We start from the raw sequence: 70,550 nt of genomic DNA, 5'->3' as shown, positions 1-70,550 counted from the left end.
GTTTGGAGGCAAGGAGGGAGGGAGTGGAGAAGTTTGCTTTAGATAAAGAAAGAGCCCTGCCCTCCTCCTGGAGCCTCACTCTCCCTGCCGCAGTGCAGGCTGCGTGGATGTGTGCGTCCTATTAGTTTGTAGGGCAGGAGACCAAGAGGGCACCCCCTACTATTAGAGATCTAAAAACATACGTGAATCTCCAATACTATATGCAGATCTTGCAGAGGTCTACAACAGATGTGATGTTTGGGGTTTTAAATAAATTTATACATTAAGACTATGCTATTTAACCCTTAGCCTCTATGATGATCGAGTGACGGAATTCAGAAGGGTTACGGCCTCTGTTGCAAACCTGAATGTCGAAGGTGGATCCAGAGGCAGCTCTTCCTGGAGAAGCATCCCAGACAGAGGTCCAAACACATCTCCTTGGTTAGACCCATGACCGCAACCCAATAGTGCAAAAGCCAACTTGTGAGATGTGTGCAGAGGTATATTATACTCACATCTTAACCAAGGGACCGAGGTCATTAAGTATTTAGACGTCAACCCTCCCTACTTCTATCTGTTCTTGCGATGCTTATGACATTGACTGTGCGTCTCATTCACTGTCAGCATTTCCTAAGGGTCCGTTAGGTGCTATGCACGCTGTGCTGAAGATGAAGTTCTCAAAGCCCATGGTTGTGAAGGGCTGGTAGCGTTGCACAGAGACAGATACACAAACATACGAGGCTGGGGGCGAGCGGGGAGATGCAGCAAGAGTAAAGCTGTGGCCTCTAGTCCGGGGGTGTCTCCACCAGCCTCCGGGCCTTTCTCCTGGTCCAGGTGAAGACCTCACATCAACAAATACCCAAACCAAGTGCAAATCACAGCGATACAGCCCAGCTGGTATTCCCAGCTTTCACTCACCCACACACACCCAAAATGCACATTTGATACAAATTCTCATTTACACGTTATTCCGCACTTGGAGGCTGTACAATTTTTGATAGTTCTTGCCGCCAACTTAGATTTCCAGTAATGATTCTAATTTGTTACCCTGAGTCTCCAGATCTTCATCCATTTCCTCGGCAATGAACACACTGCCTGCCCCCCGACCCCTCCCCCTCTGCCTCTGTCCCGTGAGGGGACTTCTCAGAAACACACAGATTTGTAACTCTCCCAGGTAACGATCTGGGGGCTTTGAACGTGGAGTCGTTGGAAGTTCACAAGAACCGTCCCACCTTGAGCCCTTTTCAATCCTCTTCGATGGCGAGCGTCAGCTTTCCTACCGAGTCACACTCTTCTTAAGACCCCCCGACCCCTGAAGACATCCCCCCTCACCTCTCACACCTTTTTCAACAAACCTGCATCCCCCCGAAGAGTCTTAGGCAAACTTCCTAAGGACATTTATTGCTTATTAACAAGTCCCAAAGCGGCCGGCCCCAGGCTTCGTTCACTGACCCCACGATGACACTGAAGACCCAGGGTCAATCCTCCTGCCCTGACAACCTCAGGGTGCAGGGGCTGTTCCGGCCTTGATCACAGCATCCGTGTAGGAGCTCTAAGCAAGGGCTCTTCCCCCCTCCTTTTCCGTCTCAGAGACAGACTTGCTGCTTCCCTGCCCGGCACACGTCCACTCATGCCCCCAACCCCGGAGCAAGCGCCACAACTGACGTTGAAGAATCAGGATTGGTCCCTGGGGGAGGGCACATTGCCACCCCCTCCCCCTGAAAATCGGGACTCTATCAGCAAACTAGAGGGGGGAGTGGAAGCTGGGAGGCAACCAACATACTTACCACCGTTGCTTTCTCAAGAAGTTGTCTGAGAACAGACATAAGTCTAATATTGGACCTGGGGCTTCATTTCCGCTGTTTCTCACAGCATCTGTGCGGAAGAGAGGAACAGGTTCGTAGGTCCTTCCAGCCCCAGCGCTCTGCTGGGGCATCCTCCAGCCTCCGGCAAAAGGGGGTGGGTTTGACTTGGCTCAGAAGGGTTTGGTCCTTCTTCTGGGGGTGACGAGATAAAAATGTCCATCCACACAGCTTTTCGGCTAAATCTACAAGCACCTCAGGGGCTCCTGGGACGTGGATGCGGGACCCAGAACACAGGATACGCTGGGGTCCCGCGGGGAGAGAGGGAGGGGGCTGTGTGGTGACTGTTTCGCATCCGCCCTCCTTTGCCCTCACAGGACAGAAGCGGTGTAGTTTGGGGAATCGACTCCAGCTTCAGGGAGGGCTGGGGCTTTGAACAAACCGGCTCCTCGTGGCTGACTCATCTCCTTTCTCTGTTCTGGGCTCAGGAAACCAGACCTAAGCCAGTTCGCAATTGGCGTTCCGACTGCGACAGACACTGGTCAGAAGGGAGGAGGTGGCCCCCGCAGGGAAGACTCTTGTTCCGCGGTTGGAGGAGCGATGCTCCCCACTGAGAGAGCCAGCTGCCTTCAGCACTGGCTTTTCAGCACAGGGCTGGCGCTGAGCACCAGAGAGAGACGCAGAGGAACGCCGTTCTCGGTGACGTCTCCATCCCCGACGTCCGCGTCCGCCCTTACCTGCAGGTTTCTGGGCCCGTGGGCTAAGGAACTAGCTCTGCATTGGTTTTTCTATTATTTGCAGCTGGTGGCATCCTAAGCGATTCATGGGATCTTCAGCAGAGACAGCAGGAGCAGGTGCCGGGATGCAGACGTCGGGGTACCGACACAGAGGCAGCTCCGAAACGGCCGCCAGACATTCCAAGTCCCAGTGCAGGAGAATCAGTCAGGGGAGAGTCAGGCAAGTCTGCATGCCAGAAAGGCCAGTCTTGTGGAACCGGGCACAGCGGCAGGAGACGCAGGCTATGGCGAAGTACTCAGGAAGGCCCCAGACCCACGCAACAGGCACAACCTCACGGGGACACTATCCAGTCCTCCGGCGGGGGTCGGAGGTAGCGTATGGGCACCCACCAGAGCTAGTAATTAAATGACGGTATCTACTACAATTTATTAAGGGCTGACTGTATGTCAGATGCTGTGCTGTGTGCTTTACATACGTTATATCATCTTAAATGCTCTTTTTTTTTGGCTGCATTGGGTCTTGCGTTGAGTGTGGGCTTTCTCTAGTTGTGGCGAGCAGGGGCTACCCTTCATTGTGGTGCATGGGCTTCTCATTGCAGTGTCTTCTCTTGTTGCGGAGCACGGGCTCTAGGGCATGCGGGCTCAGTAGTTGTGGCTCGTGGGCTCTAGAGCACAGGCTCAGTAGTTGTGGCGCATGGGCTTAGCTGCTCCGTGGCATGTGAGATCTTCCCGGACCAGGGATCAAACACGTGTCCTTTGCATTGGTGGACGGATTCTTAACCACTGTGCCACCAGGGAAGGCCTTAAATGCTCTTTAAAAAAAAAAAAAAAGAAACCTTAGATGTAAGTAATGATTGCCCCTGCTTTCAGATGGAGAAGAGGTTTAGCATTTAAGTGGAGTTGGTTAAACATTCAGAATGTAAACTGCATCATTCACTGTATCAATAGACCTAAGGACATGACCATGTCAATAAATGCAGAGAAAGCGTCCGATAAAATTCAACCATCATTCATGGTAAAATCTCTTAGCAAACTAGGAATTAAAGGTAATTTCCTCGCATTGATAAAGGGCATCTGCAAAAAGCACTATAGCTAACGTCATCCTTAGTGATCAGACTGGATGCTTTCCCCTAAGAACAAGAGCAATGCAGGAATGTCCACTCTCATCCCTCATATTCAGCATTGGGCTGGACTTGCTAGCCAGTGAAATAAGGCAAGAAAAAGAGATAAAAGGCATCCAAAGGAATAAAGGAAGAAATAAAACTGTTTCAATTTGCAGATGATATAACTGTTTACTTAGAAAAATCCTAAAGAATCTACACAAAAGCTTTTAGGACAAATAAGTGAGATTATCAAGGTCACAGAATAGAACATCAATATACAATCAATTGTACTTCTCTTTACGTGCAGTGAACAGCTAGAAACTGAAAGTAAAATGTGAGCAATAGGTGCGAGAGTAGAAATCAGGAGACTGGAGAATCAGATCGGCAGCTGAGTCCTAGCGTGTCTGTTCCCAGTTCCTCTATTCTCACTGCCAGCAGGAGGTGGGGATAGCTACACCTGGCATCTACACGGGGTCACAGCACACATCTCTGAGCCAGGTGGTGTGGACTTGACGTGAAGTGTAAGAGAAGGCTATTGGTGTCCAGATTGACACCAAGATTTTAACATGAGAGACTGGCGTGAGGGAACAGGCATCACTGAGATGAAGAGTCCTTAGAGGACCAAGTTGAGGTGAGGAACGTCAGCCGTCCAAAACTCCACTCGATTCAGGTGAGTAAGCCATCTTTGGCAAGCAGTGCTAGCTACCAACCCCAAATCCATTCTCACCTTTTCAGGCGGGCACTGATTCTGGGCAGTGTGGATCTGTGCTCAACCAACTATCTTCATTTCTCAGCATCCCTTGCAGCCAGCATGCAGAATTCTGGCCAGTTGGAATCCTGCTGGGGATTTCTGGGATAGTCTTGCTTTCCGGATATAAGCGTTTCTCTTTATTCCTTGCCATTTACTTAGTCTAATTCCTGCCTGGAGTTGACGTGAGGCTAGAGGTGAACCATAAGGGTGAAAGACACACGCAAAGGATGACACAGAAGAGAGATACAAAGAGCCTGGGACAATTAAGACAGCGTGAATCACTGACCAGCCTGGACCACTGTCTTTGGTCTTCTTGTTAATTGTCAGAAATAAATCCCTATTTGGCTAAGCCACTGCTGTCGGGTTTCCATTGCAAGAAGTGAAACATAATCTATATTAACTTCATCTAAGTCATTGATTTAAAGAACGGTAAACTGAGCCCGAGGGAGCAGCTCTCTTTAGACACAGGCGTCACCTGTACATTAGCCGTCTTTGGCTACTAAGTCCACTAACCATATGGATGGGTAGCGATGGATGACAATCCTTCTCTCCAAACTCCAGTGTCCACAAAGACGTAATGAGAAGCTCTGTCTTCCAGAAATCCAAATGTATATACCCACATCACTCCCCTCGCCTGTCACTTTCCTAACGTTACTCATGTGGGTCGGAGGTTTGTCTGGTCTTCCTTGCTCTCGGGTGAGCCCAGGTTGGCTGCCGGGGCCTCCAGTTCTCTCTCTGAGCTTTCACAGACCACTAATCGGACCGTGTCAGCACTCTCCCTTCGAGGCACATCAAGCCCATGGTCCGTAACTGTGGCAGCTGCATCCTTCCTCACCGTCCACTGTTCCCATTTCCATTCTTGTTCTAAACACAACGCAGATGCCTCCTTCTCAGCTTGCTGGGGGGCGGCACGTTCTAGGACCAGACCTCCTGACGCTCCCCACAGACCTCACGGATCGTGGCTCTCTCTCACTGCCATCCTTGGAATAGGCCCTGCCTCCATCTGCTTCGTTCATTTTCTCTAATAACCTGGAATAATTTTAGATTAACAGAAAAGTTGCAACCGTCGTACATCGAATTTCAACGTACCCCTCCACCAGGTTTCCCCTGACGCTAGCATCTTATATACCCATGGCACGTTTATTAAAACGAAGAAATTAACATTGGTATATTCCTACTAAACTGCAGCAGTTTTCCCACTAACGTTCTTTTTCTGTCCCAGGATCCGGTCCGGGACCCCACGTTGCACTTCACTTAATCTCAGACATCAAAGACCCTTTAACAATTTTTGCTGCCTCATCACAATTATTTGATTTGGACCAGAGGGGTCTCTCTGTCTTCCTCATATAACTATAACTTTGTTTAACTTGCAGACAGTTGAGTTTGTTCTTGAAATGCCATTGAATGAGATCCAGAAGTCAGTCTGTTGGGGCCAGGGTGCCAGCTCCGTGATGACCGAGGGGGTCCTTGTTAGCTCAGAATTTGTGCCGTGGTGGCCAGCTCATCAGAGTTTCTTTTTAGCAATCGTTCACCAGCTGTTCCTCCCTGTTGGCTAAAAGCTGGTCTGGAATGGGCATCCCCTCGGTGAGTCCTAATCTTCTAATAAATTGCCCTAAGAGGATTGGCTCCGAGCGGAAACTCGGAAGGAGGCAGAGATGCCTCCTTGTGTGCAGGGGGAGAGGGGACAGGTGTGTGTCCTGAGGGCTCTCCGGAGAGCAGCAGCCATTCACACCCAGCACGTTCCTCCCTGGGCTGCAGGCTGACTGTCACCGAAAGAGAAGTCTGTAGCCTCACGGAGTTACTAAACCTTTAACTAGGCTAAAAGGTCAACAAAGTGGTCATGAGCATATGGCTGGGGTTCCGATCCTGTCAGAGGCCTGCCGGGCCTCCCGCCAGGACAGGGGACAAGTCCGTGACCAGATGGAACAGTCCGCCTGCACGATGGTTTCAGCAGAAACAGAGCAAGTTAGTGCAAAAGTTAGTGCAAAGTAGAAAGAGTGCAGTGATTAGATGATAACCTTAATGTTAGTTAGGGAGTCCCTGGTCACTTCACATGACATTTCTTTTTAATTACTTAATGTTACGAATGTACAAATTGCTGAACATTTGTTTAAGTATTTTTCGCTATTTAATGCTATCTCTATACATCAAGACAGCTGGGATTCTGAACCGGCTAGAACTCATCTCAAAAATACAAATAGTCTTGAATTGAAGTGAACTGAATTGAATTTCTAGTGCAACAAAATCTAAGCTTCTTGGTGGTGACTTTTAAAGGCCCACTTAAGAGTTGCCACAGAACGCTAACGACAATTGTTTTAAGTGAGAGTAAATGTCACTTGGTGACCGGAAGTGGCCACAGTCCCAATATCGGAGAACAAAGCCTGAATAGTGGACAATTTACCAAGTGACTAAGACGTGTGCGTTGCAGACTCGCACCATTGAAGTTCTACGCATTGTTTCTAGTCCTGTTAAGTCAGCCCATAACCGTCGACGGTTGGTTCAGGAGGCACATTTGCTTGAAAATAAAAGATTCTGATGTAAAGATGTCAGAAAAATGTCAGAATCTGATTCTAGGATTTAGGTCCACCTAAAGCTACGTGGATTTGCATCTTCCCTTTTTGAAAATTAATTTGTATTGTGTATGTATAACTGATTTGCATCTTCTTTTGAAAAAAACAGGATCCAGGACCTGATGGAATTCAATGAGGCCCAGGGGCGTGAGGCCGGGAGAAGGATCTGTCTTGCCTGTATCACGCAAACCGAGAAAGCGACGGCTCCCGGAACCGGCGTAGCACTTCGGGGGCTCGACGTGAGCCTCAAGCCGTGACTAATACCTTCTGTAGATGACGGGACAGCCCTCTCCTTCAGCAGCGCCCCTGGAATGTTACTGTCTATGAAAGTGAGCAATGTTTTCCTAGACACAGACATTTCAGGTGGCTGGGACCTCCAAGGAGCCTTCAACGACCTGTGATCTCAGCCTCTAAGACCTTCACACCCAGAGTTTGGGCACTAATCTTAGAGAATAAGTTGAGTAATCATACAATAAGGATGAAAATAATAATGAGGGGACACAATATAATGAGGGGCATAATATTCATATTTTAGCCATCATGTCAAAATGGATACAGTTACTCACTTGAAAAGCACAAAAAGATTGAGATTTTTTAAAATGAATTTTTATTGCACGATAGTTGCTTTACAATGTTGCGTTAGTTTCTGCTGTACAGCAAAGTGAATCAGTCACACATGTACACATGTCCCCTCTTTTTTGGATTTCCTTCCCATTTAGGTCACCACAGAGCACTGAGTAGAGTTTCCTGTGCTCTACGGTAGGTTCTCCTTAGTTATCTTTTTTATTCATAGAAATGTATAGATGTCAGTCCCAAAGACTGAGATATTATTGGGATATTGAATTATTGCTGGCGAGGCTATTTCAGCAGTCTTAAGAAATTCCTGCAAAGGAGGAGACATTTGGCCAGGACTTAAGTCCTCCCTTGGAATGTGCTTCAGGGACAATGAGAAGAAATTCCCTTTATTTTCACAGCAAAAATGATGCCGAAACTTGGCCCCCGGTGGGTGAACGCAGTTTGGCAGGTGTGGCCCAAAATCCACAATTGAGAAATATTCAGACTCAAGCATCCAGAGTGGGGAGTTATCTTGTCCAAGGTCACATGAACATAGGTCTGAGCCAAGCGCCAACAAACGAGTGAGCATGGGTGTGCTCTGATTCCAGCAAATCTCAGGTCCTTTAGAAGCAAAGACACACCTAATAACTAAGTGTACAATATAAACTTTGGCTTGTGAAGAGCTTTCACATATATTGTCTTGTTTAATCAAGCAGCCCTGTGCATTATGTATTTGCATTCAGTAAATTTTTTTGGTTTCAACAAAAACCTTTTCCAACTAACTGATGCACAAGAAGGATGTTTGGAAAGAACATTGGTGCAGCTCGTGACATCCAAGAATTGGAAACTCAAGCCTTGGGAAGAGAGAGAACCAGCTGCCCAAACCCCAATAGTGGGAGGTCAGGAAAATGGCTCCAAGCACAGCCCTGTTCCAATGAGCCTTCCTGTCTGAGTCACGGAGCGGTTGCAAATTCCTGGGAGAGACCACAGGATGGGCTCAGCCTGGGCCAGAGATACTGCACGTTAGTCGGCCATGGCCAGAGGGGCAGGACCACAGAACGCAGATGGGACAACACCTGTTGTCCCATCAGGATCAGGGCCTTCCGGAGCAGAGATGGCCCGTGTATGCTTTACAGCCTAAGCATCTTCACTTCCTGGACTTTTTTGGCAGAAAATAAAGGGACATTCCATCCCCAGAGCCTCCACCTCCTATAGGGGCTGCTTGCAGCTTTGCTAATGATTTTTCTCTCCCCAAGCTTACATCCATTTGAGTTTTAATCAATTCTTCAGCACTAAGTGCTGGGCTTTACAGATAAAGAAATAAAGCTCAGGGAGGCTGAGTGCCCAAGGGATGCACCTCATTAGTCCAGAGCTGGGACTCATATGCATGTCTCGAGACCACAGCCCGGGGCCGCCTGCCCTGGAGGGTTGAGGGGTGTCCAGGACGCCAACCTTCTGTCCTTGAGATGACCCATGCCATACGGGCAGCAGCATCAGAACAGAGAACAACAAACAAAGCTCTCAGCCTTAGGCCACAGAATGAGCCGCCAACTGGAGCACTTCTGGCAAGATGCCAGGCTTGCGGCAGGTGCTCGGCAGATATTTGTGTAACGCGGGCCTGACTTCATGAGTGACTGAGGGAATTTATCAAGGGAGCAACGAGGAGGAGGTTGTTTGGGGACAGGAGACATTCTTGGTGTGTGGCCCCCTTCCTCCCCCACTTAGGTTTCTTGGTGGAGACTGGAAAGACTGGGCATGTGCCTTCCTCTGGGTTGCACTCAGCATGAGTGTGAAAGCAAAGACTTGGCCCAGATCACAGGCATTTTCAAGAAGGGTTTTCTCTCCGCCTGAACCCTGCCTGCGGCCTGATGGGTGTACCGTGATGCTGGAGCCTCAAGCCCCGACTCACGCAGCCCCTTCCAAGGCCCTGGGAAGGGCTCCAGCACGGTGTTCGGCAACTCACATGTTCCTGTGAAATTTGCCAGGTATGGTATTTTCTTTTCTTTTCTTTTCAAACGTATAATGCCTTTCTTAGAGATGAAGATGATAAAATTATAAACTCAACCTAAGACAAAACTTACAGTAAAAATAAACTGCTGAAGGTATGTCAAACATATCAATAAACAAAAAGAAAGAAAAGAAAAGAAATCTGCATGTTTAACTTCTCCAAGGACGTTATTGTAACTGCCCTCAGTTAAGGCCGCTGCCTGTTTCCATCCCGATTGCTCCCCCACCGGCTCCTGGGGGGCAGGCGGGATACTGCGGCATTGGTGGGAGTCTCTGAGGGAAGCTAAGTTGCGATACATTTAGTTCGGACTTAGCATAATACATGAGCAAGGCCCGCAGCCACTTCTGTGTATGGTTAAGATGTTGCTAGCCGCCCAAATGCAGAGTAATGGCTTCCAGAAAGAAGTACAGAGTATTCAGCGTAGGGCAAGATTTTAAAAGATTTGAACACTAAAATATAAACAGTTACCTTGAAAAGCCTACGTGATTATCTAGATGTTAGCAATGAGCAGTCGCACTTCCTCAAGGCCTTTGCTCTCCTGCCTCACCTGCCCCGGAGACATCTTCTGAGTCACTTGCTCTGGCTTTCCCCGGAAGGAACGAGCTTCTCTTCCTCTCCTTCCTCCTTTATTGCTCTTTCCAACCCCCCACGTGGCCTCTTTGATGTGGTGGGACTTTAGGGGGGCGGGGGAGTGTCAGGAACGGTTCCCTAGTTTCTGGATGGAGATCGCTGGGAAAGAGTGGGTTTGGAGAAGGAGGGAGAAGGCTGCTTTGGGCACGTGAAGCCAGAGGACGATGTGAAATCAAGGGAGAATATGTGGGGGGCAGGGGGGCAGCCCGGACAGCCACAGGGCCCCGGACGGGAGGCTCCGGCCATCCCAATGGGATGGCTCAGAAAATCCCCACCACCTCGCCGGCCGAGGGGTCCTCATTCATCTGGGGCCTGAGCTGTGTGGATTTTCAATCTCACACCCTCCACGCTGGGACAAGGACTTGGGCCAAAGATCGATTTCATGACTGCTCACGAAGACATTCCACAACGAACGGCGGAGAATGGAGACACATAAGAAGCCTTGGCAGAGCTACGGCCAACCTGAGATCAGATACAATCTGCTGGCGGGAGCCAGGCCTAGGGACAGGGTCTAGCCACACTGCCGCCCCCGGACCTGTCTGGGGAGTGCCTGTGGGGTCAGTGATCACTCCAGCAAGAGCCCTGAAGTCCGGGCAAGACACGGATGCCATCAGCAAGGGGCTGGCGGGGCCTGTCTCTCCTGCCCAGTGCTGCTCAGGTCTCTTGTTTACTAGCAAACCTGCACCGCACACGCCAACCCATCGTCCTGAATAATTGATCCAGCACGTATGAATAATTCAGGCTCTGCTGGGACCTACGGCAAAGAAATCCTATAGTCCTTCGACTTTCTCACCCTGTGTGACAAAGCAGGGACAGAGCAGGAACCACCCCCAGGGAGCCGGCCCTGCGGGGACCAGGTGAGGCTGTCCCTGCCCCTGCTGCCTGCCCCCGGCTGAAAGACAGCATTTCCCCCTTCTGTCACAGGCCAGTCCTGGGGTGGCTGGCTCCTCCTGCTGTGCGGGGCTTCTGGCTTCCTGGATCCCTGTTGCTGCAAAACCTTCTAAGTTCCAGAACATTCCCTCTTTGTGAAGGGAGCAAGATTTTCTAGGGCTTTCATAAGGTGGGCATCCACGGCCTTGGACAGGGGCGAACCTGCCCTGAGCCAGCATGGTGAGGTCTCACTGTCTCCTTTCCCTCATCGCTCTTGGACAATCTGGGGAGAAGCTGGTCAGCTGAAGTCCCTGGCCGCTCAAGGCCAAGCTCCTGCTCAAGGGCTCTGCAGTGCTGTTCCCTCTCCGGCGCTGCTGTTCCCTGCACCCCCCCCTCTCCGGACCCCCGGGCATGGTACTGGGTGGCTGACTGAACGCACACAGCTCTAAGGATTTCAACCCACGTCTGTCAGCCTCCAAAGCCCAAACACTTTCCTTCAAACTGCAGCAGAAGGAAAGGAGGGGAAGGCGGAGGACTTCTGATGTTGTGGCCACAGCTTATTATACTGATGGCTTTATAGAAAACCAGATCTTAGCATCCTAAAACTTCCAGAGCTGTGAGCCGGGGATGAAGCCGAGTGAGGGCTCTCCTAGCCCACTTGCCCCCATCTCGTGGGCCCTGAGGCAGAGCCTGGCACCCCATCACAGCTTTGCTGAGAACAGTCAGGGTCTGCACTCAACACTCCAACTCAGGGAAGCTTCTGGGCCTTATCCTGACACTAAGTCCCGTCCTTCTCCCGCCCACAGCTGAGCTCTGGAATTTGACCATTAGAGCCCCTGCCCTGTGGTTGAGATTTTGATCCCTGGTAACATTTCCAGTACCCAGGGAAGGGGTGCCTCCTTATACTGTCCTCAGGCTTCTGTACCTCGGGGTAAGGGAGCAGTCTGGTGGCAGGTTTCATGAGGCGAAGGAAAGCTGGGAAGGTTTGACGGGAGACTGACTCTGCCCGTGAGAATGTCTGGGGGGGCCTGGGTGGGGGTCACACAGCAGGTGCACCGCCAGATGGAGAGACGGCACAACCAGCGTTTACCTGCGTGCGACTCTGCAGTTCTGCACGACCCCAAACGCCACGCTTCTGCGGGTTTGACTAGTGATGAACAAAGTTGATTAAATCAAGGCAAAATGGCCTTCGCCCTTTTCTCACCTTATTTCACCCTGTCTCGCTCCTCGAGTGTTTTCCTCACACACGTACTGGGCACCTTCATCTGAATTATCCATGAAAACACAAGAAATGCCCACTGGTCAGGCCAGTGGGCCGTCCGGCTCATGGCCACCAGCACAGGGCCCGGCGATGCCCTGTTGGTTAAGCTTCCCTCTGCAACCAGCCTTGGACACGTCAACTGCAAAACCTTCTTGTCCTCATTCAGAACAGAAACCTGTACCTGTGAATATGAACACAAACGGCCCGCTTTGTCTTTCAGGAAACAAATTAATTGTTCTAGACCAAATCCTACTGCAACTCGCTCCAAAAATGGATGTCCTGTACCAGAATCTATCACCTATTGACCATATTATTTTCCAGACATTGCTAAGTGTTTCCCATCCTTTCTTTCATTTAATCCTCATAACAGACTGTGAAGGACTTATGATCTCTCCTGTTTCCAGCTGAGTAAACTGAGGGCCAGAGAGGTCATGTGACTGGCTGAGAGCTACCCATTCAGTGGTGCAGCCGAGATCTGAACCTCCGTCCATCTGGCTCCAAAGACAGCACAGCTACTACAGTCTATGCTGCCTAGTGATTTATCACCGCGGCTTTGACCCTCATCACTAATACACAACTGTAAGAGGAGAATTACAGCCTGAACCATTTCACTCCTGATGTGTAATAGCAATTATGAACAGTGGTTAACAATAGTAATAGCACTTGAACCTACTCTAGGTGGATAATCAGGACAGAGAGTGACAGCAAGAAACCACGAGCGGCCTTGGCTACTTCGCGTGTGAGAAGCAAACAGCCAGGCTCCGGAAAGGACAGGTGCTCCCCCAGCATCAGGCCACTTGCCGACCTCCCAGGCCCGGCATAATCCTGGCCGTGGTCAGAGTCAATTTTAAAAACTGATCACCGAGAAGATACTAAACTAAATGGTGACGTCTAATCAGGCTCCTTAGATTTTTGGAAAAGATTTGTGAACAGAGAACTTTCTGGAATGTTCTGTCCAATTCACCCCCGATCTGGTGTTTTTATCTCCCTGTGCAGAGCCAGCCACGCGGCATGGATCATGTGGGCTGTGAGCCGAGTGTTTGGGGGCTGGGGAGACGCAGGTCTGTAAACAGGACCCAGCGGTAACGAGTCCGCTGGTGTCCGGAAGCCCTTCATGGTGATGGTGGAGGACGGGCCGTGCGCCTGGGGCCGGGAGCGGCTGGGGCTCCAGCTGTCGGTGGCTATGGGAGCAGGGCCCTGCCGGGGGAAGGCTCCACAGAGAACGGGCGGGATGGGGAAAGGCCGGCCTGCCAGGAGCCTGGGAGCTGCAGCGAGCCCAGACTCAACCCAGGCAGGCTCCCCTGTGAGCAAACATGGCAGGGGCAAAGCCAGAAGCAACGTGGGCTCCCAGATCGTAACCCACCTGCCGTGGGGAGGACTCCCCCAAATCCGGCTGCCCCCCCCCCCCACTGACGAACTGGGATCTTCCGAATCCAAACGACCCCCTTGCTGCTGGTGACCCAGGAAGCCGAAAGACCCATCCCCGGGGAGCACGGGGAGAGAGACCCCTGAGGGTACCAGGGCCCTGGCCCAACTGCCTTCCTCTGTGCCAGACACAAACCGTCAATTACACGTCCTCATTTCTTTCTTATTTTCTTTCCGGGGAGGGGCTGGTACAAGCACCCCCCGTTACCACCCTGCACCGGACCGTCCAGTGAAGCCGGCTTCCTGGAGAGGGTGAATACTGCCCGGCCCGGGGGTGCGGGGGCGACGGTACTAACCTGTCCGGCCACTGAGCAGACAGAGGCCCCGTGCGGCGTCTTTGTGGGCCCGGGATGATGGGGGTGACCACGCCACATGCCTGGTCTCTGAGCTCATCTGACCAGATCCCAGGGGCCCTGGAGGAACTCCTGGTTCCCACAAAGCTGCTCAGTTCCTGTCTGGAGGCTGAGCCCAGGCCCGGGGAGTCCAGCTCTGGAGAAAAAGCAGCTCTAACTCAAGTCCGAGCCAGGACCAGACCGGATGGAAACCTGCCCCCCAAACAGGAGTGGACGTAGACTGTCCTGTGAGCTGACTGCCGTGTGGAGCTCCCCATAGACTGAAGCAGCCGGGCCTGCTGCCCGCAGAGGCCGCGAGGACCGTCACACTCTGTTTGTTTTGTGTGTTTCCCCCGCTGGCCGACGTCTGCCCGGGACCGAAACCGCGCCTCACACACGCCTGTTCGCGCATCGCCCCTCGCGATACCTGGGGCGCCGGGGATGCTCGGCGAGCGTCACTTCTCTTCCTGCTCCCCGTGCCTGGTCTCCAGGCTTGGGCACGGGTGACACCGGTCCCCTCCCGAGGACACTCCTGCCTGAGGGCCGGGAATTCACGGCAGCTCTGCCTAAGTGCTCGGAGGACTAACGTCGCGGATTTTATTGCAGCCTCCTCTCCCCAAAACGGCAGGCTCCCGGGCCGACTCCATCAAATCGACTCCGCGCATGAAATGAAAAAAAAAAAAAAAAATACAGTGGGTGGAGGATAAGGGTCAATCAGACCGCTGTCAATGAGTCAACATTTCAAGTCACTGGAGGACTTTTTAATCCCGTCGTCCAGCTGTTACGGTTCCTCGAAGCCCCAGTTTTGATGTCTGTTTCCATTAAACACATTTGCAGCTGAAATAGGCAAAAATCAAACCCTTCCGGCTGGGTGGGGTGGAACAGCAGAGGGATACCTGGTCATTAAGCTCCCTTAAAGAGAAGGAAAGCAAACTGTTCAGAAAATAAAAATATATTTTCAAAACCACCAAAAGGAGGTGTGTCCTGCACCCAGCAGCAGCCCTGTCCCTGGGTCTCCAGGGCCCCATCGCTCTAGCCAGACCTACTTCCTTTCAGAAAAAATGAACTTTAGTGGAAAGAAGCTTGTATTCTAGACCTGAAACTGTGTGACCAGCTGCTCCAAACCCAGCCAGGGGCCTGGAGACCATAACTCACCTACCCCCATCCTACACTGCACCTGGCTTTACCACCAAGAAGGACTAGCGTGATAAGCCCGGATTCTTAAAGCAGAGACTTAAGATCAGGACTTTATGGGATGAAGTGAATTGATTGCAACATGGCCCCAACTTGTTGATACCTCCCTGTACCCACTGACTTCCCACACTGACTCTGGGCTTAAGCCTCTGGGCAGGTAACAAATGGGGTAGAAACAGACCTGAAAAGCACCTGCACTTTGGGGCGTGGCCTCTGTCTGCCCTGGAACGGTGAGTCGCAGTGTGAAAAACCCGAGCTAGCCAACTGGAGGACAGAGGGCAGGGGATGCAGAGATGACGGCCCAGCCCGCCAGGCCCTCCTACACCAGCTCCCCCTCAGCCAGGCCGGCCAGCATCACCAAGCCTGAGCCCCAAGAGCAGAACCACCTGGTTAAGTCCAACCCCCACTGCCGACCCCAGAACCGTTCGGTCACTAAGTTTGGAGCTTGTATTAGGCTGCAGAAGCTAAGTGACATAAAGGCCAATTTCCTTCATAAAAAGAACGCCTATGTATCTTTCACATCTAAAAAAAACTCCCACAAATCAATAGTCACCTTATTCTACAAATTCATTCTTATTCATGAGGAGTCTTGTGTGTGTTCAGACATACCCTTTGCTTTTTGTTTTGTGCAATAGTTGAAACGACCTCAACTTCTATCAATAGAAGCCTCGGCACAGGCACTGGTGGTGGCTATGACTTCTCTGGAAGAGAACTTGGCAACATCTTTCAAATGCGGGGACATAACAAATAGGTCTAGAAGATCGTGCTTTTCCAGAAAAAAAAAAAAAAAAAGCCAGAGAACACTCTGATGTGTTTTATAGGAAAACAAATACCCAGACATCTGAGATCTCACTGTGCATTGACTGGAAACAGTGAAGCTTCCTGCATGAAAGCTGGAGGGGGTGCCAAGCTGGGCCGTGAGGGGGTAACACAGCCCCCGTGAGCAGATGAGTCCGGGAGCTGCCATCACTGTGGCCCCAGAGCTGGGGAGAAGTCCCCTGCAGAATGTGGATAACGAGGAAAACCCAGCAATCAGGGATTGGAACTTGGAAGGTGGTTAGCTGTGATTTCCTCTAACCCTGCCACGCAAGAGACCCCGTCCTGTACAGACCTGGATTTTACCCCCAAGAGAAGAAGACAAGTGGTCGACCCCACTGGCCGCCCGACCCAACCGCACCCAACCAAGCACAGCCCGAAGCAGAGGGAGAGGCAAGAGCCGCGGGAAGATCATCTGTGCGCGGCTGGCTTCCAGGAGGCTCCCCGCGGCTGCCAGCGAGGAGCTGGGAGGAAGGGGAAACCCGAACTCAAAGGCACACACTCTGTTTACTTTCCAGTTTGGACAGCTCATTCCCCAGGGTGAGACGGGGGCGCTGGGGGCAGCCCGGAGGCGCAGCGTGTGGGGCAGCGGTAACAAGAGCCACACCTTAAACCAATAAAAGTAGAGTAATGTGTTTTATTTAATTAAAATAGATTAAAAAACAGACTGTGTACAAGAATTAGGATTCTCAATAATTTACTGTTATGTACACGAGAAATTCTGGTCGTTAGTATCCTCTGCGAGGAGGGGAACACGCGGGGCCCAGACCCTCCCCGAAGGCAAAGGGAGACTCGTTGGGGGCACTCGGTGACCTCCTGATTCCCGTCCACTCAGGCTGGCATGGCAAGTATATCACTGAGATCTTGGTGACTGGCAGGAAGGCAGACCCTCAGCCACCCGGGGGTCACTGCACTGTCACCCCTCGTAGGAGCCCAGGTGGGGACTCTTTCCTCTCGGGAGAATTGTCACCGCTCAGAGTTCGTCACAGGGGCACCAGTCAGCGGCTCCCCTGTGCCCGCAGCCAAAACCCCATCCACAGCCGGCCTTCCGCAAACACTCCCTTGGCTGACGTGGAGCCCATAGTTTCTGGATAGAAGGTGAAAAACAGGAATGGAAGCTGCACGTCTTGGTTTCGAGGGAAATCCTGGATGACAGAACACACCCGCCTGTGTTGTCTAGAACTTGGTGACTCCGCAAAGACGCCACGCAAAATGCCCTGTGCGCTTGTGGGGGGAGGAGCAGGTGTCCAGACCCGGCTCGGGACGTCCTGCAGGCACTTGTGGCCCCTCCAGGCGTGGAGGGGGTGTGTCCCGGGGATGCATACCCGGGCCAGGAAGACCCCTAGAAGCAGCAGGGGCACCGGACCCCCGTGACCCGACTCCTGGCTGTCGGAGACTCGGGGTCTCCGTGGGCGCGGGCGGCTGGGTAGGCCTGGTCCCCGGCACAATGGACTTCAGCGGAGCCACGGTCACCGGCCGGGGCAGGAGGGGCCCAGCGGAGACTCAGTCCAGAATGTCCGTCTCGAAAGGCACCAGGTGGTAATAGGACAGGTTGGTGACATAAGCTGCTGGGTCATCCCCGCCCTCCAGCTCGGAGGCGAACTCACCGCCGTTCTCAAACCTGGAACGGGAAAGCAGAGGTGAGGCCAGGGCTGGCTCACCGGCCCCCGGCCCCGCCGAAGTGGACAAAGGGCAGACGGTCACTGGCAGGAGGGTCTTCGGGTCTAACAGCACGGAAGGGCTCTCCACGACGCCGGCCCGTCCACCACCAGGCTGCGTGTGCAGCGAGCGTGGAAGGACCCGGGGCTGCAAATTGATCAGTCACACGGGCCCGACTCCAAAGCCACCACAGCTTTGGTCTTCACTGCCTTAGAGACTGTGATTTACCCTCACTGACCAACACTGAGCCATCCATCCATCCATCCACCCATCCATCAATTCACCCATCCATCCATCCACTCACACAGTGAGTATTTCTCTCTCCGTTTGCGGATTATTCTGGGTCGGGCGCTGGGGACACAGAGTGCACCAGGCACAGGAACCTACCACATGCTGGGCCTGTGGACCACGGCAAAGACGGGTGAAGAAGGCCGTGTGGTCCCAGCTCCCAGCCTGACTGCTTCCTGGGCCACCTGCACACACGACCAAGGAGGCAGGAGGAGTCCAGGGAGGAGCTGGGTGAGGGCAGAGGAGGTTAGCGGAGGGAGGGGTCCTGCATTCAACGTGGGGCATTACACGGCGGGCATGGGAGGAGCTCAAGGAAGGATTTGTGCCCCAGATGTGAGGTGACCTAAATACCTTCTCAACATGGATTCCCCAGGAATGGAAACCATTTCCACGCCCGCCCTAACCCAGCCTCGGCTTCAGCACAGTTGCTTAAGCTGGAAAAAAAGGACTACAAATTTTAAAAGATGCTTCACAGAGAAAACAGCGCACGGAGGACCTTCTCCCCAGTAGGGGAAACAGATGCTGCCTGTACCTTTTCCATTGTCCGCAGCTAAGAACCAGTCCAAGCAAAGGGGAGTGGCAGGGCGGAGAGGTGCCCCCCCCCCAGCATCCGGGGCACGTGGGGTGCACGGGGTCCCAGGGAGGCCTGCTGCCTCTAAGTTGCAAGGGAGAAGCGGAGGAGGCGGCGATGGCAGCTTCGAAATCAGACGGGAAAGGCATGGAGGCGGGTTTCCCTCTAAGTCCACGCGGACGGGCATGTGTGGAGATGCGTGGAGCCCTGCGTCCTTGCAGGCAGAGGGGCCAAGAGGGGGCCCTTAGGTGCAGGGAAAGGCTCCGGGCAGGTGAGGGATGGGCCCGGTGGCGGCCACGACACAGCCCTGCCCAGCAGCTTCCTGCCCCTGCCACCCCTCCTGCCCTCAGATCCCCTGAGAACCGGGGAAGGAAGGGGACCTGGGGTGCTCGGCAGCCCCCGGGGTCCTCAGCAGGCCTGGCAAATATGCCCCTGCCTCTAACCGGTGAGGACGGGGTCCGGGCTCGCCCCAGGCCTGGGCAGAATCTCCCGGAGCCTGGCAACCCCTGCAGCCAAGCGGGGTGGTCACAAGGCAGAGGCCCAGCCGTCCCGCTCTCACACACGTCCCCACCAGGCACTCACACTTGGTCCCTGAGTGCAGGGGGGTCTCTGGTCTGAGTCCTGTAGCTGCCCTCCCCCAGGGACACTGAACAGCAGGCCCGGCAGCACTGATCCACAGCCTTGGGGACACAGAGTCACTGTCGAGGACCACTGAGGACATCTGTGGCCAGGAGAGGCTTCTCTCTGTGACCTCCTGTCCCCGGGAGTGTCCAGACACACCCTCCCGGGAGACAGACAGCAGCAGACCATCGCCGCGAGGTCAGGCACCTGGAGAAATGCCCGGCGAGCCCAAGTTCCCTGGGGGTGCTCCTGGGCCGCTCGGAGGCCGACATCTCCTTTGTTAAGCTATCCTGGGATCGCAGAGGTTTCCCCGCGATCTTTCTCTCCCACCGACCCGGCGCTGCACTTTGAGGGTGGGCCGCCCTGTCCACGCAGAGCCCCGGGCTGGCTGGACAAGCTACATTACAGCCCTTGCTTTCTCTCCACGCTTCTCCTCCAAAACGATGCACGGTTGAACTGCCTTCTCAGAGCTGGCCTCATGCCAGGGGCAGAGGGCCTCTCGGGGCCTCTCAGAGACAGAAAGGGTCCCTGGGAAGCAGAGCCAGAGCCAGGACGCTGCAGCCTCTGGTGGTCCACCACCCACTCCACCAGGACAAGCCCGGCCAGAAGCTTCTCCCATGAAGCAGGACCTCCTTCCGTCACCGTGTGATCCACGTCAGCCTCGGGCCCACGATGCCGGCTCCAGGTTGGCTCGGGGGACCCTCGGGCCGGGGGCTGTCTGTGCGCACGCGGTCTGTACCACGTGCGTGGCCCCGGCTGAACGCGAGGCACGGCGGCAGTCGGGTCGGTCCTGGTCCCGCTTTCACGTGGGCCTGACGGGGTGCGGAGGGACCCCCGGACTCTGAGAGGCCCCCTGGTTCCGCGCTTGTGCTGGTCAAGTGCCCGCGGGAGACCCTGCGCTTCCAGAGCTGCCTGGGGGTCCCAGTGTCGGGGGTCCACACTTGCCACCCGAGCCTTCAGGAGGCCCTGCGAGAGCACGGCGGTCCCGCCCGGAGAGACTAGGAGCCAGGAGACGGGAACGAACTCCCTGAGCTCACACAGCAGGGAGAGCGCCCCCCGTGGCCTCGACAGTCACCAGAGCCAGGTCCTGCCCGATAATCCCGAGGCGGCTGGCAGCACCCGAGGTGGCTGTCCTAGAGCCCCCATCGTGGTCCACGTTCTGTCACCCGAGGAAGGAAGAACCGAGGGCGGGGGTCTTTAGCTGCCCACCCTCTCTAAGCCGGTCCATCCTCCCTCCCCCCAGGGCAGGCCCGTGAGCCACACAGAAGCCAGCTGGGAGGCGACCAGAGGCCAACATGTAGCTGACCCCCACCCCCCACCCCCCGGAGACCAGGCCCCCACGAGGAGGCTTGTGGCCCCGGACCCCACAGGGCCCAGCACAGCCCAGACCTGAAGCCTGGCAACTCCTCCTGAATGTCCCCCCTCCCCACCGCCAGCCGCATGGTCAAGCTCTGTCCCCTTCCTAGAGCCCCGAGTGGGCAGGGAACCTGGCCCGGGCACTGGCTGATGGCTCGGGACCTCGTGTGTCAAATGACACTCGAATCAGTGCACTTACAGGTGCTCCGAGGGGTCCACAGCTGCGTGCTGGTCTTTTCCGTTTGGTATACTGTGGTCAATAACGATCGTTTCCGTATTTGCTAAGCAGAATCCATTGGACCTCATGATTTCTGAAAGCGAAAGCAGTGAGGTAAATATTCAGAAGGGGCTCAGACTTTGAAGTTTGGAAGTCTGGGGCTCACGCTGACCTCCTCACGTCCCCCTCATCCTACCGTGCTCCCTCCTTCCCCGCACTTCAGAGAGCGCCCCGCCGCCCGGACTCGGGGGCCACACCTGACGGCCCTACGAGGGGCGTCCCTCCCCCCGCAGAAAGGCGCTCTGGCCGTCCGGGCGCTCTCGCCATACGCCCGCCCTGTGGGTCTGAAGCTGGAGCAGATCGAGGCTGGGCTTCAGGCCAAGGTGGCCGCACGCGACGTGGGCGCTGCCCAGGTCACCCGATCTCGCTAAGCTCTCACCTGCGTGTCGGGCGAGGGTGACACGGCCCAGGGGCGCTGCGAGGACCCAGCGCGATCCGGGCGCGTTTTCAACCACACGCGTGACCTCACCTTTTACTTTATATAATCCTATATATAAACTGACTTCTCACCAACGAGCACAGTTTGGGGTAATTTTAAAAGGGCACCAAAGAGATCGTCTTTGTGTGTCTACATTGGCTGTGTGGTTAGGTTCCAAGTGCAAAGTCTGCTGCTTCACCCAGACTTCACCCAGATGTAGAAGGGGAGCGGGGGACGGGGAAGCCCGAGCATCGGTCACCGGTGGAGGGTGTGTGTGTGGGTGGGGTGTGTGTGTGTGTGTGTGTGTGTGTGTGTGTGTGTGTGGAGCCGGCCTGGGAGCTGGGACTCCACGGCGCAGCCCAGCAGGGAACCCCGAGATACTGGACTCAGGGTCCTAACTGGAACTTTCAACATTATCCTGGATGATCTCCAAGGACCCTTCCAACTCTAAGAGCCTATTAGCTCCCAGGCTCCATCACGTCATCTGGTCCATTTAAACCTAAGTGCACTTGACTCCCTTCTCCGACCTGGGGAAGCTCTTCCTGACATTTCCCGGGGGCTGTGTGTCCTTCCCTTCCCTCCGTGGATCACAGGCTCTCCGAGGAGAGACCCGGGGGGTTACCAGGGCTCCGGCTCCCCGTGTGCTGGCCGACCCCCACCCTCAGCCCCTGGTCATGGAGCTCCCCGCTCAGGGCCCCGTTATCCCATCAAAGCAGGGCCTTCACGTACCTCACCTTAAAAACGTGCTTCAGACAGACTCTAAACTCCTGCCGGGTTCTCATATCCAATGATCACCATCTTTCCACTCAGGGCCTGATGCACGGAAACAGCTCAAAATAGCCCTTCCTCTGGCCCTGGCACAGGCCACAAGGACGTCCCGTGCAGCCCCCGTCTCATCGGGCGTCTGATGCTATTGTTGTCTGCAGGATTGTTCTATTTCTTACATCTTACCATAATTTAGGCTATTTTATTCCCGTGTTCAGATTTGCTTTTTTAAAATAAGTGAAATTGTAACTTCCTATTTACTTTTAATCTTTCTGGGTATCTGATTCTCAGTTCTTTGAATTTCTCTCCATATGAAGACACTTAGGGAAACTACACCAAAAAAAGAAGAAAAGAAAGTAGATTTCCTCCTTACCTCTGCCCCCCAGGATAAAATGACTATTCATCAATCGGATTTGCCAAGTAGTTGCTAAAATTTCCAACTGACTTTCTGGAAAAGTGACAGCGCCCGTTTCACTGGCCTTTCGAGGTCGGTCACACTCCACGTGGCTCTTTCTCGACCTCCTCTCCCCGGCTGAGCCCACCCGGAGCCCACCCACCTCGGACAGCCTGTGAGTCATGAGAAGGAGCTGAAAACCAGCAAAGGGTCAGTGCTTGGAACCTCTGGGGTCAACTACAGCACGAGGTGCCAAAAGAGCACGAAGATGCTGACCAAAGCCGGAGTGCGCGCACAGACCCCGCAGAGGACGACCCCCCGACAAGAGAGATTAAGATCCCCCTGCTCCACAATTTAAAACACAGCACAACAGCACAGAGCCACTTTCTTTACTGCTTTTATTAACTGACTCAAGCCTGTCCCAGGAAGCACGGAAAACCTCAGGGACCTCAGGACAGCCAGCTGACAGCCCCCAGATCCTCTCTCCCACCGCCTCCCAAGGGAATTTGGAGGGGAGGCCCCTACAAGTGAAAACAAACGTCAGTGCTGCAAAACATTTGTGAATGTCGCCAGGGGTCACCGTGTATAGGAACTTCCTAATCTTTCTTAAATGTGAGATTCGGAGCTCTAGGAAGTGGAATCTAGAAAATGGAACCAGCCCCCAAGACAGATTTGTTACAAATCATTCCTTGATTGTCTGTGCAGAGAAGCCAGTTGTCTGCAAGGCCAGCTGGGCCCTCCAGGAAAGTCCACTTCTGCCACTTAAGCATGGGAAGCAGGTCACTCCTTGCTTAGCTTTTTAGTCTGTAAAAGGGGAAGAACGGTATCCAGCTATCCTAAGGGGCACAGGTGTGGATTAAATGAGATGGTTTTTATAAAGAATCTAACAAAATGCTGGGGCTCATAAATGGTAGTTATTGCTACCGTTGCTCCAAATGTCCTCATATCTGTTGGGTCACCCAAGTAAAAAAGAACCAAAGGAAATGTTACGCTTACTGAAAAACTTCAGCATCTGAAACCTACCTTCAAATGTACTGAAAGTGGGAATTTCTTAGAAGTCAGCTTAGTACCTACAGCCAAAATCACTGGTCCATTTAATGACTTTAATCACATACATGGCCAGTTCCATGAAATAGTTCCTCTTCAAGCCTTTTTTTTTTTTTTTTTTTTTTTTTTTTTTTTTTTTTTTGCGGTATGCGGGCCTCTCACTGTTGTGGCCTCTCCCGTTGCGGAGCACAGGCTCCGGACACGCAGGCCTAGCGGCCATGGCTCACGGGCTTAGTTGCTCCGCGGCATGTGGGATCTTCCCGGACCAGGGCACGAACCCGTGTCTCCTGCATCGGCAGGTGGATTCTCAACCACTGCGCCACCAGGGACGCCCAAAGCCATTTTTTTTGCATGCAGAATTTTTCACACATGAAGAAGAGTCCTGCTTTGCCATTTCTTATTTCTTAAAACTTTTTTGGAGCTAATTTTAGAATTACGGAAAAGTTGCAAAAACAGTATAGAGCTTTCTCAGATCGCCCAGCAGCTCCTCCTTTGGTCAACATTTTACGTAACCGTTTTACATACCCACAAGCAAATCCAGGAAATGAACGTCGGCACAGTACTCTAAACTAAAACCTCCCACACTTGAGTGTCACCCACGTCCCTCTGTCTGTCCTGGGCCGGGCCCGGATCCCTCGGGGCAGGAAGATGCGCTGGTTCAGCCTCCTATGACCCCTGATGGCCTCGAGGGCCTGGGTCTTGCCTCATCTCTCCTGGCTGCAGCACTTGGGACGCGGACTGGTGAGTCTTTCATTGACTGTGCCTCAATTTGCCGGCGTTTCCGTGCTTGGACAGAGGTGGAGGGTCCGGCAGGAACCTGCAGGGACGCGCTGCCTTCCCTCGGGCATCAGCTCAGGAGTGCGATGCCCACAGGCCTTACTTATTCCTGGAACGTCGTCTGGATCTCTCGGGTCAGGAGGTTTTCTCCAAAGTGAGGATACTACCTCTCTCTTTGTAGTTAAGAACTGTCCTGGTGGAGATCCAAGTGCAAATCCTGCTTCTCAAACTTTCACCCACTAATCTCAGCATCTACCAGTGATCATTCCTGCAATGATGGCCAGTGTCTGGCTGCTGGTGATTTGCTATTTTTTTTACTTGCAGCCCTGTTTTCACATGCCCCATATGCCACCATAACTCAGTTCATTAATTCATCTATTCTTTTTTTTCCTGCGGACAGTCTCAGCCCTGAAAGCATTCACACGCTCTCCGATCCCCTGTCCTGTTCTACTTTCAATGTCTCTAGCAACGGAACAAAACCCAAAGCCAAGCCGTTTCATTAATTGGAGACCAGGACTCTCCCCGTGTGGTGAAAATTAAGGTTGAGACTGTACATGCCTGGTGACTGAAAAATGAAATTATAGGGCTTCCCTGGTGGCGTAGTGGTTGAGAGCCCGCCTGCCGATGCGGGGGACGCGGGTTCGTGCCCCGGTCCGGGAGGATCCCACATGCTGCGGAGCGGCTGGGCCCGTGAGCCGTGGCCGCTGAGCCTGCGCGTCCGGAGCCTGTGCTCCGCAACGGGAGAGGCCACAGCAGTGAGAGGCCCGCGTACCGAAAAAAATAATAATAATAAAAAATAAAAATAAAAAGAAATTATATTTCCAGCCTTCCCAAACCTGAGTACTGTGATTTTTGAGGCCAATATCAATTAATCCGAGCAGCCAGACCAAGGCTGCGGTTTACGCTTTCTTTTAAGCTGCACAGACACAGTCATGGTGTAGAAAACTAAATTTTAGTTTTCCTAGACTCAGCAATAAACTTTTAGATGAACACGGGATGAAGAACGTTTAAGGCTGCATTGGTCCCTTTCATCACCTAAGAGGCCAGAGTACTCGCCAGAATGGTGGCCCGGGGGGGGGGGGTGGGGGGGGGTGGGGGGGGGGCTGGTTCTTACACCACGGGCGCCTGGCGCCATCTAGTGGCGGCCCTGACCCCTAGCAGGAGGCCTGAGAGTGGGCCAAGGTCAGGGCTGTCTGCCAGGGCACCACCTCCCAGGATGCCACATCAGAGGCTTGAGAAGGTGCTGAGAAGTCTGGCGGAGGGGGTGACAGCAGGCACGCCGTTTCCGTGCACGAGTGGAATTTAGCTGGGCAGGAGTGGACATGGGCGGGAAAGGCTTGTGGGGACGGAGGAGACAGGGCCCAGCCAGCAGGAGGCCCAGGGCCTGGAGCAGAGGGGTCGACGGTGACATGGAAAGCCAGAGTGACCACAGCCTGACATGCCCAGGATGACAGGAAATCCATAAATGAATGAGCCAGGAAGGCAGGTCCGGGTGGCCGATGTCGGTACTGAGGACACACCCCGGGGAGAGGCTGGGCTGCCGGAGACTCGGCCCTCGGGGCGCCCGGCCCTCCGGGTCCTGAGGCCCAGCGCCCGGGGACTCCCGAGTCCATAGGCAGCGCAGACACGGGCCCAGACTAAGGAGCAGGGCCTGCCCACACGGGACCAGGCCCTCCGGGGCTGCCAGCGCTACCGTAAGGGACAGTTTCATTAGAAGTTTTTCTGAATTTGCCACACACCCTGGCCTCAGGATACTTACTCCCTCGCTCAGTGGACAACGAAAGCCCGTCTCACGTGCCGCGGGAACCCCCCGCCCGGCCCCACGCTCCTTCCCGCGGGAGACACGCGCCCAGGCGGAGGGAAGGCCGGCGAGGCTGGGGGCGCCGATCCCAGGGAGAACCCCTTCGACTGATTGGGGCGGACGAGGAGGAGGGACCCCCAGGCAAGGGAGACTCTCGGCTCTGCAAAGGGCGACCCCGCCAGCTTCCCGCGCAGGGCTGCCTTCAGGCCGCGGTCTTGGCACGAGGCCTCAGGCTCTCTGCAGCTGACTCGCAATCGCTGTTTACCGAGCCCACTGTCAGGCAGCCCCGGGTCACGAAGCGTTCCGTGCTGAGCCGCGGTGGCTGCAGTGACTCCCCCCTGCGATGTCCCCGTGGGGAGCGCGATGTCCCCAGGACCCAGGCTCCCGGCCTGCACGGGGAGGCCAAGGCCCTGCCTTCCCAGGCCTGCGTGCCAGGCCTCCTGAGCTCGTGGGCAGGAGGGACCCCAAACCTCTGTCCTCAGTCCTCGAAACAACACAAGAATGTAGTTAAAACCTCGACGTGGGGCCCCAGCGCTACACCCCTGTTCGATCCTGTCTCCTTCCTTTCAGCGCTTTGGGGGACACCTGGGTCGTGCGTTCACGCGAACCAGCAACAAAGACAAGGCACTAAGACGGGGGCCGGGGCCGCTAGGTTGCCGCCATCGGAAGCGCCTGCCTGCAGCGCCAGCCTGTCCCTCTTACGCCCTGGGGCCTTTGGGGTCAACCTGCGCCGGCCACCAACCCCCGGCCCCGAGAGGATTCTGCGGCTCTCGGTTCTCCTGTCTGCTCAAAACAGAGAGAAATAAAGCAAAATGGAGATGCCAGTGCTGGGGGCTCTTTGCGCAAGACTAAAGGACAGAGGCGCCCACGCTCCAGGTGACAGCACACAGAGCCCAACACGCTCGGAAGCCTCTCCGAGCCTTGGACACTGGGGTCCCCGGACATCCGGCCAGGAGGGACGACCGCCATTTTCACTCTCCTGTAGAGGAGGTTCCGGACGCCAGGCGCTGGCTAAGAAGGGGCCCCCAGCCCCCTGCTCATCTTCCTAGGGACACACACGAAGCTCTCCTGGGAAGAGGTCAGAAGTGGCAGACACGCAAACCCAGGCTGAACCCGTCCTGCTCACACACGGGCAGGGCAAAAAGTAACTTTTCCGTCCCGGGTTCGCAGAACCTGCCAGCCCCGCCCGCCTCGCCCCAGCACACAATTAAGGAATCTCATCCTTGCCGCAGTACATCATTCAGTAAGCACACTTTTATGCCAGTGACGTCAGCCGTCACCCCAGTGTGCCCCCTCCCTCTTCCCGGCACTGGGACCCGGTTCCTTTCCAGGTGATGGCGCTGGGCTCAGGTCGCCTCACCTGCTGACTCTTCCCCGTCACCTCCCTCTGAGTCCCCCTCCTCCGTTCCCTCCTCTTTCCTTCCTTCCACTCAGAACTCAAGTGCTGGACACAGGGACCCGCCCCCCACCTCCCCTCACATCAAGGTGACCCGTGGGATGTCACCGCTGGCCAAGCTGTATCCCCTCTGCGCCCGGCAAACGCCCACACAACCTCACTCAGGCCAGGCAAGTTGCCCGGGGAAGCCCGGTACCTGAGACTTCCAGGACAGACCTCTTTTCCTACAAAACGCCCCCCAGAGGCTCTGCCAACAGCACTGCAAAAACAGAGTCTAGTGTTGTAGCGACACGTGTGGCCCAGATCTGAGGAAGCTGTCGCCGGGCTGAACCCAGGCTTCCCTCGCTCCCCTCTGACCCGCAGGACGGCTGACCATCCCCTCTTAGCGCTGCTGACATTTGCCAGAAGGCTCAACCCAGCGTCCACGCTAAGGAGACCTACGCCGTGTGCCCCCTTCTGTCCCCCCGCCCTAAAGCCAAGAACCAAGTCAGTGTTACGCTAGGTGAACTCTTATTTTTGCAGGCTGGATGACGTATTCCAGTGAATTTGAAGTGAATTCACTTCAAAACGCCTCACTGATGCTCTCACCGTAGACGATTTAGGTACGTTCCAATTTATACGCCAGGTAACTCGCTTTGGAAGTAGGAAGCGTGTAAACTGCAGGTCAGTAGGTAGAAACACACTGTTTCATAAAAATCGGTTCCAGTCCCTCCCCTACTCCTTCCACCTTCCTGTTGGGCTGTCTTTCTGGATCCCGAGGGGGGGAGGTTTCTGGTGGCCCTGTGGCTCTCACCTGATATTTTCACCGGACTTTGAAAGCTGGGTTGAATTTTATGGACGTTGTCATTTTTTAACACCTGGTCCAGGGGAGATCTTTCAAAGAAGGTGAGCACAACTTCTGACCTGGAATACTGGGAAGAAACACGTTCATTTATACATTTTCCTCCCGCGAGGCAGCCCGTCTGACGCTGGTGGCCCCGCGCTGCTCAGACCGCGGGACCGAGCGCGGACGGGGCCGCTTCCCCACTCGCCTGTTAGGTGCTCAGGTGGCTCGAGGCCCAGGGATGGACAGGATGGGGACAGTGGGGACAGTTCACGCACGTCCATCTCCCCTCACTTCCCAGTAAACCGCGAGCCCGTCACTTCCGCTTCCTCCCCAGGGAGAAAGCACCGGAGCCCCCGGAGACCAAGGAGCCTTCCTTCCCTGGGCTTACACCCAACCCCACCTGACACTTCCAGGAAGCGCGCCGCGGCCCCGCCCGTCCGCCCGCAACCACCTTGCGCGCCCCCCTTGCGCGCCCACCTGCGCGCCCCCCTTGCGCACCCATCTTGCGCGCCCCCCCTTGCGCGCCCCCCTTGCGCGCCCACCTGCGCGCCCCCCTTGCGCGCCCCCCTTGCACGCCCACCTGTGTGCCCCCCTTGCACGCCCCCCTTGTGCGGCCCCCTTGCGCGCCCACCTGCGCGCCCCCCTTGAGCGCCCATCTTGCGCGCCCCCCCTTGCGCGCCCCCCTTGCGAGCCCCCCTTGTGCGGCCCCCTTGCGCGCCCACCTGCGCGCCCCCCTTGCGCACCCATCTTGCGCGCCCCCCTTGCGCGCCCACCTGCGCGCCCACCTTGCGCACCCATCTTGCACGCCCACCTGCGCGCCCCCCTTGCGCACCCATCTTGCACGCCCACCTGTGCGCCCCCCTTGCGCGCCCCCCTGCGCGCCCCCCCTGCGCGCCCCCCTTGCGCGCCCACCTTGCGCGGCATGCTGATGACGGCCTTGAGCAGCTTCTCCACTTCGTTCAGCCTGGTCTCGATGTCGTGGGCATCCTTGATGGCGACCAGCCCTGGGATTGCGACAAAAACGCCTCCGTCAGGAAAAGACACCAAGAAGTGTGCTCCCGAATTAAATAAACAACAACAGGCATCCCGCGACGGGGACGCCTCCCCGGCATCACCCTCCACGAAAGACATCTGGGAAGTTTACTCGGCTTCACGTGGGTGCAGCCCTGCCCTGAAAGCCCGGCTCTCAACCTCGTTTTAAGTTTCAACGACCCAATGAGCGATTAACGCGTGTGCTGCCGTGGACGCTGTCCGTCTGAAAGCCACAGAGACACCGTCAGAGGCCTCTCCGAGCGGGACTCTCCAGCCGCACCCTGGACAAGGCCAGAGCTCAGCCCCCGCCAGCATGGTGGCCGTAGCTGGGGGAGGCTGGACCCAAGAGCCCCTAATGACACAGCTGAGATGACCACAGGCCCCGTGGAAACGGAGCCTATGTTTAGACAAGTCATTTAGATACTGGCTTTGGAAGGAAAAAAATCACATCTTTACGCAGAGGAAACCAGCGTGGGTATATGACCCACGGCACCTTCCAGGAATCGGCTTCTACCCTCGTTCCAGTTGCCGGGAGTCTCGACCGGCTCCCGAAAAGCGCAGTATTCTGTCTCTAAAACCCGAGAGCTACTGGTACGGAGGCTCGGGGTGCGTTTCTGTCTTCCTTCGAGCAGTGCAGAGCACAGACCTTCCCAGCACAGCTTCTACACGTCAGCTTCCCAGCGATGGAGCAAGTCAGATCCCCAAGGGTGTTTCACATGACCCACGGTGTCGGTCCGGTGAGCTACGACCAAACCGCTGAGGCTGAAATCCCAGAACGATTTTCAGTCACTGAGTCCCAGTTTTCAGAAGTTCTGGTTTTGTTGTACACGTGAAAGGGTTGCTCATTTTGCAGGCAGCTCACTAAGTCCACGTAGTGTTAAAATTAACCTCCTAAACCACGTGATTGAAATTAAGAGGCCCCAGAACACGTGGTCCATGGAAACCAGGGGCGCCCCAGACATAGGGCTAGGGCACTTCTGAAAGCTGGGGCTGAGCAGGGGGTCCCTCGCATCAGCGGGGGTCAGGAACGTCCAGTCAAGGCCAGGAATCGGTCCCTGGACTTCCGGGAGCACAGGCCGGGTGCACCTTCACCTGGCCACCCGGGGGACCTGCTCCTCAGTGGGCTATCTGGTCCTGCCCACCCCAGCTCAAGCCACACGGACCCGGGCAGCCAGCCAAAGACCCCAAGCCTCGGTCCACACAGCCCACGCTGGCAACCTCAGCCCGCCTCCCCAGACGCCGCCGGAGAGAGGAGCCCGGGCCACCTCCTCCCCTCTCACCTAGGCTGTCTGGCCTCCCCATCACCCTGCAGGCTGCGGGCAGGGAGAAGGGAGAAAGAAAACACCAGGGTGCCAGAGTCTCAGCCCTGAGCTCCTTGTTTAGAATTACACACACACACAAGCACACACGCACACACACCCCTCTGTGACCTCTTGCTTGCTATGGACAAGTCTATAGAGGAAAAGAGGGACACTGCAAAATCCTCTGAAAAGTTGTTTTCAGAGACAGGACAATTATGTAAATCATCCCCACAAAGAGCTTCTTTATTCTAAGACAAGCAAAACTACTGTCATGTTTCAACTTTTATTACATCTAGCATACTGGTGTTAAATCACTCAAGTTTATGACACACAGTAGTTGTGTTTTTGTATTCTGTAAGGACAATTCATAGGATCAGCCTCTTGTCTGGTCAATGCATATAGCAGCGTATTTATACCCATTTCCTAGGACGTAAAGCATGTTTAGCCCATGGTTGGGTTTATAACCACCAAGGGTACCATTCAGTCAAATACATTCTGCTCTATGCTGATCTTCTCTTAGGGTTGCCAGAATTAGCAAGTAAAAAGCAGGACACCTAGTTCAAGGTGCGTTTCAGATAAACAATGAATAATGCAATAGTATGGATAGACACACTAAAAAATTATTCAGTGTTTATCTGAAACTCAAACTTACTTGGTGTCCTCTACTTTATCTGGCAACCCTATCTTCTTGGCGACCTGCTTTCCAGAATGAAGCAGAGAAAGGCAAGAAGTACGTGGTCAGGCCTCTGGGAACACGTAAGTGTTTAGGCTCAGCACACAGGCCCTGAGGATCCGAGCCTCGCCAACCTCACCAGCTCCGTCGCTCTGTGACCGCCACATCCTCGTCCCAACACCGAGGAACGGGTCCAAGCCGCCAGAACACGGCCCCCGTGCCCACGCAGCACTGCCTCTCGGGGACCCCTTCCACTGGCCTTGCCCCACCTCCAGGCTCGAGTGGGAAAATCCCACCATCCCTTAAAGGCCACGTGGGACACACCTTCTGCTCTGTGGAGCCCCCCACCCACCAGGCGGGACTCGTCTGCTCTGAGCTCTGGGAGAGCTCCAACCCCCCCCTCTGCAGCAGCCCTGCTCCCTCCCCTGTGGCCTCGCCAAGCCCGCCCACCCGTGAAGCTGAGTGTAGGAGGTACCCACGGTCCCCTCCCGCCGTCAGCCGTCAGCACAGGGCCCGACACTGACCCTGACACCCGCGGGGGATTCACTGGTCGCCGGCTGTTTGTTGATGGCATAAAGTTGCACAAGAGAACAGAGTCAAGGACGAGTTATCATCTGTGTGTGTCCACCAGCCTACGGGTGCCAACCGCATCTCTTGCTGCTCGGCGTTAACCCCAGCCGGATGCGGGCCAGCAGGCTCCAGGTCACAGGCCTCGGAGCAGAGCTGCCCAAGGCCAAGGTGGCAACAAACCACCAAGGTGGCTGAGTTGCCAGCCACTCTGGTTTGGTGCTATATCTGTGGAAGCCGCAACCTTATCGCTGCCTTTCACTAGCCTTTCTGCTTCTGAGGAGAAGCCAAATGGTGCTCTCTGGAAATGAAAACGTGCTTCAAGACAAGAGGGGCCGAAAACATTTCAATGGCGAAAGAACATGCTAGAATCCCTCCTCCAAGAACAGAGTGACAGGGGATAGTGTTTTAAGCTTTGGCTTTCGCTTGGGGGCCCTTCTCCATACGTTATTTCTGGGTGGCAAACAAGGCGACCAGAATCAGCGTTCCCACGGTCCATCCTCCTTTTTCCCCAAGGAAACCCGTCCACGTGAATGACAAGGACGCCCACCTCTTCCCTGGGGAGGGAATCAAAGGTGGAGATTCGAGGAGCTGTGGATTCAGCTCGGCTGACTGGCATTCATCCACGGACGGCCCCCAAGGCTACCTGGCCCCCACAGAGCCCCTCCCTCACCCCACATCAGGGCAGGAAGGGGTCACCACTGGCTACGGGGCTTCCAATGGCCTGGCCCTCTTCAAACGCCAGCACCCACGTTTCCCTCCTCTCCTGGGCCTGGAAATCACCCTCCTTCAGCTGTTTTAAAGGTGTGTCCCATTAAACAGGGAGGTGTACTAAATGCGGAAAGAAAACATTCAAACAAACAAACAAACAAACCCAAAACTGTGCTTTGGGGCCACAGCGCAGAAATGAAATACATCTTCCTTTAAAATTTCATGTCTCGGGAGAGAGGGTGATGCAAGAGGGAAGAGATATGGGAACATATGTATATGTATAACTGATTCAGTTTGTTGTAAAGGAAAAACTAACACACTATTGTAAAACAATTATACTCCAATAAAGATGTTAAAAAAAATAAAAAATAAAAAATAAAAAAATAAATAAAAAAAAAAACCCCACTGAGGTCCGCCCCCATCAGGTTTCTCAAGTTCACAACTGTTGGAAGCCGAAACACCTGCTGGCAACACCCAAGATCAGGATCAGTTCTGAAAACGACACAGCACCAGGCGTGCGGTGCAGCAGAACCCACATCCGGGGCCTGTGTCGTTGCCCAGGACAGATGGCGTATGGGGACCCCCAACTACGTACAGGCAGTCGGGGGCTTTCTGTTCTACCTGCTGTAGTCTTCCTTTGTGACCCAAGAGCTTTGGCTCTTGATGACCGGCAGAGCTTCTCCAAATGTCACTTGTTTACAGTAACGATTTTAAACTTCATTTTCAAAACTGTGCTTACGTACAATAATTTAGGATGATCTAGAACTTTTAGCTTTTGTATTCCTAATATTGTTGATTGAGCAAAAACTGTGGGGATCTTGTTTGACTCAGTTTTACTATCTGAGACCGTGATTCTAAAAAATGCAAGCAGATAAAATGGTTGTAAATTTGTACAGTTGGACAGAAAAACTCAGACCCCCCCCCCCGCCCCCCGGCTTGGTTATGAGGCTGCCGTTCCAGGTCCGGCCAGCAGGAGGCGCCAGCAGTCCACGGAAGGCGCGGGACGCAGTCCAGCGAGCGGGGCGGGAAGGCATGCGGTCCACCCGCACCCAAGTCCTAAGGAAACTGACTCGGAAGACTTCACAGCCCCAAGAAATTTTCTAATTTCTGATAAAGCATCGTCTCAATTTTTTAAAATTTCACTCTACACAATTTGTGATGTGAGAAATTTATCCAGATGTAGCCCCAAGCTGTCAAAAATTTGAAACCGTAAGATTGATAACACGACTATGTACATTTCAGTATGTCAACTTCACATCTCTTTGGGGGTTGGAATTCAGCCTTGAGCAGCCAGGGTACCCCTTCTGTCTAAACCAGTTCACCCTTGAAAATCGAGAACTCCAAACGGGCTTCTGTCGGTTCCAGGGTTAGGTGTTTGTACAGACACGAACACCTGACTCATTCTCGGAACCCAGACTGAACCCGAACTGTACCATCACAAAGCTCAGGCTGAGCGAGCAGACCCAGACCAGCGTCCTAACCTCAGACACCTGGTCCCACATCCGACTTCCGTGGGTGGAGGCTTCGGACTGAACATCTCTGGTGACTGTCCCAGCCTCCAGGGACAGACTCAGGGCTGAATCTGGCTGAGCGCCTTCTGCCGCTGTAACTCTGGGAGTGAAGACAGACGCTTCTCGGGTCAATTGGGAAGGAGTGCCCGTTACCCAGAGGATACCAGTCCCTTAAGAGGAGACTCCCATGGCAGACCCCAGGGAAATCTTCTGGGATGTGGACTCCCCGACTGAGCCAAAGAAGGCATAGTTCAAAAGTCCATCCACGCAGAGCCCAGAGAAGCAGACAGCTCGGGCGAGGTGAGGAAGGCACTGTCACGAGATATATATTCTTTAAAGGCTGAGCATCATACAAATTTTGGACATAAAATATTTTAAAATTTCCAGGAAAATTCTCAGTGATTACTTCCTAAATACTTGTCCTCTAAATAGGTAGTCAACATAAAACCAGTAGGGAGTCACTCAGCGAGGAGCTTGAGCGTAACCTAGGTGGTTATTCTCTGCTAAACTCAAGCATCCCGACGCAGCCCTCGCTCCCTGGGAACCCGAGGCAACTCTGACCTCACAGGCTCCACCCATGGGGGTCCCACCCTCTGCCCCCACGCCCACCCTGCTGCACACAAGGCTCGGGTCCGTCCCCCCCGCCCCCCCCCCCCGTCGCCCTCCCCTGGCCCAGTGACGCCCGAGGCAACACTGATGGACAGGAACATCTCCTCCCCGTCTTTCCAAGGATGAGAAGCTGGGCAGGGAAAGGAGGCGGAGGAGAAAGAAGAGCAGAGACAAGATAATAGGTCCGGAGGCCCCGGGAGGGGCTGTGGGAAGACTTCTGTCCTCCGCTTCTCCCCAGGCCTGTGAGACGCCGGCCTCTCACCACATCCCTCCCCGAGTCCCTCCTTCTCCGCCGCCTCTTTCTTCTCCCACCACAAGCGGAATTCCTTACTAAGCTTCAGACTCAACACGGCTAAGGAGTCCCTCACTCCGCCTTAGTCTGTCTTAAAACTTGGAAGGAATTTAGGGAATAAACACCAGCCGTCCCCGGCTCTCAAAACAGGAAGCACTTGATCCCGAAGGGGGCACCAGGGTGGCAAGACCTGCCCCTACTTGCTGGCCAGGATGATGGACACGAGGCCAAAACTGCCCGCAGGGAGGTGTCACCAGAAAAACCCAGCGGGGAACCTGCCTCTCCAGGCAGGAGGCCCGAGGAGGGAGCAGCGCAGGGGTGAGGGCGAGAGCGGGGCGGGAGGGCCGAGATGAGCCTTACACAGCCCTGGGGGCCAAGGGGTCCCGGCTCTCCACCCAGGCTCTGCCCCCGCGGCAGCTCTATTGCTCATAGAAAATACACACAGAGAGCAGCTGCCCCGGAAAAGTGCCCCCACGCCTGACCCACGCCAAGCACCAAATCTCAATTTCTGGACCAGCAAAGCCCCAGGCCTGGTTGGTAGGGGTCCCACTGAGGTATCGGGGAGACCCCTCCCCGGGCTCTCAGGCGCCATCGCTGTCCCCACCTCCCTAGGGCGGGAGGCTGGAGGCCACACCTGGGGGCTGGCACCACACCCCCACCGGGAGAGCTCTGGGTGAGGGGACGCTGCCTGTCCGGAGCAAAGGGCAGAAACTCCGCATCACACGGCGCTCACCCGTCCAGCAGGGCTCTGTCGCGGCTTCAGCGCTCACAGCGGCCGGCTGCGCGGATGCCACCCCTGCCAGCTTATCCATCCCGCAGCAGAGGCCTGAGCTGAACCGCCTGCCTGAAGTCACGTGGGAGGAAGCGGGGGACAGAGCCCGGAACTGCACCCTCACCTGCCTGGTGCCAAAGCCGGTGCCTGGTGCCTTCGGCCGCTTAGCGCAGCCTCCTCTCGCGGTGACCTCACGTGACCTCGCGTGACCTCGCGAGACCTCGCGCCCCCGGGCGGGTCAGCCAGTCTCGCGGGCCCGGATCCTCCCGTGCGGGAGGCACGGGGGCTCTGGTAGCGAGCAGCCGCCGTCGTAAGAGCCGGAATCCCACATCCGCTCCTTCCCTCTCCCACCCGCGGTCCAAAGGCTGCTCGTCGCGTTTCCTACTGGTTGTGAGTCACACACCAGCAGAGGACGACGGAGGTGACTGGTCGTAAACGTGCAGCACGGCCTGCAGCGTACGTCGGCCACGGAGCAGGGCGGTCGCGTTCACCAGCCGGACCCACGCCGGGGCGGGAGGAGCGGGGCCCCGCGGGCTCTGCCTGGAGGACAACGTCGCGGCCCGCGGTCTGTGCTCCTATGTGACACAGGACACGTCTTGTCTGTGCTGCCACAGTTCAAGGCCCGCCCAGAAAAGAAAGACGCCCAGCCCTTCGCCTCAGCCCCCTCCCTGCCCGCATCACGGGCAGGATTTGGATCCAGGGCCCGGTGGGTGGGGGGGAAGCTTCTCAGGCCCGTTCAGGGACACGGGGACCATCTTGTCAGTGGTGACGACCGAACGGGCTGGTGGATGGCTGCTGTCACCCCCGGAAGTGAAAGTGAACAAAAACACCAATAAAAACGATTTCAGCGGGACAACGTCAAGCCCGGCTATCGCCACGTCCTCACTCAGTGTCCCCTATCCACTCTGCTGGCGGCCGCTGCCCCTGCAGGACGCCCTGCACCAAGGGGCCGGGCCTGGGGCGCCCGCGGGGCTCGTCACTCCTGGCAGCCTCTCCGCAGCCCCGCACCGAGCCTCGCCGAGCGGGCACCCCGACCCGACCCTGCTTTGTACCTCGGAGGCTTTGCTGCCACCTTTCGCTGCACGCCCACCTTCCCTAGTTTTGACTGCTCCCAACCAGAAACGCCTCCTGCCGTTTGGAAAAGTGTTTATAAAAACACACAGTGGAGGCACACCAGGCCCAGACTTGTTTTAAAAAGAGACAAGGACGGCGTGCCCGGGGGCCAGCCTCAGGGCAGCCAGATGCTACCAGCCGGTCCCGGTTCCGGTGCTGAGATGCAGAACCAAGTTTCCCCTTGGAAATCTGTGGCAGGTAAGCGAGGCCTGGAAGCTCCAGGATGAACAACCTCTGTGAATTTCTGGCTGCTCCTTCTCTGACTGGGAGTTAGCCTGAGTCACCGGGGCCCACGGCACGGCCTGAGCTCTGACGGATGAGACCACGGGACCACGGAGCACACCGTCACTTACGGAGGAAGGAGACTCCGGACGGGGAACTCGGAACAAAGTCTGAGTGACAGCAGGGTGCGGGTCTGGGAAAGAAACAGAAAACCTCAGGAAGAGAGGAGACAGCCGGCTCCCGGGAGGCGGACGGTGCCAGCACCAGGCCCGGGGGGACGGCAGAGCCCGGCAGCCCTATATATGGAAGAGATTCAAAAATAGGTCTGTGAATCAGAGAGATCACCCAAAATGCCTCAGAGAAGTGAGAACTGCCCCTCTCCCCATGAGAAGAGGCAGGACCCCCTCCAGGGAAGCCATGCACGGAGGCTGGGCTGTGAGGGGGCAGGACAGGACCCCAGCCCACTGCAGGGCCCGTCAGGCCGGACAGAGGCGGCCTCTGTCCCCCTGATCTGCTGCCCTGACCTGTGGGCGGCCTCTGCTCCTTTTTAGCCATTTTCACCAAGAAAGGAAACTCGGGGCTCTGCAGTTCACCCCCAGACCAGACGGCGATCTACCCCCGCTGGTTTCGGGGAAGCGCAGAGCTTCTCCCCATCCACGTGAGAGCAGAGGGCCTGGGAGCAGAGAGCACTGTCCCCTAGAGCCGTGGGGAGGCGCGGCGTCCCGGCTGGCGGACCTGCGCCCAGGCTCCCTGGTCGGTGCCGGACGCCTTCGCTTCTACCCCGCACCTCACATCTAACAGAAGGTCTATGAAGACGCAGGCAGATCCACGTCCCCGGTGACGGGGTGAACAGACGTTACCCCAGCACCGCGCACAGGACCTCAAGGAGGGGCCTTATTTGGAGAAAACGCTAAATACCGTGTTCAAAGCGGGGCCCTCGTCAGCTCCCCCTGCGGGCTGTCTGCATTGCCCAAGGCCCCCCACACCCACATCTGGTCTCTCCATAGACCCTGCACTCCCTCCCAGACGCGTCCGTGTTTGACCGCTTCTCACACCTTCCCTGTCTCCCCGGCTCCCCGGTCCTTCGCCAGCCACGCTCAGCGCAGCGCCAGGATGCCCTTCCCGTCAGGTCGCTCACGTCCCAAGTTCTCCATCTCCGACAGGAGCCCCACGCTGAGCGTCATCTGCCCACTCCCTACCCCCCGCTTCTCTCCCCTCCAACCACAACGGCCCCTCCAGGACTCAGGGCCACCGGGCACGTGCCGGCCCCAAGGCCTTTGCACTTGCTCCGGCCACTGCCTGGAAGCTCTTCCCCAGGCACCCACGTCGCTTCCTCCCCACTTCCTCCCGGTCTCTCCTCACAGGTCACTTCCTTTGAGCCCTTCCGGACCAGCCCATCTGAAAGTGAACCCCTCCCTGACCCTGCAAGTCATAGCTCCCCTCCTTCCTCCCTTTTCTTTCATTCTTAAGGTGCAGAACCATCTAACATTTTTTTTTAACTTACCTTGTTTATTATTGGATTTCCCCCACCCCGAGTACAGATTCATGAGGGCAGGGTTTGTCTGTTTTGTTCACTGCTGCATCCCCAGCACCTAGAAGATGCTGGTGCAGGGGAGGCACCTGGCAGATGCTTGCTGAGTGAATATAAAACCAAAGTGTTGATCTGACAGAAATCAGGAATCAAAGGTCACCTGACTACTTTGGAAATAGAATCTGTTTCTACAGTGCTGACTTCATAAGGCCTGAAACGGGTGTTATTTTTAAAAAAGGATCAAAATAATCCAAGAGCCCCAAACAGTCATTGGGGAAATTCTGCATGCTTGTCTTTTAAAGTGTGAACCTTCCCAGACGAGAGATGTAACAGGCAAGAGACCTTGCCACGTCTGGTCAGGAGCCCTGAACCATGTGAAGTATTACGTAGACGGGATTTAAGTCAAAGGCTCGGCCCTACCTGTGTCAGAGCGTGGAAAGAGAAGAAGGGGACACCTTGGTCACCCAGAGATGATATGCACAGAAAGCGGCTACCTCCCTCCCCCAGGCAGGGGGACAAGAAAGGAAGGACGGGTATTATCAGATCCAGACGCAGAAGGGCATAAGGTGAGAGGTCAAGATGCCAAGGAAAAGGATACAAGAAGCAAGACTAGTCCTGAGGGCAGCCTCGCCCAAACAGAGGACCAGAGAGGTGGGCTAGTGAGCCCCGTGCCGCCACTCCACGCAGGGGTTTAAGTATCTCTGCACACACGTCACCAGGAAACATACACGTTCCGTGGACAGCCAGCCAAGGCTAGCACCAGTGTGTGTGCAGAATCAAGGAAAAGTACTCTCTGCACGGAAACACTCTCCCACTGCAGTACTCCAGGGACCAAGACATAGGGCCTGGCGTCCCCTTCACCGCACAACGCAGAATCAAAGATGCAAGTCGGACCCAAGGAGGTGTTTCCCACCCTCTGGAGGTGTGTTCAGTCCTATGTTTACAAGAGCTACCAGCCTGCTGCCAGCACGAGTTCTCAAACCTAGACGTGCAAAGCTTTTTAAAGAGATGAGCGGGCCCATGTAACCCAGCCCAGAAATATGCAATAAATTTAAACTGAGGCAATCTGACGGGGAATTACACTGAGAAAACCTGGCAGCTCTAAAACAGCACACACATCTGGATGCCTTTTGTGTGTACGGTTTGTATGTCCAGACGATCTGTTTATGCAAATAGTAAATCCACCTGGAAATAAGGTGCACTCTTCTTTTGCATTATGGCGATGTATTTTACTTAGCAAACAACTTCCCTGGACTTTCCTTTCTTCTAAGGAAGGAAAAGGCCTTCCCTTGAGTGTACAACAAGCTCAGGTAGTGCTGGGGGAGGGGCCAGCTTGCCTCCAGGCAGAGAACCAGGAACCAGACAGAGGGTTCATGTCGCCTCTCCTCCGCCCCCCGCCCCCGGGGCCTCCACCTCCTCTCCTCCAGGGGTGCTGAGCTGGCCTTGCAGGAGGCCCTCTGGTCAGGACTCCAGCCGAGAAGACGTTCCCACAGTCCATCGCGGGCTGTTCGAAAGGCCTTCACACCCAACCCGGTCCTCATCTGACTGCTCCCCAGCACGCCCCCCACCAAACCTAATACCCATTTCTTGCTGATTTTTCTCCCTTTAGGCACTTGAAAGCAGCTATCATACCCCTTCTGCACCTTGTTTTCTCCCCGGTGGTCACCCTCTTCCTGTCTCCTTGCAGAAAGCCCACTCCGTGGAGGCACTCAGTGCGACAGGGCCCAGGGCATGCGTGTGCACAGCACACCCTAACCGTTCTGCCCCGGGTCGGGTGGTTTCCTCACCAGATCCCAAGGCGACTGAAGCTCGGCCCTCCTCCCCACCCTCTATGACCCTCACCAGAAGCCACTGAGGGTGACAACAAAAGGCACATTTGTGGAGGGCTTACTACTGCTGGACACTGAGCATGCACTCCAACCCGCACAAGAAAAGTGAGTGTCAGGTCCTACGGTACAGGGGCGGAGCCAAGGGGGGCTCCTGGAGTCACGACTGAGCTGGGTCCTCTGACAGAGTGAGACCTGGAGGGCAGGCGGAGGGCAGAGGGAGGGCAGGGGGGAGGGTATGGGGGGAGGGCAGGGGGGAGGGTATGGGGGAGGGCAAGCCCTCCACCAGCTCTCAGGGGCTCCTGTTTGTTTATGGCCTGCCTCGTTCCAGAAAGGATGTAAGTCACTGAATAAACAGCTGTTCCTTCATCTAAGCTTTCCGGATTTGGGCATACATTTGATAAATTAAAAATATAACAACACACACACCCAGACAGTAGATCAAGGTAAACTGCTGCCATGCTTGAAATAATACTAAACTCCCTCCAGAACAGCCACCAAAGCGAGACTCTTGGGAGGAGGGCCTGCAAACGTGCTGGCTTTGGGAGCCTTTCCAAGGGCGCGTCTGCCTGAGAACGTGTCGTAAGAGTGAGCTACTTATCCATGTAGTTCACACACCGGGGCGGGAGCTGTCCCGGGGAGGGGGCGCGTGGGGCCGAGTGGGGACCATCCCAAGGCCTCAGGCAGATGCGCGGCTTCAGTAAATGCCCCCCAAAGTGCCCCGGGGATCTGCTTAGAGGAAGGCGCTGGGAAGTGTCACCAGATTCTCAGCGCTGCAGGTGGTCACGCGTGTGTGTGGGAGGGGGCAGGGGGGACCCCAGTCCTCCCGCCTCGGCTTCAGCCTCTCGCTTCCTCTCCGCGGCCTCCAAAAGCCAGCCCGTGGGCCGAGGAGAGGAAACAAACGGGAAGCCACCCAGCCCCTGCGAGCCAGGAAAGTCACAAGGCCCGGGAGGAGGCCTCTGGGCTCATCAGACTCGAATGCGGACCCACCCTGGTGGCCCCTCCCGAGGAGGGACGGAGGCCGCGTGGCACCTCGCACTCGGGCTGTCGGTCACCGGGGTCAAGAGGCGCGGCCCTGCCGGGGGAGGCCTCGGAGGGGGCTGCCGGACACGACGCGACCCCAGCTGGACGCTGTCCTTAACTCCTCCCAAACGTTCCCCCGGCCTCCCCGGCCGCGGCGGGGTCGCAGGGGCCGCCCGACACTGGCGCTGGCCGGTGGCTCTCCTTGGGGACGGTCAGAACGCCCGTCTGGCCGGCCTCGGGCCCCGTGCGCCGACTCCTGCGCTCCCGCCACTGCACTTCACCGCCCGGGGGCGGGCGGAGGTCTGAGGGTCCCTGTCCCGTGCCGGGGGCCGGGGTGTCGCGATCCCCGCTGAATAAACCGCCCCCCTGCCCCGGGCCGGGCCCGCGCCCACCTTCGCGCAGCGGCGCGAGCGCCAGCTCGGGCCGGTCCTCGGGGAAGGCGTCGCGGAGGCGCTGCCACAGGCGGCCCAGGTCGGCCAGGCTGCGGTGCAGGTAGAGCACGCTGCGGTCCGACCACTCGGTGCGGATCTCGAAGAACTCCTCCTCGTCGCCGCGCCGGCTGACGATGAGCCGGCGGATGCCGTTCACCCAGCAGCCGCGCACGAACATGTTCACGAGCGACGTGCCCTCAAACACCGCCGAGGCCATGCCGCGGGCCAAGCATGCCCCGGCCGGCAGGGGGCGCGCCCGCCCGGGCCTGGGTCCGCGGGGAGGCCGTCCGGAGCCGGGATCGGCCTGGAGCCGCGGCGTCTGTCCGGGCCCGGGCTCCGTCCGAGGTCTGTCCAGAGCCGGACAGATCCAGGATCTGTCCGGAGCCGGCGCTGGTCGGGGTCCGTCCGGAGTCGGGGTCTGTCCGGGGTCGGCCCGGCCTCCGCGAGCTCTCTCCGGGATGGCGCGGCGACGAGCCGCGGGTCCGGCCGAGCGGCGGCTTATAAGGCGCTTCCCTTCGCGGGCGGCGCGGTCGCCGACGTCGAGGCCGCGGTCGCGTCCGCCTTCTCCGCCTCCGGGCGAGAGGACGCGCCAAGCGGAGGAGGGGGGGCCTGGCCTCAGCGCCCCGCGCCGCCTCCCGAGCCCGCGCAGCTGGGGCCGCGGGGACCCCACGGCCGCCTGGAGGGGCGGAAACCCGGGCGCCGGCCCCGCCTCTGCGCCCCCGCCCCGCCCCGCCCGCCCCCTCCCTCCCCTCCGGGCCCCAAGCCGCCGGCCGGGACCGGACGAGACTGGGCAGGGAGGGCCGGCTGGCCTGCGCTCGGCGGGCTCCCGGGGAGACCTCTCTCTCCGTTTCTCGATCCTCGGAAACTGTCGGGTCGGGGGGCTGCGCGCCCCACCCGACCCGCGGGGGTGGAAGCTGCACGTGTGCCGGGAGGGGGGCGAGGGCGGGGCGCACCCGCTCCGGGGACCCGGCGCCGGTGCTGTCGGCCAGGTTCTCGTCCGCGCGCCGCCCGCCCATCCACCCTGGGCCGGGCCGGAGGCCGAAGCCGCCCGCCCCGCGTCCCCCGCGCATTCCAGTCGCGCCACCGCCCGGCCACGGCGCGGACGCGGCTGGGGACAGATGGGGACGCGGCGGGACAGACGACGCGGCAGGCCCGGGCCAGCCAGCCACAGAGTCCCCCCAAAAGGAGAGTGGACCCCCTGCTAAGCAGTGGGACGGGCCGGCGGTGGGAAAGGGTCCCCTCGGAAAGAGCGTCCCCGCGTGAGCTGGGGCGCTTGGTGAGCCGGAGAGATTTCGAAGTGGACCCGGGGAAGCTGCCCCCGTGGAGAAGCGGGATTCACGGCCGCCTGCTCCTTAGGCTGCTTCTAATTGGGAGGTAATTTCGAGCGATAGTTAAAGAATCCGGTTAGTTCAAATATTGGAAGTTGGTTCTAGAGAGTCTCGGGTGACCTCACATCGCCCCAGGCTGGGGAGGCAGAGCCAGGGCGAGGCCCGTGAGCGCTCTCAGCTCCTGGAAAGTATCGAAAGCCCAGCTGGGGCGCAGAAACGATTGGGACCGAGGGCAGGTTGTCGGTCACGTGACTCGATCCAGACCGAGAGGTGTGTGTCTCTCTCACTCTCATCCACACACACACACAAAATCACCACCTCCAGGTTTTACTCAGACTGCTCCAGTGACTTGTCCATATCAGACCTTCAAACTTCATCCAAGTTTATCTTTACCTCCCGTTTGCCTTGTGAACTGGGAAGAGAAGGTGTTTTCCACAACCTGGAGACCCCCCAACGTGGCGACAGTCAGTAAATGCTGGTAACTGATGGACTCACCACCTAGTCCGCAGGAGGGACCTGAGGGTAGAGGCTGAGGGAGCGGGCAGAGCCCCGTTGAGGTCTCCCCTCACTCGCATCCTCCCTGGGCACACACACCCTCTCCACTGCCGCTGGGCTGAGCAGAACCTCTCCGACCAGAGTGGAGGTGTTTTTATGCATCCAATAAATCTGTCCCAGGAGCAATCAGGTCTTCTTTCCCTGTTGCCTAGGAGACCTAACTTCGTGAGGCTGCTCTTCAGTTGTGCCAGGCACTCTGGTCACTAAAGAGAAGGAAGCTTTTTCCTGTCTGCAGTATTTGTTTGTTAAAGAGACCTGGAACTAGAGAGTAAAAATAACAACTGCCCAGAAGTCACTAATCATTACAGAAATTCCGAGTAAAACACAATGAACTGCCACTTTTTAATCCATTGCATTGATACAGATTTTTTTAAATCTATTAAGGGAAATTATCCAAAATCTGGAAATAAGACCAAAAGGATAGTGCTCCTTTCAACCTCGTATTGAAGCGTTGTTTAAAAGCCCAAGGATTACTTACTTTTCTAGGAGAATGTACTGTTGTTTGATGTTGCTATTGACTATTAATGAAAAGCTGAGTCTCTATAAGGTTATGTACCAACTTGTAGATTTGTGCCTGGTAGAGATACAAACAATCTTTGTCCCAAAGAAAAGGTAACTTCAAAGGTTATAATTATTTCCCTATAGGACATTAACCATGTTTATATCTAGCCTAGCAATCTTATTTTAATATAGGTTAAGGACTCTGTAAACCCATTTCCCCCAACGGTCTTTGAATCAGCTTTTTCATCTTACACATGTCCTCATTAGTTAATGAGGTGAGTAAACTTTTGGCCCATGTGCACGCCATATTTGTAGAAAGGTTTGAGAGTCATATTTAACTTTGGAAAATTATTCTTGGGGAATTCTGACAAGAAGAGGAAGTTTTGCCAGCTCATGGAGAGACACGTGCCCTTGCGCACTGATTCGGGGCGTCCGGGTGGGAAAAGGCTCTTGGGAAGGCAGTTTGGCCGTTGTGGGTGAAACTGAAAGTGCACAGCCCTTGTGACCCAACAATTCCTCTTCTAGGAGTAAGTCCCGAGAAACGTTTCCACACGGGCACTGAGAGAAATGCGCAGTGTTTGCCAAGGTGAGAAAGTGGAAAGGACTTCGGTGGTCATCAGAAGTGGAATGGAATATAGACTGGATGAACAACGTGTGTAGCACGAGGAACTATATTCAATCTCCTGGGATAAACCACAATGGAAAAGACTATAAAAAAGGATGTATATACGTGTGTATAACTGAGTCACTTTGCTGTACGGCAGAAATTGACACTGTAAATCAACTATACTTCTATTAAAAAAATACTTTAAAAAGTGGGATGAATACATTAGAGGCACATACATGTGATAGAATACTATACAGCCACGGAAGATGAATCAGTCCTAAAAGTATGGATAGATCTCAGAGCCAAAATGTCAGTGGAAAAAACTGTCAATGAAAATGACTATGGCTACAGCACAGTTATATGGACATATATGACAAAACAATACTAAATGAAAAGATACCTGCCAAATCCATCAAGGTGCCTCTGGGGTAGTGAACAAAGTCAAGATGGGAAGATGTCAACAGGAACCTTTGCTTTATCTGTAGTGTTCTTGGATGCATTTCTGAATTAAACGGATGCACGTATGACTTGTGTAGCGTTCTAAAGGGGTATCTCGGCGCTGTGAGAGTTTGGAAGTAAAGAGCCAGAGGTGCCCAGTGCTTGACTCTAGAAAGTGGGATTAGGTCCTAGCGAGGTTTCCTTCTTAGGCTTTTTCTGTTCCTTAAATATTAGATGATGGTGATGATGGAAGAATCTCTGACGTAAGTACTAGAACTTCTGACTTCTGGTCCCGCCCAGCCACCAAGTCCAATGTATCATCTCCCACGGTGCACCTCAGCTCTCTTTGCCTGGATTTGCCTCTCCATGTATCAGGAATTGAGCACAAAAATATAAGAAGCCCATGCCTGCCGGGAGGACAAATAAAATGATAGACGGCAGGCAGTGTGCTGGTACACCTCTGAGAACCTGTGTTGCATAAACGTCAGGAACAGACAGAAAAGACGGGTGGTTTCAGGTTGTAAATCGGGCTGACTGGGTAGCTCGGTGCCTGAGGCTACATAATACAATGTGAAACCGGGGAACAAAGCTCTCTGGGTCACCTGCCTGTCTGCCAAGGTGGGTAGAATTACAAAGGTGTGTCCGAGGAGGAGCCCGGGTTGTAGGCAAGCGCTTGGGAAACCAGATACTTTAATCTGATTCTTAAGAGTAACAAATGGGAATAAAAGAAAGACTTCATGAAATTCAAGGCCTTTACTCTGGAAGGGATGATCATTTTTCTGTTTACTTTTCTTCTGTGGGTGTTTTGTTTGGGCTTTAGATTATTTTGTAAGCTCTGTCCTTGCTCCCTAACCCTCACAGTTAAGAAAAGAAAGAGCAAAGGTTGGTGGTCACTCCAGGTCGCCCTCCGTGTCCCCCTTGTCCTGCGTCGGAAAACATGGTAGGGAGCTGGGGGCTCAAGCCAGGAGCTTAGACGGGGCTGGGGAGGCGTTCCTGGCCGCAGCGGGGCCCTCACCCCACCCGTTCCACAATTCCTAACCACCCCACCCCCACGCTACTGCCGCCATATGCAAAGCTGGAGCTAGAGCGGCTTTTCCATCACTGCCTGTGCTTGCGATGAGTTGGGTAAACTGGTTACAGGGGCACCGTGATTTTTAAAAAATTTTATTGGAATGTAGTTGATGTACAGTGTTGTGTTAGTTTCTGCCGTACAGCAAAGTAACTCGGTTATACATACACATATACCCACTCTTTTTTAGATTCTTTTCCCATATAGGTCATTACATAGTGTTGGGTGGGGTTCCTTCAATAGGTCCTTATTAGTTATCTGTTTTATATATAGCAGTGTGGATATGTCAATTCCAATCTCCCAATTCATCTCCCCCTGCACCGTAACCATAAGTCTGTCTTCTACATCTGTGACTCCATTTCTCTTTTGCAAATAAGTTCATTTGTACCATTTTTTAAGATTCCACATATAAGCGATATCATACATTTGTCTTTCTCTGTCTGACTTACTTCACTCGGCAGGACAATCTCTAGGTCCGTCCGTGTCGCTACAAAAGGCATTCGTTCGCTCCCCTTTATGGCTGAGAAAGAATTCACTGTGAGTTCGCCGCCCACAGGGAGGCGGGTCAGTGAAGGTCCTGCAAACATAGCTCTTCTTCGTACCTCTTCAGATGAAGAGCAGAGGTGAGGCCTCCGTGCTGTGAATGTCTTTGGCACAGTGGCTGGTCTGACTCTAACGACAGCCCTCAGGGATGGGGAGGAGAACTGCCCCTGCAGATGAGGAAACGGGGGCTCCAAGAGGGGCTGAAGTGCTCCCAGACCCAGGGCTGGCCCCAGAGCCAGGCCTCCCGGCTGTGGTCCAGCCGCACTGGCTTCCTCCTGCTGGCTCCGAAGTATCTCCCGTGCGGATGGTGGGTGTCAGGCTCGCAGGCCTGATGGGCCTTACCTGCCCCAATGGCCCCCGGACGGAGGAGTCCCACATCCTTTAGACCAGTGAGTCTCAAGCCCTAATAGGCCTGTGAATCCCCCGGGAGCTTGTGAAAAAGCAGATCCTGATTCAGTGGGTGGGGCCTGAGAGTCTGCATTTCTGACAAGTTCCCAGGAGGCCCCAGAGCTCATTTGCTGCAGGCCGCGCTGAGTAGCGAGGCTGATTCTAGCCTCAACCAGACAAAGCAAGTCTGGTGTCAGGCAACCCTTGTACCATCTCATGGTGTCCTCGTCGGTTCATGATTGTAACTAAGTGTGAATTATGCTTTCCTGGCTGGAATGTCATCTCCATGAGGACAGGGACGACGACTGCCTCCTTCATACTCTGCTACACCCAGTGCCTAACACGGCGCCTGGCACGTGGTGCATGCTCACTACATACCTGCTGAGTGAATAAAGCGAGTGAGGGAAACGAATGACTGGGCCACCACTTGTTCTCCCCACCAAGATGACGCCGTCCCCCGATTCCCGGCATTTGGGAGGGTTTCACAGTCTTATCATCAAATCCATATTTTCCTGGAGACCCAAATCCCATGCATCAAACCATCTAAAAGGGGTTCATGGGGAGCAGCCCTTAGGAATGGGATTACAGACTTTTTATTTTCCTTTGCGCACTTTTCATGTTTTCCAAATTCAATGCAATAAGCGAGCATTACTTCAGTAATTCAAAGGAAATGTGAAGTTCATGTAAGCGGATTCTCCCGTGGCCACTCCTGCTTTGTCACTACGGCGCTCAGCTGGCTGTACTGTAATCAGTCACTGTGTTCAGTGTCTCAGTCCCCAGCCTATAAAGTAAGGTTGGGCTGCAGATGTGGCCACCGAGCCTCACTGGGATGTGAATTCTCTCTGAATTTGTCTTTTCGTTCATGTATTCCTTCTCATCCCCGTTACTTGCAAGGAATCCTAATCTCATATCCGCTGACCTCGCCTCTGTGGGTTCTTGCCACCCGGATACCCCTTTTCTTGCCATCCACGATACCCCTTTTCTGAGGATGGAATTTGTTGCTTAAGTCCTGAGTAACAGACTTCCCCGCTGCAGCTGAGGTGTTTGCATAAACTTAAGTCACCATTTTTTAACACGATACTGAAAAAACTCAGTGAAAACCCAAGACTGTTTAAGACTATCTGTCTTAGTCACAGTGTGAAATAATCCCGTTGGGAAGGGCCGCTGGAGTTTTACACTTTTCAGTGTAAAATGTTTTTTACATTTACATAGTGTGAAAACATTACGTTACAGTAAATAATGGTCACTTAAGTGTAGTGAATGTTGGTTGTAAAGTTATTCATGCTTCTGGGGATAGAGGTGTTGTCCTGGATGTATCTGCTTTGGTTGCATCACACGAGCCAGAGTCTAGACTGGTACCCTGGGCCCCTTTCATTCTATGAGTGAATGAAAAGGAGACGGAGGGACTTCCGGCTTGTTCAAGAAATCAAGGGGGGGAGGTTTGGGTTGATGTTCACGTCCTTTGACATCCGCTCATGTCTATGTGCCCCAGCCTCCCGTCTATTTCGTGCAGCTTCCATAGCCACTCACACCACCGGCCGCTTAGCACGAGGTGAGAGAATTCCTAGGTAAGAAGACCAAGGCTGAAGCCCACGGCCCCCTCACTTTATGCAGCAGATGCTTCTGAAAAGATGTGGACTAAGTAAGTGTCTATAAATTTGATTAGAAGGAGCAGAGATTTGTAAAGGGGGGGATGTGTTTGGCCACTCAGTGTCACCCGCATCGAGGGGCTTGATTTGTCCCCAACGGCATCGCTGAGTAGCAAGGACCTACTTTGGGGGGAAATTATAGGATTGGGGCCATTTAAGAAAGGAAATATGGGGCAGTTCTGGGGCTCAGCAGGTGTTTGGAGCGGTGGGCATCCTGTCCACAGCAGAGGGCAGGCAGGGGTCCATGAGGCTCCCGAGCCGGTGAGGACGGAACGAGCAGCTCCTCACCACCTGGGATCCCATGTGGCGTGCCCTCCACGGGGCAGTGTGTGCCGGCTACACCATTAGTGCCCCGGATTCCCACTTCACTTCGCACCCACCTTCCAGAGCATCCCTCACTGCCACGCTCCAGGCCACGCCCCCCCAGGGGGCAGCCTCCTCCTTTCCCCTCTTTCCAAGGGGTAAACTCTTTCTCCTGCCCCACTGTGTCCTTCCTTTGGGAATCGCAAGAGCATCCTTCTGGGGTGGGAGACCCTCGTTTATTTCTTTTTGCCTTCTTGACACAACAATTCTAGTTCTTCCTGAAGGTGAGTCTAAGGAAATGGGAGGAGATGTCCATCAAGATCATGTTTGAAGTTATCATACACAGGAGTAACAGGTGACCCTCCTTTCTGAGGCTGATACCCGCATCCTGATTTCCTCTTTGGCTTCTGCGGGCATTTGTATTTTCATTCCCAGATGGTCTCAGTGCAGGCAAGGCCGTGTTCACAGAGCCTCTGATTTCAGTCTTCTCTCTGACTCTCTGATCAGCCTGGATGTTGACTTCCACGTGGCAGCCCCAGTGACTTCACTCGGTTGTCTGCACACCCCAAGTATTTCAGCTAATTGTCAACTCTCTGCTATCCGTTATCTCAGGACTGTGAGGGCCTCACCAATGGGGCTTAAACAGGCACAAAGCATTCAGTGAACTGAAACCAGAAAAAAAAAGGCTCAGGGCAGCAGCACAAATGCCCATGTCGCGGTTCAAGGAGTTGACTTTTACAGAAGTAAGTACATTTGTATTCGTTGTTACAATGAATTGTCCTGACACTCCCCCAGACCGGAAAATAATGGCAGTTTCTTTTCCCAAGTGCTCCTGAACTCAAACATTCCAAATGACCTGGCCTCAGCTGGCCCAGAGCAGAAGTCATAAGATTGAAAAAATAAGTAAATAAATTTTTAAAGAGATAGAGGAACCACTGCTTTCTGAAAACATCTGATTCGGGCCAGTGATTGAAGATGAGCTCAGGACATGGGGAACATTTGCTTCCTCCTTACTTAAAATTGTTTAAGTTGCTTATATTGACCCTCTGAGCGAGAAGAGAGTGTGTGTGTGTGTGTGTGTGGAAAGTTCATGCTTGAGGGACTTTCTCTCCACCATCACCTCCCCAGATATATATATATACATATATTCTAGAAAACCAGTGCTAGTCTGATGACCAACTCTGGGCTGAGCTGCAGTTTAGAAGGTAAGCAATTGCAGACTGCGCTGTCAAGCTTTGCTCTTTGTTAATAATCTATTTAAAGTTCAGCACACCGGCACCTCCTTTGAGTCTGATTATACTCCTAACCCTCCAAGTTCAATGTCAGCAGATCCCGGTCTGACAGTGAGATTGCTCTCTGGGTTTGCTAGTGTACTGCGTTTGAAAGACAGACTCCACCCAAAGCAGCTGCCATGGTGGAGCCCACACTGTCCCTTGCAGGATGGTTTTATTAAAGGCCATCTCCCTGGGGAGAACTGGTCTACCTGGGTGGCGGTGTGGACCTGTTCCAGGCAAACGGCCAAGGTCTGCGTGATCTCCACACACTTCACTCCCGTAACCGTGACCTCCTGGAGTTAGGCACTGTCTAGTCTTCAATGATAATAGCTCTTGGTGATTAATTTTGCTGCTTTGGTTCACTTTCAGGGCAACAGGTTTTGACATGCAGTCAGTATCTTTCAAGTTGAGAGCAAATGGAATTAAGGAGACCGTTTTCCAATTTATCCCAACAACTTAAAGTCCCATGTTAGAAAAATGCAATTCTTCCTGGCATACAAACACATAGCAAGGGTTCAATGACTTATAACCACTTCCTTCCAAAAAGTGTTTGAAGTGGCTTCCAAAACAACGAATAAAAGAATGAAATTGACAGCTAAGGATTTGGGGCAGAAACCGAGCATATACCTAAATCAGCTCATTTTCCCATTGCTCTGGCTGTTCATTTCACCCCAAGAGGCATAAGAAATGAGGAGGGCTGACCATCCGGGGAAAATGACATGGAATCTGGGGATACCCTGTTGAAGTCATAGGCTCACAGGAAAACAAATAGGCCGAAAGTGTGTTATTTAGACCAGTTTTTACACCATTTCACTGTTACACACAAATCTAGAATTAAAAGCATTTTAATAAGGTGGGTAAAAATATTTCCACATCTTCCAAATGATCGTGCATTAGATGCTCCATCACACAGAAAGCTTGCAACGCCCTCGCGCTTCTGCCTGCAAGCGTTGTTCCCTGAGAGCTGAACTCTTCCTCTGAATTGGCCCCCAGCTGGGAGGAACAGTCAGTGTTTTCAAACAAAAGGCACTTCCAGGAACTCTGAAGTCAAAGAACTGGTCCAAATTCTTTCAGTTGTGGGGAGTGGGCAGGAGGGAGTTCTTCTGTCTCCTCTGGATCCAGTACTCGGTGGTCGCCTGCTTCTTTAGTGAAACAACAAAATGGCCGGAGAACACTTTAAAAAATGTTTCTATGACAGCGTGGTATGAATGAGCACACTTCCTAAGGAAATGAAACTCCTAAAAGCTTCTGTGACTTTATTGGTGATCTCAGGAGAAGGCTTTTTTTGTTTGGTTGGTTTTTTGTTTTTTTTTCTTTTCAGTTCACTGATTATGAATCCAGGTTCAAAACTTATGACTCTTTACCCAATTAAGCAGTTATTTTTTTTTACGTGTCATTTTCTTCACCCGTCTAATTTAATTTTTTAAAACATTCATCAACACAATCTCTCTTTCCTTGTAAAAGTCCCTCTTTGTCACATGTCCATCTAGTTCACCACTCACTCCTTCACTGATTCAACAGATTTTTGATTTTGCCAGGTCATAAATCTAGTGAGAACAGCACCCAAATGAGGAGGAATTCGTCTGAACTTTTGGTGCTTCTTCAGAAAAGATAAACAATCCCTCTGGATCTTGAGAAGTAACCAGGTGGTCTGGGTTTTCCTTTATGTTTTTTATTTTTGTTTATTTATTTATTTTAAAATTTTCTTGAAATGTAGTTGATTTATAATGTTGTGTTAATTTCTGCTGTACAGCAAAGTGACTCAGTTATATATGTATATTCTTTTTTCATTATGGTTTATCACAGGATATTGAATCTAGTTCCCTGTGCTATACGGTAAGACCTTGCTGTTTATCCATCTTATATATACTAGTTTGCGTCTGCTCCTCCCAAACTCCCAGTCCTTCCCTCCCGCAGCCCCACCCCCCTTGGCAACCACAAGTCTGTTCTCTATGTCTGTGAGTCTTCCTTTATGTTTTTCTAATTTAGATTTGTTAGCCCAAGAGATCAGGAATTCCTGGCTCTTGAGGACTGGGAGAGAGGGAAGATGATATACTAGAAGCTGGTCAGGTACGTCTGATGGGTTCACCTATCAATTTTTAATGCCACCAGGGTTTAGTTTCAAAGTGGAAGAAACGTGTGGCAGACTGGAAGCAGTAGCTGCCGCATCCCTGACCGCAATCAGTGAGAGCTCTTTAGAGCCCTGTTTCACTTTTAGGAGATGGCCGTGCTGTCTACTCCTTTTCTAGAAGGCACCCTGGAGATAAGGTTTGGGGTATCTGCTGCACACCCAGACATCAGACCATTCATTTCTGCACCAATTTTTCTCCCCCATTTTAAGGGACCTTTCTCTGTGGTAACGAGCTCACTTACAGATTGATGTCTCTAGGGACCCCCGTGTGGGACCCTGTGTAGTAAATTTAGAGCAGCACATTCAATCTGTCATGGCAAATACCTCCTGTTCTCTTTATAAAATTCACATACGCATGTCTTGTCCTGGATTTAGTTAGCTTGTTGACGAGGGGAAACACTCATCAAGGAGAGAAGCCATGGATATGTCACTTTATGAACAGGAATCTCCCAGACTTCCACTTTCAATCTTCAGATGAAAAGAATGATCGCCACATGGTAAACTTCTGCTGTGAGAGTTTGGCTGAAATGCACTGCTAATTTTCAGCAGTCAAGAGCATTGTCTGCAAGAGAGGAAGAGATAGGAAAACACAGTCAGCTCTCACAATAGATTGAGAGGAACTGTGCGAACGACGAGGATAAAGATGAAAATAACCGTCTCCTTCTTTCCCCCCTTTTCACCCTAGTGTGCCGTTTGTTTGCCTCTTCGGTGCCAGGCGGGGGTCTTTCCCAAGGGGCCTCCCCAGAGCCAGCCGTCCACGTTCTGCACAGCCAGGCATCCTCTCAGGGGGACAGTTCTGGAGCAGCCACACCTTTTCTTTAAGGAACACAAAGACCTCGAGATTGCTTTCTTTCTATTTTGCATCACCTCCCTGACTAATACAGACACACTGTATTTGCATAACATATTTTTGGTCCACATGGGACCCCACCTCCAGCTTCCTGAATATGCATTTTATTCTGTGCGATGTCTGAATGTTGCACCTCTCGTCTCATTACCAGCCTGTGTGCTTCCACTGAGGTATCCTCCAGGCTTTAGAACCGCACCTCCAATTTGTAAGCTGAGCTCACAATTACATTTTCATCTCTGAAAGATGTTAACTGAAAGCATGCCTTGTGGGGAGAATAAATCAAAGATCTCAGCATGCGTGGCCCCCTACCCCCAGCCCAACGTCTCAGCTTGCTCAGTGGAGGCTGGAGAATAAACTCCCCTTTCTCTCGAACATTCATCTTCGCCCAGAGAACCTTGCAGGAACTATGCTCTTAATACAGCATTGTTTAGCCCCCTTCACTGAGACGCTTTCATTTGATCAGCCCAGAGAATAACCATTTCGCAGCCTTGGAGACAGAGTTCAGTGACTGAAGTGCCCGCAGACTGAAATGGCGTGGGACCCCGGATAGCTGGGATCGATGAAGAAACCGTCCATCCCTAAAAGAATAGGACAACAGACAGGTTGCAGTTGCAAAAACTACAATCAGAATCTCGCTGAGGTAGGTCAGAGGCAGAGTCAAATTCGCTCTTTCAAGTCATTTCCATTTCCTTGGGTTCTCACTTAGGGTTATAGCTGCTTTGGGGCCAAAGGCTTTGCCCAGATGATTTCGTTTAACCCTTAGCACAATCCTTGGAGGTTGATTTTTTTTTTTTTTTTTTTTTTTTTTTTTAAATCCTCATCGTACAGATGAGGAGCCAGAGGCAAATGACTTTCTCTAGGCTCCACGGTAAGGGACGGATCAGAGTCGAGTCACTGGGTCTGTGGGTTTGCAGTAATGTCCAGGTTCAACTGTCACCCAGTCCTGGGTCTATCCCTTCAGTGTCTTCAGGCCGGTTTTCTAAGACCTTCCAGGCAAGACCACACTCACATCAAACCTCCTCTGCAGAGGCACCTATGTGCTTTGCCAGCTGACACGTCCTTTTATGGCTTTTTTTTTTTTGGCCTCGGGACCTGCTTTCTGACAAGATGGGCGTTTTCTACACCAGGCCCATCACCAGAATCATCTGGAGTGCTTATGAAAAATAGAAATGCCCCCACAAAAAAGAGAGGTGCCCCAGCATCTCTTGGAGACTCTGATTCATGGAGCTGGGGGTGGGCAGGGGTCCAGAAGTTTCTCTGTGTAAATAATCACGTCGAGGAAGAGACGTCATTTCCCCAAAGTTTTTGACCCGTGCGCCCCTTTCATGTAATATATAATCTGGAAACTCCTCCTTCAAAATTAAAAAAAAACGTTTTTACATGACGTTAGCCAAAAGTCATTTTAACTTTAGTATCTTATTTCAGATCAATATGATATCAAAGGATGTCATAAAGTATTTCTAATATAGTATCAATGAGATCATAATTTGTAAGATGCATTTTTACTTTTTCTCCCTTCACGAGTGGCTTGTGATATGTAACATACTTTAATTTTATACAAAAACACAGTTTTTTGGTAAACCAATTTTTAAATGATTTTTATATTGTGTTTGGTTTGGGCAAAACCAACAAGTATTACAGCGCAGCCTGAAATGTAACCACGTTAAGGGCATTAAAAGTGGACCATGGGGCTTCCATGGTGGCGCAGCGGTTGGGAGTCCGCCTGCCGATGCGGGAGACGGGGGTTCGCGCCCCGGTCCGGGAGGATCCCACGTGCCGCGGAGCGGCTGGGCCCGTGAGCCATGGCCGCTGGGCCTGCGTGTCCGGAGCCTGTGCTCCGCGACGGGAGAGGCCACGACAGCGAGAGGCCCGCGTACCGCAAAAAAAAAGAAAAGAAAAGTGGACCATGGACTTAATTTTTAAAGAATTTTCATATTTTGTTTCAGAATGATAAGATAAGGGAGAGGGTGTTTCTTCTGCTAAATTTTAATTTCAATAAATGGAAAAGCAATTGGATACAACGATTACTGGTTTTTTCTCTTTTAGACAATGGTTTGGAGATACTGAACTGACCTCCTGTAAGAATTTCAATTTATTGAACGTAACTGGTAAAATTTTGGAAGCTTATGTGAGGAATGATTGTTATTTTCTTCATAAACTTGGATTTAAATGTCCGTATTCCAAATGCTTTGTTGATTTAACCAATGGCCCATTGAGGGCATGAATTACACAGTGTAAAACTAAGGTGAAAAATCATGTAAACGCTGTCAGGAGAGGCAGCGCGGCCAGCTGTTCGCAGCGAACTGGGTGACAAAGTCCCATCCCTCCTCCACGCCCGCCACGGGGCCTCCCTCCTGAGCTCTCAGAGCTGCAAGCTGTCCAGTAGTAAAGGGGAAATCTCTGAATAGCTATTTGGTTCATTTATGATTTTTTTTTTTTTTTTTTTTTTTTTTTGTGGTATGCGGGCCTCTCACTGCTGTGGCCTCTCCCGTTGCGGAGCACAGGCTCCGGACGCGCAGGCCCAGCGGCCATGGCTCACGGGCTTAGCTGCTCCGCGGCATGTGGGATCTTCCCGGACCAGGGCACGAACCCGTGACCCCTGCATCGGCAGGCGGACTCCCAACCACTGCGCCACCAGGGAAGCCCCATTTATGATTTTTAAACAAAAGTAGCAGCAGGTGCTGTCAGCACCTTCATGACACGACCCTCTGCAACAGGTTCAGAGATGCTCCTGGAGACCGGGAGGGGGTGGGGAGGCTCCGTGGGCACCGGGAAGGGGTGGGGAGGCTCCGTGGGCACCGGGAGGGGGTGGGGAGGCTCCGTGGGCACCGGGAAGGGGTGGGGAGGCTCCGTGGGCACCGGGAAGGGGTGGGGAGGCTCCGTGGGCACCGGGAGGGGGTGGGGAGGCTCCGCGGGCACCGGGAAGGGGTGGGGAGGCTCCGTGGGCTCCGGGAGGGGGTGGGGAGGCTCCGTGGGCACCGGGAGGGCGTGGGGAGGCTCCGTGGGCACCGGGAGGGGGTGGGGAGGCTCCGTGGGCACCGGGAGGGGGTGGGGAGGCTTCGTGGGCACCGGGACGGGGTGGGGAGGCTCCGTGGGCACCGGGAGGGGGTGGGGAGGCTCCGTGGCTCCTGGTACCTCAGCGAGGTTCTCAGTCCCGACTGCCCATCAGAGTCACTGGGGCAACTTTTAAAAAATGGGCGCCCAGGCCCAGCGCAGCTCACTCACCAGACTCTGGTGGAAGCTTCCAGTGACAGGACCAGTCTCCGCAGCTGATTCTAGCGTGTGGCTGTGAGCCAGCAGCCCAAGGGGATGAATCGGACAGTGTGACAGGCTTAGCGGTGGAAGGAGTTTGGGGGCAATCAGGCCTAAGGCCTGAAGCCCCATCGGGATCCTGGCCTTCTCCCCGATGCTCCACAGCGGCTTAAGGAAAGCACGCACACCCAAAAAAGCATTCTGCCCGAAGGATTTTGAAACTTGCCTGCAAGTTACCGTTAAAGAGGACACCTTTGCAAACGCGGGTTTTGGAGGCCACGCCCACATCCCTGAGCGCGCTGTCACACCCCCCGCCAGCACAGAGAGCTCCCCCGGCCCTGCCTGAGTCCAGTGTCTTACGGGAGACGCCAGCTCCACCCACACGCGCTCCTGAGCGCCGGCTCTGTGCCCTGCCCCACGCTGACCGCTGACAGCGCGCAGGTGAAGCTGTGGCCCTGCCCCAAGACCCTCCATCCAGCTGGGGACAGATGAGCAGATCAGGGGTGACAGGTACTGTGCTGAGAGCCGGGACGGGGGTGCCGACGCCATCCTCAGCCCTGCCACCGTCCCAAAGGCGACGAGGGTGCGGAGCCAGCATCTGAGCAATTTCACCTTCCTTGTGCATTCAGATGTGTTACGTGGAAACCTACAGCATGCATTAAAACGTCGATGGCACATCTATTTTGCGCATGTCGGTGTATGTGTACCTGTGTGGGTGTGTACATATACGGCTTTTGTCGTTGCCTGCAGAACAGACGAACAACTGCAAAGTATTCCGTGGAAAACGTCCTTCCACTGCAAGGAATGGGCTCATTTCAAATAGTGCCTAAACGTGTCACCTTGGGATCGGGGGCTCGTGGGAGAAGAGGCTGGGTAAGTGGGTGGGAGCTAAGGAGGGAGCTTTGCATGCCAGCCTGGGCATCGTTTAGAGGTGTCGTTGTGAACATGATGAAGAGCTGTGTGTGTGCGCACACGTGTGTGCCCGTGCGTTGGGGGAGGGTGGTTGTGTGTTGGGCGTATGTCGCGCGTGGGGGGGGCGTGTGGTGTGTGCGTGTGCGTGCCCGGGCACGTCTGTTGCAGAGCACGTGTGACATGAGCAGACCTATCCCGGAGGACCCCCGGTAGCAGCTGGAGCTACGCTGTTGGGGGAACAGTCTCTGACGGGGCCGGGTGGGAAGGTGGGGGTCCGTTGGGTCAGCAAGTTCCCTGGGAAACAAAGGGAAAAAGGGGGCGGCAGAGGGAACGTGGAAAAGGGACTGGTGTCAGGCTTGGTACCAACCAGATGCGGGGCCTGGGGGAGGGGAGCCGGGCTGTGAGCTGCGCTCCTGCCGGCTGGTGCCTCTGATGGGGGAGGGGCGCCCGAGGGGATGGGCGAGCCCCTGAGCTCAGGTGGGGCTTGGCTGGGTCTGAGATGCCGAACTCCAGGGAAATTGGAGCCCCAGACGCTAGTTAAGACGTCGTCTTAAGAGAGAGGACAGGGGAAATGCAAGGAGCGGGAGGGGCCTGAGGGGAAGCTGCCCAGGGCAGCGGCCCCACGGGGCCAGCTCACTGTCCTTTGGATGTGACGCAGGGAGCGGTCAGGACCCTGAACCGGCGGAAAAGGTCAGGGAAATGCAGAGCTGCCGAGGGGCTGCCCTGAAGACTCCCGGGACAGCAGGGGCTGCGGGTCAGCGCCTGCGGGGCCGGCTGGGGTTTCCCGGGCTCTGTGCCCCGGGGGGACCCACATCAGGGCCCTCGAGGCGCGCCCGCCCGCCCAGGGGCCTGCGGGTGATGGCCCTGATGCCCTGGGGGCCGCCCCTCTTCTGGGGGGGGGGGGGTGCGCTCTGCTGATTGATTCAACGCAGAATTCGGGAGACAGACTCTTTTGTCAGCTCTTCTCCGCTCCAAGGAAATAGATCAGTAAGTGACGACTGCCAGCAGGGCAGGAAGAAAGCTTCCTCAGCCCCCCCGGCCTCCCGTAGGACCCCCTCCACCACGGAACGCTGGTCGGGAAAGCGGCCGCGGGGGGTTGCGTCATTTTCCCGTCACCAGCGTGTAATTGTCATGCAGCAGCTTGCAGTTCCTCCGAAGAGAACAGAATGAGGTGGCGTCGGCAGGACGTGTGAGTACACGCGGCCCGCCGCTGCCAGGCGTGGCGGTGAAGGGGCAGGGGAGCCGCCAAAGCCTCAGGAAGCTCGTCCTGCCCGGGCCGCGCGCCTGGCATGCAAACAGAGCCTTCCTTTACCAGAAAGCCTGTCTGAGTCGGAGTTAACCGAGCTCAGCCAACGAGCATCCCTTCCTCATAGCTGAAATCGGTGTCTGTGTTTGAAACCACAGTCACGTGAGCTCATCATCTCTATACGCCATCCAGGCGTGAACCTCTCGTGGCCTCACAGCGAGTGTGTGTTTAGAAGTGTGTGTGTGCGTGTGCGCGTGTGTCTAGGTGTGTGTGTGCGTGCGTGTGAGACACTTTATCTCTGACACCGCCCACAGCTCTGGACACCAGCAGCCCCGTCCTGCTGGACGAGCTGAGCTTTGGCTGTCCGTACGAGGCCCAGGACTGCGTCCCCCGGTGGGTGTGGAGTGGATTCTCGGGACGACAGCTCCCCTCACCCCAGCCCCCCTTTCCAGCCCCTGATCGCCTCTGCCCTGGAAAACGTGCTGTGCAAGGCAGTATTGCGGTATCTGCCGAATTGCACTGATTTGTGTCTTAACGAATCCTGTAAACCACCTTTACGGTCCTTGCCTCCCATCCTGCATGTCCAAACCAGCCTGAGGTTACCCCGGGAGTCTGCATTTGACGGTGAACAGCGACGGCTCTCCTTCTTAGAATGCTAAGTATGCATCATTTTGGTGTGCTCACCACTTTGATACGACCTGAAGTGCTCTGCGGCGATGGAGCCGCCGCTCTGCAGGGTCCGCTCAGGCGGGAGAAGCCTGCACTTGGCCGAGCGGAGAGCTCCCTCCACCGCTTGGGTGTTCCGGTTCCAGCCGGCACTTGTCACCAACCATCCGTCCCAGGTGCGTGTTCGCCGGGAAGCTTTCCAAAGCCCTGTGTGATCCACCCGCTGACACAGAGCCAGGAGCACTTTCGTGCCAGGAGGCCGCCGCCCCCTGCTTGCTTACCGCCAGGGTGGTCTCACTTCTGCACGGCGGGTGAGCATCTGAAACTCATCTGCTGGGGCCCAGGGCTCCGCTGGGTCGTGGTGGAAGGGCCCTGAGAGGCTCAGGCCAGCGTGCTCTGCGCCTGTGGATCTCTAGCTGTCATCATTTTCTCTTCTGTTTGTTCTTACCTGAAACCATCAACACAAATGGAACTTTTACCGCAAAATATACCACAACATGCAAGGCAGGGGCACCCAACGGTCAGCTTGGGCGTTGGCTGAGGAGGCTTCCAGAGGCTCTCAGCTGTGCCGGTTGACCCCTCAGATGGAGCTCATGGAGAGATCTGGGGGTGCTAGGGGAGGGGCCGGGGAGGCCAGGGCGCCAAGGGGGCCCACGGCTAATTACCCGCCAGTCTGGAAGCTTGGCAATGCGTAACAGTCTCCGTGGCCTTCCTGGAACGTGGTGGGGAACTTCAGCGTTGATGCTAACCAGGCTTCTGTCCCTTTCACTCCCTGACCCCCTCCCACCTAAGATGGCTTCCAAGCAACTGAACTGATCCAGGAGCTCTGCACAGAGATAGAGGTGCAGATATGAATGAACACGCCCTCACCTGCACGCACAGGTAAGCGGAGGGGCAGCCGTCACTCACGCAGCACGACCTGACCGGGGCCAAGGTCGTTGGGTCGTGTTTTATAGCTGTTGAGAATGACGCTGCTGTGAACACTGGTGCACAAATACCTACGCAAGACCCTGCATCCACTTCTTTGAGACACATACGCCTAGAAGTGGAATTGCTGGATCACACAGGAATTCTTTGCTTATTTTTTAAGGAACCTCCACACTGTTATCCCAAGTGGCTGCACCATTTTGTGTCCCAACCAACAGTGACAAGGGTCACAATTTCTCCAAATCCTAGAAGTGGAATTGCTGGATCACACAGGAATTCCTTGCTTATTTTTTAAGGAAGCTCCACACTGTTATCCCAAGTGGCTGCACCATTTTGTGTCCCAACCAGCAGTGCACAAGGGTCACAATTTCTCCAAATCCTAGAAGTGGAATTGCTGGATCACACAGGAATTCTTTGCTTATTTTTTAAGGAACCTCCACACTGTTATCCCAAGTGGCTGCACCATTTTGTGTCCCAACCAGCAGTGACAAGGGTCACAATTTCTCCAAATCCCCACCAACACACGTTATTTTCTGGTTCTCGATTGTGGACATCCTAACAGGTATGAGGTGGTATCTCATTGTGGCTTTGATTTGCATTTTCCTGGTAACCAGTACAGAGACTTTTAAACTCCGCCCATTTTATTTATTAATTTACTAGCACACAGAAGAGTTGAAAGAGTAGCTGCAGCACCCAGACTCAATTATCGAGTGCAGGTCGCAGGCCCTATGACACCTGGCCCCCGAACACCTCAGCAAGCGTCGTTCTGAGACTTTTAACCTCGGCCTGTTGGTTCGTTCCAACAGGGATGCAGTCTCAGGTCCCACGGATCAGGTTTGAGCATCAGTGCCACGTGGCTCTGCCGTCCTTGACCTGGTTGCAGTTTCTGCACAAGCAGCTCCCAATTTTCTAATAAACTGTAGACTCTCACTGGTGCCTTGCCTTGGGTGGTCTCCCAACAGAGCTGAGTGGTGCAACTCATGCTATCACGTCCCCCCGCCCCGGCCCCCCCAAGAAACTTCCGAAGGGCTCCATCTGCAATTGCTCATCTTTACGTTTGTTCTGCTTGTAAATATGCTCTGCAGTGAAATTAAGGTTAGGCTTTCTGATCACGTGATCCTTCTCGACTCCCGCGGTCCCTCCGTCCTTTCTGGATTAGTGACACGTAGGCATTTCCATGTTCTCCTGGAGCTGAATCATGGCGGCCGGATTCTCGCTGTGTGTGGCTGGCCCAGCTCCCAGGGCCCGGCATACCCGGTGGCCAAGTCTGTGAAAGCCACGCAGGAACCTGCTGGAGATAATGAGAACCAGCCGTGGCACTTCTGCCTTTTGGTGGCAGGTCCTCGCAGGGCCCCTCCTCAGGGTGAGGGGCAGACAAGGTGCGTTTTGTTCTCAGTGGCTGAGCCAGGGATGCTGAATGTTCTGTCTTTCTCATGCGCGGTGTCCTTTGGGTTTGAGTCACGATTCGGGACGCTCAGGTGACCAGGTCTAGAGGTCTGCAATTGTGGCTACACGTTAGAATCACCTTGGAGCTTTCAAAGATCCCCATGCCTGGGCTCTATCCCCTGCCAAAGAAATCGGAATCTCTGGCCATCGGTGCTTTTTGCAGAAACTCCCCAGGTGACACCAGTGAGCAGACATGCTTGAGAATCAGCTTCTAAACTTGAATGAACATGCAAATCACCAGGGCATCCCACTAGAGATGCAAATTCTGAAGAGCAGGTCTGTGAGGGGCCTGAGATCCTGCACTTCTGACCTGCTCGCCAGGGATGCAGTTCTGCTGGTCCACACTTCCAATAGCGAATCTGAAACAGGGCTTGGCAAAGCGTGGCTCAGAGGCCAGATGCTTTTTTTAAAAAAATTTTTTGGCTGCATCAGGTCTTAGTTGTGGCACGGGGCATATTCGTTGTGGTCCACGGGATCTTTTGTTACGGCACGCGGGCTTCTCTCTAGCTGTGGCGTGCAGGTTTTTTCTCTCTAGTTGTGGCGCACAGGCTCCAGGGAACGTGGGCTCTGTCGTTTGCAGCACCCGGGCTCTCTAGTTGAGGCTCACGGGCTTAGTTGCCCCACCGCATGTGGGATCTTAGTTCCCTGACGAGGGACGGAACCCACGCGTCCCCTGCACTGTAAGGCAGATTCTTTACCACTGGGCCACCAGGGAAGTCCCGCAGATGCCTGTTTTTGTAAATAGTTTTATTGGGGCACAGCCATGCCCAGCTGGGTAGTTATAACAGACCGTATGACCTGAAAGCCTAAAATATTTACTATCTGGCTCTCTACAGAAAAAGCATGCCAACCCCTGGTTTAAAGCGTGCTAATTAATGCTGGTATATCTGTTATGAACTCAATGACTCAGGCTGGAGGTCATGATCATTGTAAGATGATGGTGACTCAGAGGGCCTCCCTCCCTCAGAGGGGCAAGGTACATTTTTAAGTCGCAGTAATTATTAGATTGTGTGACCTCCTTTTGAAGCTTTGAGATTTGGTTTACAATTGTGGAAGTGAAAACTGTTTTTTGTGCAGAGAATGTACTAAAAAAAAAAAAAGAGAGAGAGAGAGAGGAAGGATAATTTATACTCCTCTGAAAGTTCTTTGGCTAATGTCTTAGCTGTGCAGTCTATAGTCCATAAAATTCTAATGAATTATTGTCACTTAAAAGTTTTCTACCATTTAAAAATTATACAAGTAATATATGTTTGTTGAGAAAATAGGAACATATGGTACTTACGATCTGAACATCCAGAAATAACCACTGAAATGTTTGAATATGCTCTTCAGGCCATTTCTGTACATATACCAGATGCCACAGTGTAAACAGTCTCCGGTGTCAGTTTTCTCATCTCTAAAGTGTGCAGAATAATAGTACTTCTCCAAGGGGTTGTTGATGGGGCTAAATGAGATAATGTGTGTGAAGTGCTGAACTCTCGTTAATAGCTCAATATACGTTAAGTGTAGAAATGGGGTTCTATTATTTCGTAAACTACCCCCAGGGTTTGGGGGCCAGTCATAAAATCGGAACGTGCCACTTTCATCGTTCTCTTCTGCAGAGGACCTGGTCGCAAGACCACACACCTTCCTCCGAGGGATGCGGGACATGCAGCGCCACCGGGCAAGCGCCCAGCTTGAAGCCAGGACCTCGGGGTGCGGGTGAGGGATTTAGGTGCAAAGAGAGTCTCTGCCACGATAGGCTTTACCCCATCTTTCTATGAGAGTGTGTTCATCTTGTGCTATTTGATGCATGTGAGTTCTTTAGAAGTTAATGATAGGAATTTTATGACACACATATATTGCAAAATTTTTCTTTGGTACCCTTTTTCACTTTTAATGGTGTTTATGGGGTTTTCTATTAAAAAATTAATTTAGTAATATATGCACATATGAACATTGTAGAAAATTTTGGAAATAACCAAAAGAATGAATTGAAAATTAAAAATTGCTCAGAATTCTACAACTATAGACAAGAACTCTGGGAACACCTTGATTTAGTTGATGTGTGTGTGTATTTGTGTGTCCATGTGTCTGTGTGTTTCCCCACGTGTGTGTATGTGTTTGTGACTGTGTGTGTGTTTCTCCATGTGTGTGTATGTGTGTCTGTGTGTTTCTCCACATGTGTGTCTATGTGTCTGTGTGTTTCTCCACGTGTGTGTATTTGTGTGTGTCTATGTGTTTCTCCACGTATGTGTATTTGTGTGTGTCTATGTGTCTGTGTGTTTCTCCACGTGTATTTGTGTGTGTCTATGTGTCTGTGTGTTTCTCCACGTGTGTGTGTATTTGTGTGTGTCTATGTGTCTGTGTGTTTCTCCACGTGTGTGTGTATTTGTGTGTGTCTATGTGTCTGTGTTTCTCCACGTGTGTGTATTTGTGTGTGTCTGTGTGTCTGTGTTTCTCCACGTGTGTGTATTTGTGTGTGTCTGTGTGTCGGTGTGTTTCTCCACGTGTGTGTATTTGTGTGTGTCTGTGTGTTTCTCCACGTGTGTGTATTTGTGTGTGTCTATGTGTCTGTGTTTCTCCACGTGTGTGTATTTGTGTGTGTCTGTGTGTCTGTGTTTCTCCACGTGTGTGTATTTGTGTGTGTCTGTGTGTCCGTGTGTTTCTCCACACACAATGAGATTTATGCTTGATAGTCTCTGTATAGTTTTAAGCCCTGCTTGTTTGCTTGAAAGTCTACGTGAGACGCCCCCACCCCGCTGGGATTTTAATGACTGCTCAACAGCCCATCATCTCGACCTTCAATGTTTCATTTCCTCATATTTCTCATTTGGGGCATTAGACAGTTTCCATATTTTCACTGTTACAAAGAATGTCTCAGTAAGGCTCTTTCTTCCCAGATCCTTGGCCACCCTTTCACACGTTCGATAGCCGTGCCCCGTGCCCCCGTGGCGCGCCAGGCGCCCTCCTGGGGCAGGAAGACATCACTGCCCGGGGCTGGGGGCGCACAGTCTCACCCTGCCTGTCTCCGTAGCTTAAGTTTCTAGAAGGGGAGTGACTGTGTCAGAGACACAGCGAGAGAAGCCGGGCTGGGGAGGAGCTGAGCCTTGCTATGGGAGTAGCACTGGAGAAGGGGACCCCGACTCCCCTTCTGGGGGCACAGACGGCCATTCCCCGAGGGCTGCGGCCTGTTCGTGCTGTTGTTTCTTCAGCGTTTGGTTCAAGCTTCCCTGAAAGCATACGTGTAATAACGAAGCCCTAAACTTGTGCTTCCAGGACACGGTGGACTTTCGCGTCCAGCAGGGAGGGGAGCGTCAGGGGCCTTTGGTACAGCGACTGGTGATGGAAACGCAATGGACTGTGGGAGTCCGGCCCTAACACTCGTGGGTCCTAAGGCCAAGCGCAAGCAGAGGCCCTCACCCTGTCGGCCTAAATATTTAAAAGTTCCTCGTCAGATGGTCGAGCAAAATAAGCTCTTGTCCTCCCGCCTTTGCAAATATACCTTCATCGTGACCTGAAGACAGGTTCAAAGTTAGGGCTTCTGGCACTTGGAGGTTAATAACGTGCAGGGCTGCAGGACTAGCCGGCTCTCAGCCTGCGACCGGCCTCCTCTCCCCGCAACACCCAAGAGGCCTCCCAGCCCCATCCACAGCCTGCCAACAGCCGCCCTGCTTTACCCCTAGGCCTGGGGTGTGGTACCCCGGGGGAGAGACCCGGGGAACGGGTCCATGTAGGCCCTGAAGGTGGGGACAGGCAGTTTGGGCAGGAAATTCGGGCTCCCAATGACCTGGAACGTAGTCCAGAGAAAGAGTCGTGGGCTCCGGGTAGACACGTCCTCACCCCAATGGACGCGGGGCTAGATCGGGGACCCGTGAAGCCTGGGGCCAAGGCAGGACCCCTCTTGCCTGGGTCTAAGGCATGCTGTGAACAGCTGCCATGGAGCTGTGCCTGTGCCGGCCGTGTCTTCCCTGCTCTCTGTGCGTTGGTACTTCCCTATCACACGGCTCGAGGTTCTCGGTCAGCTCCCGGGAGGTGACGGCCCAGCCAAGACGCCACTTGCGCAGCCTGAGCCCAGGAGCCACGCGCTTCTCTTCACCGCGCTGCTTTGCTCTCCTCACGGGAGGACGGGAAGCTCTGGACTGGATTATCTCGAGACCCACTTCCTCCCAGTGTCGCGGGTCAGCTGTGCGTGCGGGGCTGCTCCGGTCTGGCCAGCTCTGCGGTGAGGAGGGGTCCAGAGACCCCCCGGGCACTGGGGTCTATCCCCGGACCGTGACCTCACGCCCGTTCACTCTCAGACATAAGTTCTATGACGAAATATTCCAAATCGGAGCATTGATGAACAGAGGTTCTAGTTTCTTCATCTGAGTTTTCCCTGGATTATCTCCCTAGTAGGATTGATCAAATGGCCCCTCCCAGCAGGACGCTTCTCTTGTCGCCATGGGAATCATGTGGTTCTCTACACTCTCCTGGCAGATCAGTGCGAAGTGAACGCTTTCCCGTGGAAATGCTCCGAAGTCTCGGTTTTTCCGAGATCAAAGTATTTTATCAAAACACTACTTCGATCGTGGGAGCTTTTTTTCTGCGCTGCCCCATCTCAGCTCCGCGCGTGAAGTTCGGGGCGGGACCAGGGCCGGCAGTGTAGCTGCACTTCTGCGTCGCCGGGTGGAGGAGCAGGACCGGGACCGTCGGGGCCTTTCCCTCCCCGCTGCGCAGGCCAGCCCGGGGGCTTTGGTGAAGGACCTCGGGAAGAGGCAGCCGCGGGCCCCGTGGTCCTCCCGCAGTGGTGGCAGCGGCCCCCCGACGGTGGCTTCCCCTGCAAAGGCGCATGGACTGAATAGTCTCCCTAAGTTAAACATGTAAAACGTTTCCTGTGTCCCGTATTACCCCCGCCTCGGACTGAGTGCGTGCGCAAAGGAGGGAGCGTAATCCGTGTAGAATTTTGGTCAGCTGGGTAACCCCCCGGCACAGTTCTGGAAAATGAGAGGGAAGTTCTGTATAATTGCCCAAGTGGGAGTGATTTCGATATGACTGTTTCTTCCCCTGGGCACCGGCAGGATGGCTCTGTGTCTTTTTGTTCTCACTGACCCAGGGGTGAGTTTGTTTCCCCCTTCTCGCCTGTTAACATCCTCGTTAACATTCACCCGGAGTGGCCAGGATGGGTGAAATAAGCATCGGAAGAAGTAGCACTGGCTCCCGGGCCTAACGCACTCGATCTCCCGCAGCCGGTACTGCTGGCTGCCAGCCTGTAGGGTTTGTCCGAGTCATTTCACCCGGAAAGGCACGACAGGCAGAGGAATAGCCTGGCTCTCGGGAGGAGAACGATGCAGGTGGATGGCTGAGATGGCCTCGGAGCGCCGGGCCCACGGCTGCGTCGCTGGAACGAAGCGCGGTGCGCCGAGCTCCGCAAAGGCGGGATGAACAGCGTCGCAAGGACGCGAAGGGAGTCCCCGGGACAGGCCGGCCTCTTTCCGGAACGGATGTGGCACAGGGTGGCTCGTGGCCCCACGCTTCCTCGGTTCTCCCGACGGCAGGCCGGCAGCACTGGGGCGACGTCCCTCCTTCCCGCAGAGCCCGGGCAGGGCTTCACCACCCTTCCCAGCAAAGCCCATCAGGCACGGGGTGCGGAAAGATGGAGTCTTCATGCAGGGTGAAGCCCAGTGGAAACCCCACTCCATAACACCAGCCCGGGAGGCACCCAGCATCCCTAAGGAGGGAGGCGATGGCAGACCCCGTCGGTGGCCTAACTGCTCTTCCTGCTTTCCTCTTTCTTGTCAGAATCCACCCCCCATCTCGGAGGCTGAAGGCATCGGGTACTTGGTTTCGCAGGCTTCTCTGCAGCGAGGACATAGGTCTGTGTCCTAATCCCGGCCAAGGATTTGTATTCCGCGTGTATAAGCTCTGGTGGAAGTTTTCCTTCCTGGTAAAAAGAGATCTGCAGAGAGAAACCCCACTCTGTGTGCCTGGAACTCGCTTACGTGAAGATGTAACTTCCAGAGCTGTGACCATCGTCTTGTATCCACGAGGCGCCAAGCCCGGAAGTGAAGACCGGTGCTCTGTGCACAGTGGGACAGAGAGACGGGCACACCTGCGTCTGTGACAACGCGCTCGGTGGCTGGATTCACATATTTGGAACCACTCACTTCTGGACTCCTCCTTAAGAGACAGTAAGTCCTTGTGTAAGCCGCTTACAGTTGGATATGCTAGTGCTGTAGCCAAAAGCATTCCTCCTGATCTGAACCCTTTCCCTGTGTTTGCAGCATCTCCTGCCTTCAGTGGCAGAGCACAGCCCCCGTACAGAAGCTGACTACGCTGATTGGCCACTTTCCCAGCTTCCTGTGCAGTTCAGAATGGACACACTGCCTGGGCCCCACCGCTCCCGCACCCAGGCCAAACCTTGTGTCAGAAGCCAGTGGTGTGAAGGAACAGAGAGGGTGCAGAATCCATGCAGTGGAGGGGTCAAGAGGCTGCGTCCAGTGTCCCCGGTGGCCAGGGCCGTGGCTCTGGCTGCAGCAGGAACTATAGGCCTGTGACATCCGTGTCACGAGTACCTCTGGTGCAGCAGCAGTGGCCTTTTTTGATTGGAGTGTAGTTAATTTACAATGCTGTGTTAGTTTCAAGTGTACAGCAAAGTGATTCAGTTTTATATATATATAAATTCTTTTTCAGATCCTTTTCCATTATAGGTTATTACAAAACATTGAGTAGAGTTCCCTGTGCTCTACAGTAGGTCCTTGTTGTTTGCTTACTTGATATATAGTTGTGTGTCCATCTCGATCCCAAACTCCTAATTTATCCCCCCCACCCTATCCCAGCAGTGGCCTTATTTTGTTGTGGGTGGAGAAGGCCATTCCTGTCTGCATAGCGTCCGAGCCTGCTTCTCCATCCTTCCCAGAGAGTTTTTTTTTTTTTTTAATTTTTTTTTTTTTTCAGTACGCGGGCCTCTCACTGTTGTGGCCTCTCCCATTGCGGAGCACAGGCTCCAGACGCGCAGGCTCAGCGGCCACGGCTCACGGGCCCAGCCGCTCCGCGGCACGTGGGATCCTCCCGGACCGGGGCACGAACCCGTGTCCCCTGCATCGGCAGGCGGATTCTCAACCACTGCGCCACCAGGGAAGCCCCCAGAGAGTTTTGAGCTTCTCAATACCTTTTTAGTCAGTTCCCATTTTAAAATAGCAAAATCGGTTTCTGTCGCTTACATCTAAGGACACTGTCCGATACAATAACCCACAGGCAGTGGTAGCTGTGGGCGATGCTGCCCGCGAGAAGCCCTCTGTTAGAAAATTGCCCACGTGCCACCTCTTTTGAGCATACAAAACAGACACATCTCTGAGTCCGAGTGCATACAAAATCAAAACGTTTTCCATTTATATGTTTGGATTTCCAAGGTGAAGGAGGTATAAAATTCAAGTAAATCATTAAAAGAATCCTCCTAAAAAACACATGAAATATTATTTTCTACTTCCTGGAAGGAAACACACGATCGGTCCTTCTTGCCTTTGTGGTTGCTCAGAGGGTCCAGGGTGACCCAGTTCCCATGGCAAGAGCTTCCTTTTCAAAGCACAGCAGAGACGCAGCCAGTTCAGAATGTGTCCCGATGGTCACGTGATTCCTTCCCGCTCCCGTGGACGCGTCAGCTTCGCTGGGAGCTCCGTGTGTTGCCGCCGAGGGTGTAGGGCCAGCTGAGTAGGTTTGGGTAACAGCTGTTTCTCTCTTGGTCCTGTTTGTTTGTGGGGTTTTTTGCGGTACGCGGGCCTCTCACTGTTGTGGCCTCTCCCGTTGCGGAGCACAGGCTCCGGACGCGCAGGCTCGGCGGCCACGGCTCACGGGCCCAGCCGCTCTGCAGCACGTGGGATCTTCCCGGACCGGGGCTCGAACCCGCGTCCCCTGCATCGGCAGGCGGACTCTCAACCAGTGCGCCACCAGGGAAGGGAAGCCCTCTTGGTCCTGTTTTGAGTTCTGTGATAGATGAGGCTCTGAGAGAAGCCTGAAGCCACCAGCAGAATCGGTATGAGAGCCAAGAGCTTCTCCCTTTTCAGGTTCTAACGGTACGTGGGCCTCGACGGTAGACCAGATACCTGACACAGACCTTTCAACTGTAGAGTGGTCTGTAGACGGAAACTACCACCACGGGCTCACTTGTTTCAAATCTTAATTTTTTGCCACCTCCTCAGTTCCAACCTCTTTCTTCCTTAATTAATAATAATGATAATAATAATAATGGCCACTATAAATTAAGCACACACTATCAGCCATGCTACATGCTAGATGCTTTATATATATTATCTAATTTAACCTCCTATGTTTCCTGTGAGATATATATATATATATATATATATATATATATTTTTTTTTTTTTTTTTTTGCAGTACACGGGCCTCTCACCGCTGTGGCCTCTCCCGTTGCGGAGCACAGGCTCCGGACGCGCAGGCCCAGCGGCCACGGCTCACGGGCCCAGCTGCTCCGCGGCACGTGGGATCCTCCCGGACCGGGGCGCGAACCCGCGTCCCCTGCATCGGCAGGCGGACTCTCAACCACCGCGCCACCAGGAAAGCCCCTGTGAGATATTTTACAGATATTTCACAGATGGGAAAACCGAGATGCAGGGTGGTTAAGAAACTTACAGAGGTCACTTTGAGAG

The 70,550-nt window shown here is 54.1% G+C and overlaps 1 protein-coding gene across 1 annotated transcript; it reads right to left on the bottom strand.

The window, feature by feature from the left end:
• Positions 1-16,650: 16,650 nt before the first annotated feature.
• PXDC1 (PX domain containing 1) lies at positions 16,651-42,532 on the bottom strand. Its single transcript, XM_059076640.2, has 5 exons — positions 41,805-42,532; positions 29,142-29,233; positions 28,197-28,314; positions 20,728-20,839; positions 16,651-17,654 (listed from the first exon to the last, which is right to left on the bottom strand). The coding sequence occupies exons 1-5, from the start codon at positions 42,058-42,060 to the stop codon at positions 17,537-17,539; spliced, it is 696 nt and encodes a 231-aa protein (XP_058932623.1). The 5' UTR covers positions 42,061-42,532; the 3' UTR covers positions 16,651-17,536.
• Between the last annotated feature and the right edge of the window lie 28,018 nt (positions 42,533-70,550).

This window comes from Kogia breviceps, chromosome 10, assembly GCF_026419965.1.
Source record: "Kogia breviceps isolate mKogBre1 chromosome 10, mKogBre1 haplotype 1, whole genome shotgun sequence".
NCBI classification, from domain to species: domain Eukaryota; kingdom Metazoa; phylum Chordata; class Mammalia; order Artiodactyla; family Physeteridae; genus Kogia; species Kogia breviceps.
This window is presented reverse-complemented; position numbering and strand designations above follow the sequence as displayed.

Coding starts and splice junctions, on each gene's coding strand:
- PXDC1 (XM_059076640.2), bottom strand. CDS start 42,060: ATGGCCTCGGCGGTGTTTGAGGGCACGTCGCTCGTGAACATGTTCGTG. Junction 29,234..41,804: donor GCTCGCGCCGCTGCGCGAAG/GTGGGCGCGGGC, acceptor TCGCAATCCCAG/GGCTGGTCGCCATCAAGGAT. Junction 20,840..28,196: donor AAGTCCGGTGAAAATATCAG/GTGAGAGCCACA, acceptor TTTCGCTTTCAG/AAATCATGAGGTCCAATGGA.